The 72,089-nt window shown below is 34.5% G+C and overlaps 2 protein-coding genes and 1 long non-coding RNA gene across 8 annotated transcripts; 1 reads left to right on the top strand and 2 right to left on the bottom strand.

Annotated features, from left to right (window-relative positions):
- Positions 1–6,858: 6,858 nt before the first annotated feature.
- LOC149176926 (secreted RxLR effector protein 161-like) lies at positions 6,859–8,301 on the bottom strand. The gene is made up of 2 exons (XM_089421611.1): positions 8,186–8,301; positions 6,859–7,264 (listed from the first exon to the last, which is right to left on the bottom strand). Exons 1-2 carry the CDS (start codon positions 8,299–8,301, stop codon positions 6,859–6,861), a joined length of 522 nt encoding a protein of 173 aa, XP_089277737.1.
- Positions 8,302–30,401: 22,100 nt separating this feature from the next.
- Positions 30,402–69,336, top strand: LOC149176924 (uncharacterized). Of its 5 annotated transcripts, none has more exons than XR_016258687.1 (3): positions 30,402–30,877; positions 31,021–31,082; positions 54,272–54,396. It is a non-coding gene; the product is annotated as an uncharacterized LOC149176924 (long non-coding RNA). The 5 variants fall into 5 exon arrangements; XR_016258686.1 differs by lacking the exon at positions 54,272–54,396 and adding an exon at positions 53,581–53,841; XR_016258688.1 differs by lacking the exon at positions 54,272–54,396 and adding an exon at positions 46,482–46,579.
- LOC149176925 (uncharacterized) lies at positions 53,043–54,702 on the bottom strand. 2 transcript variants are annotated; one of them, XM_089423239.1, is made up of 3 exons: positions 54,305–54,702; positions 54,065–54,162; positions 53,043–53,659 (listed from the first exon to the last, which is right to left on the bottom strand). In XM_089423239.1, the coding sequence occupies exons 1-3, from the start codon at positions 54,442–54,444 to the stop codon at positions 53,520–53,522; spliced, it is 378 nt and encodes a 125-aa protein (XP_089279365.1). In that variant the 5' UTR covers positions 54,445–54,702; the 3' UTR covers positions 53,043–53,519. The 2 variants fall into 2 exon arrangements, with proteins under 2 accessions (XP_089279365.1, XP_089279366.1); XM_089423240.1 differs by having other exon boundaries at positions 53,043–53,653; positions 54,305–54,682.
- Positions 69,337–72,089: the final 2,753 nt, after the last annotated feature.

Here is a 72,089-nt window from a genome sequence, read left to right as displayed (position 1 = left end):
TCTTGGGGGTTTCGATTCATTTTAGACAGAGTGGCTTCCATAGCTGACTGTATTTGGGTTTTATTGGAGGTGTTGATAGGTCTGGGCACTGACTTCTTGGTTTGGCTACTTGGGATGGTGGGGGTTTGGAATTTCTCTCATTCATAGCTTTCAGGAGCAGATCTCTTTGCTGCGTTAATTTTAGTAAGTAAAAGTATGTGATATTGGCCCTAGATTTCTTAAGATCATCCACAATATTGTAATCAATGTTATAAATAGGATAGGGTAGAGTAAACATACCAGTTTTTTTGTTCTTAGGTGGAAGTTTACCATTTGGATTCACCTTCGTTGCAGTGGAAGCTGTGTTCTTTTTCTCTGGACGGTTTGCCACTGGGGTATTCTTCAACTAACCGCTTGGTCTACCCTTCTCAACAGGAACTTTGGGAGCGGGTGCCTTCATAGGGGGAACATATTTCTTTGTTTGGTCTACAGGCTTCATCACACTTGCAAGTGGCCTCTTACTTCGTGTGTGGATTTCATTACTGTGAATTTCTGCCATATTATCTCCTTCGTTGCCATCATTCTCATTTGTGTAGAAATCCCACAGTACATTGATATGAGATTCTTCGTCCACGGGTTCTTCCACTTGGTATTCCTCCTCATTTTCTTGTTCTGGCTCTAGCTCCACTATAGGTTCTTCTTTGTTAAGGAGCGATCCAATAAGAGCCAGCTCCTCCATATTTAGATTCCCTTCATTGGGTGGAGCAGGCAATGCAAGTTGTCCATGACCACCTTCTGTCCTCTTGCGAAAGAAAGGTTTGAAGGGTTTTCTGTTGTTATACTCTCCTCCACTCTCTCCAGAACTCCTTTTCATATCTATGACTGTGTTTTTCAATTTCTTAATGATCCGATGCAAACCTTCCACATCCGTGGTGTCCCTTTCTTTGCCCTCAGCCACTTTGTTATCATTCCCACTACTTTTCTTGGATGACTGAGAGGCTTTATTTCCTTTAGTCGTATGATGACATGTTGTGAGACTGATCATTTCATTCCCAACTTTTATTGCTTCATCGATAGCACCTTGTAAGATTTGTGTGTTACTTCTCTTAACCCACATCGCAGTAGGGATAGGGAGAGGAGAGATGTAGAATCCATGAGCACCTCATCAGTAGGTCTAGCGATAGCCAGGATTCTATTGAACAAAGTATTGAACTGGAAGTTAAAATCCTTGACCTTTCTTTGGTGTCCATTTTCAAATGGGATAGCTCTAAAACTAAGGCCGCGGGTGTTTTTTCATCGCCGAACTTGTCTAAGAAAGCCTGCTGAAAGGCAGCCCATGAGGTGGTCGATCCTATTCTCAAGCTAAAGTACCATGTGGAAGCTGAACCAACCAGAGTAAAAGGAAACAAGCAACATACCACATCCTCATCGGCTACCCCCAACATGCGCATGACTAGGAAGAAGGAATTAATGTGGTTATCAGCCGCATCTCCCAGCTCAGGGTTGAATTTAGGCAATACTCTTTCTGCATTCTTGGGTAAGGGATGCTACTACCCCGGTACCGCTACAACATCCTGTGCAAGCCAGGGAGGGAGTGCTCCTAGGGGAGGTGGAGGTTGATTCCCACCCGGAAGGGGAAGTAGAGGTAGATCCCCTAGTAGGGGAGGAACGTTAGCCATGTTATGGATATGGAGGTTCTGGTTGATGGTTTCTTCCTTAGGATTTTCCAAATCAGGCCAGGGGTTGCCTTCAGAAGGGGAATCTTCAGGAATTTCTTCCCAAGGAGAGTCGATACTCTGCAAAGAATCAAGCACAATATCTTCAAGAGAAGGGGTTGTAGATGTCTCTTTGTTTATGTGATAGACCCTTGGCTTTCTTTTTGCTGTCGGAGGTAAAGACTGAAAGATAGGGAGCTGGGATAGGGAACGAGCATAAGCCCGAGTAAGTCTTCTGACTGGTTGTTCCTGAGTGATAGGGTACTCCCACAGTCTCTCTTCCTTGGGTGACCCAGAAACAGGACTTAGAGGGGTCTCTATTTCCTCGAAATGAGGCTCTTTCAAATGGGTGGAGTGGTCTTTTTGGCCTCTACAATCCATACATTATTCCTTTTGAATCCATGCGTGGCACTTATAGATGAAATCTTGAAAAGCTGTGAACAGCGGTGCAGGCCCTCCTTCTAGCGCCAATTTGTTGACATGGCGAATTTTCGCTATACCAACAAGGGGAACTAACCTGATCATAGACCCCAATTAGGCTTGCTTTCATTTGGAATGGCTAGTTCCAATGGGTTTTAACAGACCCTGTGAACTGTAATAGGTGTTGAAAGATTGCTTCTGGGAAGAAGACTTCAATTAAATCAACAAAATAAGATAGCTAACCACTATGTATTAAATCCTATCTACACTACTTCTAACTATTCTAATCTAGTCCTAATTATCCTAATCTATCCTACAGGAGCAAAAAATAAGGAGGTTTAACATCATATATAAATCCAAAGTCCAAATGAATCAATTACTGGTCCACATAAGAACAAGGTTGTATTAAATCCTAATCACAATGCAATTACTTATACAGGAATATACATTCCTTTACATACAAATAACACTTGCAACTGATGTTTAACAAAGTCTGGACTCAACAACGTTTCATGAATTATCAACGCTATTGAATTACATTCAAATAACTAAGAACAACCATGAACTGGTGGTTAACAATATGCATAAATCAAATCAAATTTGTCTTTATACCAGCAACAACACACTGATTCTAAACATATCAGAGAAAAGGGAAACAAATTTGAAACAACAAGCTCCTTCTTGAACCAAACAGTCCTCTTTATTCACAATAAATCAAAGTTGTTGTTCTCCAAACAAGAAGCCCCTGTCTCCTATCCGGAGGGAATATTTATGCAACTGGAAATGACTCTCGGTCTTCCTTTTTGCCTTTTCGCCTTCCCTCTATCCTCTTTCATTATACAGATCAGAATATACAGATGAAGACAATCAGTGTCACTGCTGACACGTAGAGGGCGTTTCCTGTCACTGGAGTGCTTCATTTCCTAGGGAAATGAATGGTTGTTGATTAGAGGGGATGACTGTGTGTCATCTCTTCATGATGAAATTTGGGGCAATTTCGCTTTCAGAATACATACGCAACACCTGGAAATCTGACTGCCAACGCCTAAAGCCCAATCTTCAAATAAACATATTCGCATGGATAAACTCTTCGGATCTGCTCCTGCATCTTTTATTTGGAGTCATACTTGAAGCTTACGCATCCATTCTTCGGCCTTGCTTGCCTTCTCTCGATCCTCACCTGCAAAGATAGCCAACGTCAGTCACACTTATACAAATATGATAAAAATGCTTAAAAAACACAAATCTTGCCTTCATAAAGCATTTATAACATCAAGAGAAACAATCATGAAAGGATCAGCCCCTGGTCTTTAATCTAAGCATTGATTCGGTCTCGTAGGCGAAAATCCGATTTACATGAAAATCCTCGCAAAACATAGAGCTGAATTGAAAACCCAAACTTGGAAAACTATAGGCGGGAACCTATGCTTTATCGAGTCCGCCATATCGCATCACATCGTGCCATGTGCTTGGACTTAAAGCTATGCCAATTGTGCCTTTCGGTTGACCGGACCCGACATGCATATATGTCGTGGTTCATAATTCCTTTAGGTTCCCCGCATAAGGCTTCCCTTTGTAAAGCCTGGACTCTAGCGTATTATCGCAAATACAAGGGAAAACACAGAAAAACCTGTGGCCGACCGTAAGGCCGGACTTCAAATGTTATATAATCGGGCATATAATCATCGCCAAGTCCGGATATCACCCCTCCGCTAACTGCATAACCCCCAAGCTCTGCCGATTTCGATAAGCGATCGGGGTAGGCGGACCGAAATATATATAAATATAAATATAAATAGATATATATATATATATATATATATATATATATATATATATATATATATATATATATATATATATATATATATATATATATATATATATATATATATATATATATATATATATATATATCACACTTAATAGTCCTAGCGGGTCCGCAATGTATGATTTCCCTTTGAAAAGTCCCGACCTCAATGTTTTTCAAAAACACAAGAATATATGGGAAAACCTCGTGTCCGGCCATAAGGTCGGACTTGAAATTTTATGTGCTCTAGTCTATAATTATCGTCGAGCCCAGGTGGTAGCGGTATGTATTATATAAAAACCCCGGACCCCACTGATTGCGATATGTGATGGGGAAGCAGACTCGAAACCCACATATGTATTATGCTTGATAAAGTCGTCGCGTCTGATTATCGCATTCGGCTTATGTATGGGTTCCAGACCAAAAAGGTATATGAAACATGGTTAATAACGCCATCGAGTCCGGATTATAGTGGTGCGCCCTATATATAAAAGCTCGGGACCCTGCCGATAGCGATATGCGATGGGGCTCCGGACCCGAAATATATGCATTTGGGTTAATAAAACCGTCGGGTCTAGAAGCCATGTATGCATTGTGTTTTAGTGTTGATTGCGGTTAAGCGGAAAAAGGGTAAGTTGGGCATTTTTTGAGTATTTCTTTTATAAAGAGTTACAATGGAGATGAGGTGCGATAGAGGGTTTTGGAGGGTTAGGAAGGGTTACGATGGAGGAAATGAATGGAGGGTTGGGAAGGGCTAGAAATGAATCATATGGAAGATTTTTAAAGAGGGGGGCTCAACCATTAGGAATTGAAGGTTTGACTCAGCAACGAGTTAAAGTCTTTAGGCTAAAACAGATCATTCGGAGAGGTGAAAATCAACTTTTAGGGGACCCATTCAAAATTGCTGCCAAGGCAAGTTTTGATAGGGTGGTGGTTGTGGCCACAACAGACCCATACACCTTTAATTCTTTGTACTATGTTATCAGAGACACTTCATATTGCAATTTCACAGTGGTGCAGTGTTCTGATACTCCTCTGTAGTTGAGCTCCTTGAGAATTTTTGCTCCATGGGACCAAGGGATATCACTTGCAGCTCAACATTAAGGTGCTAAGGCGCTTTGCGCCTCCCAGGAGCCATTATACCTTTGTTAACTGCTATGCTCCCTTGGTTTTATGAACTCTCACGACCATGTGCCAACCCAATATCAAAATCCCCCTTTATCGAAACATTTCCAAACTTCAACTATTCTAGAGTTTTAACATCTTCAACCTCTGATATGCCAACCTCCAATATGACGTTAGCACTCCACGTGGTGACTCCTTAGAGGTGACAACTTGCCAACTGGTTCTGGCCCATTAGACTACCCAATAAGGTTAAATATGCCTACAACGTGTCCTGCCATACTACCATGTCATGCCGACGTCATACACCATTGTAGCTTATTTGAGCCAATCATATGCTGCCATGTGGCTTGCTAGAGGAGAGAAAAGAGGGCCCGTCAGCCTTTGGTTTTGCACTAAAATCCTTTGTTAATATACTTTTGGCATTCCTTAGCACTTATAAAGCCTTATCAACACTTATTGGATATCACAACTTTTAAAGGCACCTCATTTTAAGAAGTTATGATATTTCGATCCTCAATATGCCGATGTTCCAGTGTGTTAAGGCTCCAACCTCTGATGTGCCACTTGTGGAAATCCTTCGATGTTCCAATATCCAGATCTTTGATATGTCGATACTTCGATGTCCTAGACTTGCGATATGCCCAAGCATTGATATGTTGACCTCTACAATCTTGATCACCGATATGCCGATATATCGAACTCTAATATTCCGATGTGCCGATATGCTGACCTCCGATATCTATGATCCTTGAAATGTCGATGCACCGACACTATGAGCTCCAATATTCCGATTGCGTCGATATGCTAGACCTCTGACATTACGATCTACGATATTCCGATGCAATGATTATGTTGAACTCCGATATTCTGATGCGCCGATATCTTGAAATTTTAATATGCCAATATTTCTTCCTTCCTAAGGCTTCACAACCCTGAACATTAACACACCATATCTTTTGATCCAGGAGTCCAATTTTGGACTTCCACATACTGTTGGGAATCTTGTTCAGAGAACTTTCCAATGGAGAGGGTCTAATGTAGGCTTTGAGTCCTTCTACTACTTGGAAGATGATTGGAAACTTCTCTGCTCATTGACTCTTTAGAGAGTTGAAATCACACCCACCATGTGATCCTCTACATGAAGCCTGCAACTACCATAATAATCCTTCTAAGCCATGCATTTGTTGTAGCACACATTCTTTCTATTCTAGTTGACATCAGTGCCAACATTCATTCACAATACTATCACAACCACCATCAATTGTAGAACAATCTCCCTCTTTGGCATTGATGGAAACACCATAAGCTCTCCCTTAGGCTAGGCATGATCTACTTCAATGCCCTACTCCGATGCAAATCTTCTTCCCCTTTGACATTAGTGGCAAAGAACACTTCACGAGCACTCCCCCTAAACAATTGCAGCCTAAACTCCCATGAGTTCCACATGCTGAGTAGCTTCCACCACCTAACAAAATGAAGTCATTTGGAGGGAGGAGTCATAAATCCTATCTGCTGTCTGAGATACTCAAATGTTTCTCTTGCCAGTGGCTTGGTAAATATATTTGTCAGTTACTCTTTAGTGGGTACATATTCAAGTCTGGCAGTGTTGGCTATAACCTCTTCCCTCAAGAAATGGAACTTGATAGGAATATGCTTAGTTTTTTAATGCATGATAGGGTTTTTGGAGATACTAATGGAACTTGTGTTGCCATGCATTATTGGAATGGGATCAGACAACTCTACTTGTATATCTTTCAAGGTTTGCTTCATCCATATAATCTGCATACAACAGGTAGCAGCAACAATATACTATTCTTCAGTAGTCAAAATAGAAATGGAAACATGTTTCTTGTTGACCCACAACACCAAGAATTTGCCCAAGAAGAAAGTTGCACCAGAAGTACTCTTCTTGTCATCAAGACATCCAGCCCAATCTGCATCCGTGGAGACTTTCAACTTGAAATCTTCACTTTTAGCATACCATAGTCCATACTCTGTTTCACCTTGAAGATATTTGAAGATCCTCTTGACAGCAACAACATGACTTTCGCATGGAAAAGCCTGAAATTTGGCCACAATCCCCATTACTTGCATGATGTTTGGCCTTGATGTTTTAAGATACAGTAAGCTTCTTATCATTGACTTGTATTCAATTTGATTTACTGGCAGCGTTCCATCTTTTTTTCCCGATTTGCATCCTATAGTCATGGGCATGCTGAAAAGTTTTCAATATTCCATTCCAAATTTATGCAAAGTTTCCTTGAGATATTTGGATTGGGATATAAACACTCCTTGTGGAGACTGAGTAAATTGCAGACCTAGAAATAAGGAAAGTTATCCAATAATGGACATTTCAAACATTTTGTGCATACATTTTGCAAATTGATGCCCCAACTGTTTCATATCGCTGCGAAATATTATATCATCCACATACACAACTACTATTAGTAGATGGTTGCCTTTATATTTTACATAAAGGTTATTGTCAACTGTGCCTTTCTTAAACCCTTGTTGTTGAAGATACCTATCCAACCTTTCATACCAAGCTTTGGGGTTATGTTTTAACCCATACAGGGCCTTCTTCGATTTGCATGCGAGCCCTTCATCGAAGGAGAGTAGAAATATTTTTGGCTACTCAATGTAAACTTCTTCATCTAAACCTCCGTTGAGAAAGGAAGACTTCACATCCATATGATATACCTTGATATTTGTATGGATGGAAAGAGCAAGAAAGAATCTTGTAGCTTCTAGTTAAGCTACTTGTGCAAAGGTTTCTTCGAAATCTACCCCTTCTATTTGGGCATACCCTTTGTAGACCAATTGAGCTTTGTTCCCGATTACTTGACCCCACTCATTTATTTTGATCTTCAAAACCCATTTGGTTCCAATAAATTTTTTCTCTCTCGACCTTGGAGCAAGCTCCCATGTATCATTCTTTTCAATCTGGTCAAGTTCTCCATTCATAGCTTTCACCCAAAACTTATCTTCACTTTCTTGACAGAGGTTCTTGGGTTCTATATGTGATAATAGAGCCAGATTCACTTAACTTGTATTGCCAACAAGTTTTCTTCTGGTTTGGACACCACGTCTTTGATCTCCAAGAGTCTAACTCTCAGGATGTTCCTTCTGTACATACCTGGAGGGTGTCTTTGGCCTTGAAGTCGTGCCTGCTTCATCATCTTCACTATCTGAATCCGTTTCTTCTAGATCCATGGACCTCAAATACGAACTTTCTTCATCATGTGAGTTCATATTTCTTTTACACGATTCAGGTTGTGAACCTACCTCATCTATTATTAACTCGATGCAATCCTCAATCTTCCTTGTTTGCTTGTTGTAACACTTATATCATTTTCTTCGAATAGAGTACTCGAGCAATATCCCTTCATCAACACATGAATCAAACTTCCCAGGGTTCTTTTCATTCCTTTTAATGAAGCACTTGCTTCCAAACACCTTGAGGTGTTTAACTGATGTAGGTCTTCCCTTCCATAACTCATAGGGAGTTTTATCACTATTAGGCCTGAGTTGAGTTATGTTTGACAAATATACTGTTGCCTAGGCTGCTTCTCCCCAGAATTTGTGAGACACTCCTACTTCATCCAACATTGCTCTTACCGTTTCCTGGATTGATTTGGTCTTTCCCTCTACTACCCCATTTTGCTGAGGAGATCTAGCCACTGTGTACTACCTCCTGATACTGTGCTCTTGACATAATTCCTCAAGTTCACTTGAGGTGTACTCTCCCCCTCTGTTTTATCTAAAGCATTTTATATTTAAGTCTTTCTCCTTTTCTACTTGAGCTTTAAACTTCTTGAAATGCTTGAACACTTCTAATTTTTCTTTTAAGAAGACAATCCAAGTGGCCCTGGTGAAATCATCAATGTGAAACATGAAATACCTCTCTCCTTTTGAGGTTCTTGATTTGGTTGGGCCATAAATGTCTGTGTGGAGCTACAGAGGTCTGGATGAGGAGAACTCTTTCGATTTAAAATCATTCCTAGTCTGCTTTCCAAACTAACGTGACTTGTAGATTGTGTTATCAGGCTTTGACAGTCTTGGTAATCATCTCATTGCTCCCATCTTGCTTACTTTTATCAAACTATCAAAATTCGTATGCCCAAGCCTCTTGTGCCACAACTGTGCTTCACTTTTTTTGCTTAAATTGTGGTTAACCTTGGAATCGTCAAACACATATGCATTATTGTGGGTTCTGATTTCCTTTCCCACCAGTTTTCCATTCTTTATGTTGCGGATCTCATAGTATTTAGATTGAAAGGTCACATCATAGCCATTATCACACATTTGGTTAAAACTGAGCATATTGTGCTTGAGACCTTCTACATATAACACATTTTGTGCTTAATTTTTTTATAAGGACTAACTACACCTTTACCCTTGATTCTTGTTGGAGCAATGTTTCCAAAGGTGACATTTCTACTCTATCCTTTTCTTTAAGTAACAAAAAAATTTCTTTTGTCCCCATTCATATGTTTGGAGAAACCACTATTCACATACCATTTCTTTTCTTGATTATGAGCTGATAAGGCAAGTCCACACCACATGCCTCTTTTAGTCTTTCATTTATAGCTCTCATTATCCTTCTGTATATCTGATTGTCTAACATATTGGGACTTAGATAGGTGTTCAAACCTGCATTTTCACTCACTAGATTTGTGTCCAAAATTATTACATTTGAAGCATTCTACTTCACTTAGTAAGGGCGAGAAGACATTCTGATTTCTGAGAGAGGAATTTTGAGACTTAGAAATTCGATGTGTATTATATCTATGATTTTTATCTTTTTCAACTTTGATCCTTATACAATCAATGGCTTTATGTCCAAAGATATGACACCTATAGTAGTGACCATAAAACAAATAAGCATGCCTATTGTTAGAAGCATTATGAGATTGTGCAGGAAAGTACCATGGTCATCTGACTGATTGGTTCATTCTCCATTGATGATCTCCTCTTTGTCCAACTGCTCTTTTGTCTCATTAATCATTTCATGATGATTCTTCCAATGGATCTGTGGTTCTTCAAATCCTGCAGACTTGAACTTTATCTTCCCAATACAATATTCTTATGTCTTAGAGTATCCCAGACCGGTTTTGATTCTTGAAGGCCTTATACTATTCAGGATCTGATCTAGTCTCCTTGTCCCTTCAGTAAATTTTTCATTTATACCCTTCTTGGTATTTGTTTTCTCAAGATCATTTATCAGAGAGAAAACCTCTACTTCAAGACTTGCACAATTTTCTTCCCATTCTTGAATCATGTCTTCAAGAACCTCCTTTTTCATTTTTCCTCCTCCAACTCAACTTTCAAAGATAGAATATCATCTTTGCATATCTGTGAGATCATTTCCTTTTTCAACTTGAGCAGGTCCTATTTCAACTACTTGTTCTCCTCTTCCAATCTCTCACAGTTTCCTTGGTTTTCATTTAGTAGAAGGACTAGATTTTCCTTGCTCTTGATAGCTTCTTCAATCTTTTATTTTTGATAGGAAAAATCCTCGTGATCAGAGTTATACATACATTCCTCTACACGTTGTAACTATTCCTTCAGTTGCTTATTCTTCTTCCTTGTTTTCTTTAATTCGTCGAGGGCACTGATGATTTCCCCTTCAAGGTATCCTAGTCCTTCTCATTTTTCCTCTTGAGAGTCCATAATACCTTGCTTCTTGGATTTTGTTTCAAAGGCCATAAGAAGATACTTATCTGACTCATTCTTTGATGAGTATTCATAGTCTCACTCTCGTGCTGATCTATCCTCTTTGGAGTAGAACCCCTTCTTCTTATAGGGATTTTTCTTCTGATGTATCTGAGACTTGTTTCAAAATTTCAAATCCTCTTCCCTTTTAGCATTTTCTTTATAAGGGAAATTGGAAGAGAAATTTCCAACTCTTCCACAGTCAAAACACTTAAAGGACAATTTCTCTTTGTATTTTCCTAATCCATGCTTCAGTTTTCTAACTCCTGATCAAATTCACAGCTGGAGCAATCTTGATGATCTTTGTTCTCCTTTCCCTTTTTGGATACTTTGAATGTCACTTCCTTCAGTTCAAAATTTTCTATTACTACTCTCATCTCATATGTTGTGAGAGTACCATGCAACTGATCCATCTTAAGATCCTTTAAATTATCCATTTCCTCAATAGTTGAGATTTTGGCATTAAATCTCATGGGTAAAGATCTTAATACTTTCTGAATGATCATCTCTTCCTTGAATTCTTCACCGAGTCCTCTAATAATATTAGTGACTTCATCAACTCTGAGGAAGTATTCTGCCATGCTTTCATTCTCATCCATTCTCAAGCTTTCAAACCTCATTTTGAAAGTTTGAAGTTTCACTTGCTTGACTTTGTCATCTCCTTCATGACTCTAGTTAAGTTTTACCCACACTTCCTTAGCAGACATACAATGCATAACTTTTACAAGTACTAATTGACTAAGACCAACGATAATATCATTCTTTTCTTTACCATTGCTCACATATAATTTTTTTCCATCTACATCAGTGGGGGGAATATCAGGGACATTGTAGTCTACTAGTACTGAAGTCCAAACATCTACTCCTAGGGACATAAGATACACTTCCATTCTCACTTTCAAAAAAACATAGTTGGTCCCATCAAAGGCTGTTATTCTACTTGAGTAAGCTTCTTGAATCTCTTGCCTAGGCATAATTCCTTATAGATCTACCTTCCAATGCCTAAATTGTTTGTTGAAGGAACTTGGATTTGATACCAATTACTAATAAGGAATTTCTCAGAGGGGAAGGGGGGGATGGGCGTGAATCAGTAAATAAGAAATTGTTTTTCTTTTTATTATTATGCTTACAGTCCCTTCTTATATTATTTAACTTGTGAGAGAATTCATTCAAAAAACATTGAACCAACAATATTTCAGACACACATATTCAAACAACAATCACATGAGAAGCACACATCTGACACGGTGTTTTTCACATGAAAACCTAGAGGGAAAAAACACCAATTTGTTGTTTGTTTATGATGTAAATTATGCACCCACTTAATTACATCTGTTTTTTTGTGAGCACACACTCACAGGAGGCACCGACCCTTTTTGGTTAGCAAGCACCAACTTGCCAAGATGCACCAACCTAGCCTTTGGTTAGTAGGCACCAACTTTCCAAGAGGCACAAACCTCTTCAATATTAAGGCACCAACCTGCCCTTGCCATTGCTCTACTATTTCATACAATTGTCAAACCAATCATACAAGTGAAATACTATTGCATACAATCATACAAGTAAAATACCAATAAATGGTTGTTTGCAGATTCAAATTCCGCACTTTTCCTTATGTGCTCACTTGCAGCAGATCTCCTCTTGCTGCTCATAACAACACTTCCTCTGCACTCTACCTTCACTGTCAAGGGCTCTTCACTGAATTCTCTTCAGTACTACCCTTGCAATTCTTCTCACTACTCTTGCTAATATATTAGACAGAGTCCTCTCAGGCGCTTCAACCTCTCTATCATGATGCGCTTCACTCACAACACAACACTCACACACATTTTCTCAACCCCCCCATCTTCTCTGTTGTCGATGATGTTTTTTGTTCCAATGAAGCACTCTGCACAAGGCAGTATTTCCTATCTGTCCTTTAGCTGCCCAACGGTTCTTAGGCATGGCTCCCCTTGCCTCTCCTACATCTTCTGGTGGTTTCTTGTCACAGTACTCAAAATAGAGATGGACCTTGCATTTCTCCATAGTCTGACTATGTAGGGCTCCCATGCTGAGAAATTAATTATCATATGACCTACAAACTTCTTTGAGAGTCCCAATCTCATTTATCACTCCACAGATCTTTGACAAATCACAGAGGTGACCACTCTATTCTCGTTTGATATAGCCATTCATGCACATGAAGCAGTCTGCAGGTTTATTCCCTTTCAATCTACCAACTCCTATGTTCATGCATTCAGTTTCGAAGCTGCCGACCCATATGCCTTTAATTATATGTATTATATTTTCAGAGACACTTCATATCGCAACTTCACAATGGTGCATTGTTTCGATACTCCTCTACCACTGAGCTCCTTGAGAATTTCTACTCCATGGGACTAAGGGCTTTGACTTGCAGCTCATCATTAAGGTGTTAAGGTTCTTTGCTCCTATCGAGGGCCATTCTTCCTTTGTTAATTGCTTTGCATCCTTGGTTTTCTGAACTCTCATGACCAAGTGTCAGCCCAATATCAGAAGCCCCCTTTATCAAAAATTTTCCAAACTCCAATTGTTCTAGAGTTCTGACATTTTCAACCTTTGATATTTCGACCTCTGATATGACATCATCACTCTATGTGGTGATTCCTTAGAGGTGACATGTGTCACCCGGTTCTAGCCCATTAGACTACCTAATAAGGTTAAATATGACTACCATGTGTCTTTCCATACTACCACGTCATGTTGATGTCAGATGTCTCTATGACTTATCAAAGCCAATCATATGATGTCATGTGTCCTGCTAGAGGAGAGAGAAGAGGGCCCATCAACCTTTGGTTTTGCATCAAAATCCTTTGTTAGTCTTATTTTGGCATTCCTTAGCACTTATAAAGGCTTATTTTCACTTATCGGATATCGCAACTTTTAAAGGCTCCTCACTTTAAGAAGTTTAGATATTTTGATCCCCGATATGACGTTGTTCCGATGTGTTAAGGCTCCAACCTACGATGTACCACTTGCGCCAATATTCCAATGTTTTGGTATCCATATCTCCGATATGCCAATACTCTGATGTGCTAGACTTTTGATATGACTAAGCACCGATATGTTGACCTCTGACATGTTGTTCTTTGATTATGATGATGCGCCAATATGCCGACCTCCAATATTCCAATGCGTTGATAAGCTAACCTCCAACATCTGCAATCCTCGATATGTCGATGTGTCGATACGCTGACCTCCGATATACTCATTATGTCGATATGCTAGACCTTCGACATTCTGATCTATGATATGTCAATATGCTGATTATGCTGACCTCCGATATTCAGATGCATCGATATCCTAGACTTCTGATATGCTGATATTTCTTCCTTCCTAAGGCTTCACAATCTTGAACTTCAACATACCATATCTTTTGATCCAGGAGTCAATTTGTGGACTTTTTCATATCATTGGAAATCTTGTTTAGAGAAATTTCCAATGGAGCGGGTATGATGTAGGCTTTGATTCCTTCTGCTTCTTAGAAGATGACTACAAACTTCTCTGCTCGTTGACTCTTTGGACAACTCAGATCACACCCACCATGATGATCCTCTACATCAAGCCTGTAGCTACCATAGGAACCCTTCTGAGCCATGCATTTTTTGTAGCACGCATTCTTGTGAGTCTGGTTGACAGCAATGCCAACATTCATGCACAATACTAGCACAGCCATCATCAATTGTCCAAAAAAAAAATTTTTACAAGAAAACTTGTAGAAAGTAACAGTTGGATTCGCAAGGAGTATCCAACACAAAACTTATAAGTTTTAGAGGGAGTCCTTCAATAAATAATCATGCAAGGTTTTTAATAGAAACTCTAGGTATGTATAAATTTTTGCATCAAAAGGATATGATCATTCTTCATTTAAAACTTGCTTTACATTACTAACATCTTTATGTCTAGGATTTTGAATCATAAAGATTCCTTTTGGGGTGATTATTCATTAGATTGAATCTACCCTTACTATATTATATCTTGTCATTTGATCATCCTTGTGAAACCCTAACCTCTAGGGTTCACAATAAAACCCTAGCCTCTTGATGCTAAGGGTATGTCAATGTTAATAATGAAACCCTAGTTTACTTATGGATTGTTGATAAATTCTAGAACATATTATGAAATCCTATTCTTTTGAAGTATAGGGTTTTGATGATGTAGTGGTAAAAAATTCCTAGTCCTTTAGGGTTTTTTGTTCATGTCTAAGTTGTATAATGAAACCCTGGATTTTTAGGGTTTGGTGAATTAGGGTTTATGAACAACACCCTTGTAATAGTTATAGTAAGATCCTAGGAATGAAAACCTAGGTGTATATTCCTCTGTATGATCGAAACCCTATCCCAGTCAAAATTTATATCTAATTTTGGAATTTGATGTTTGCATCTAGGGTTTACATCATAAAAAGTAATTTGATACAAGGAAATAACAATGAAACCCTAGAAATGAAATGTTGGTATGCTAACTTAATTATTTTGGTTTTGAAGTCTAGGGTTTGTAACAAAACCCTCGTAGAGATTGATATTCTAGGGCATGATAATGACACCCTAGAAGTATATTGTTTTTTTATCATTAATATGATTTGGTTTTGATGACAAATTCTAGGATTTGCAACAAACCCTAGTATAAATTGACGTGTCTAAGAGCATATTGTTGAAACATTAGATGTATAGTACTATGATTGGATTGATATCTTGATTGAATTGTTGATATCTAAAGCTTTATGTCTTGGAAACAGAGTCTAGGGTTTGTGAAAAAACCCTATCAAGTTGTTGACGTCTATAATATAAAAAGAAGTAACCCTTGTTGACTATGAACTTAACTCAGTTTAGGTATTTGATGTCTAAAGCTTGAATATTTTGATGCTTCCATTGTAATGACATTATTTTGATATAGTTAAATTCATGCTTCTATATATTTGTATTTGGTTGTACTTATTATTAAAGTTTTGTAGGTACGTAATCTTCAAGATGTTGAAGATGTTGAGCATGATAAAGGAAGCTACAAGGATGATGATGATCAATATAACCTTGATGCCATGAGAAAGTATGAATTCGTGAAAGGTTGAAGCTTCTCTTATGTTATAAAATAAGGAAGTTGTTTATCTCCCTGAGTCAAGAGGGAGCTTGGATAGAAGAAAAGATACATGTCCCTAGTTGAGACGGAGGACATATTATGATAGTCATAATGAATACCTTGAAAAAAGAATGAAACTGAACAATGAATGAAAGAACTACAAATGGATTTTCAAACAAAATATTTGAGAAGTAATGAGGTTGTATTTGGTGCTATTGAAGAAGTGAAAGAATAAATATTTCGACCAGTTTTACTTGGATAAATTGATGATGATATAAGTAACATCAGAATGATTGAGGACCCTAAAGGTTTGTGATTACTTGAAGGCTTATTACTAATTGGGGTTTTTATTATGTAGGATCTCTCAGTAAAAAGGTTAAAAGTTTGAAGAATGCTTGGATTGGTATAGATATATATATATATATATATATATATATATATATATATATATATATATATATATAGATATATATATGATTAGGAGAAATAAATCATCTTATGGCAATAAGATGCTTGGGAGGACATCTAGCCGTCTTATGTGTTGATATCTAGATCCCGAAGTAGGGAGGGTGGCATTGGTCATGGAGCTCCAACCTTAGATATGCACCCACATCCCAGGGTTGGTGTTATATATTAAAAGCCTGATAATACCTAGAGTGGATAAAGCTCGAGTACACCTTAGTCATGGCACCTAATTAGAGTACCCTGGACAGGTATCTATTCTGTAGCACTGTGTGTGCTAGAACTCTTCATAGTTCATATCATTTTGAGATCTTCCATATACCTTTATGTAATTATGAATACCTCACTAGTTAAGTGGGAGTGTTGAAGAATGGAATTGGTGTCAGTCTTCATAATTTTATTTTACGAAAAGAAAGAAAAATAAATTTTGTTGTAAAATAAATTGACTTATTAAAGAGTGGGTTTCATTCTTGGGTAAATGATTTTTAGGTCAAAACCTCCATTAAAGGATTCTAGGTTTTATCATGAGTCAATAGAGTCATTGTCATTTTTAGTAGACCCTTCTTGGTCTTTTATATCATGTCAAAATAATGATTTTTGAGTCAAAAGAGTTATTCATTTCCACACCAATTCGGCCCTGACCTCATGAAGTTAACTTGAAGTAGGGCTATTCAACCCAAGTAGAAAGGATATATATCAAGGCAACTCGGCTGAGTTGAAACACACACTTAGCAAGTTTGATGTACAAGAAAAATAGGTAGAAAAGAAGATAAAAGTTGTTGGATAAGGAAGAAAGAAGTTGGGAATACAAAGATCGAGTTTTTGGGCATCTCTATCTCACACGTGTGAAGCTGTTGGACTATGAAATTTCTGAATCTACTGCAGGTCCAAAATTTTGAAGTTGGGGGCCAAAAATTCGTAGTTAGGGGGTCAAAGTTTTGGATTAAAACTACAATTGAGAAGCTGACACTTGGAGACTTTGGCAGGGATCATCTATTGGAAGGAAGGGTTGACTTGGTGATTGGAGGAGGTCTTTTTCTAAGTCAAAAAGGGCCTTCGATTGTGTCATCTTGATTTAAATTTAGTAGTGGAAGAGTTGGACTAGGTTTTCCCCTTGGAGGGATTTGTCCTTGGCTAAGTGCCTACATCTTGTGTCCCTTGTTGTGATCTTCATTGTTTGGAATTTTTCTTGATGAATGGAACATAATAAATTGAAAGAAGAATTAACAAAAAGAAAAAGGTAATGACAAGAAAATGTCAAAGTCTAAGAGAAATCTACCAAAATATTCTAATCCATATGATGCCCTAGATTTCTCAACACTTGGGGTATTCAAATACCACCAAAGCATATCTTCTTTATGATGAGGTAAATAAGATGTTTATATTTTCTAAGGATGGTTTTTTCTTGAATCTTTGAAGGCTGACAATTTTGTTGAGTGATTTCTTGATTTTTTTGATAGGTTCAGTCATGCAAAAACTTATCATGAATTTGGTAATGTGATTCTACATCTTGAACAGGGGATCCCTATCTTGGATCAATATATGGAATCTCCTTCTGAAGCATTATCTTCCCATCATGAATTTACGACCACTCCTTCAAATTAGGAAGACCCTTTAAGTGATGTGATTGAGAGGATTTGAAGGATAAATATTTAGCTCCCCCATCTCAATCAACATAGCAACTTGGACCATCTCAAAAATTTCCCCTAAAATGGCTCACTAAAACACTTGAAAGTGTTTACCCTGATGAGGTCGGAAAGATAAGAACTAGAAGTTCCACTATACAAAATGGAGATGATGTAGATGATTTTTATTATGTTGATAATATGGATGTTTCATATGATTGTGAATTGAATTTATCTACTAATTCTAACCAACTTCCCTTAAATAATTTTCTTCTCATGATGAGTGGAAAGAAACAATGAAGAATGAGTATGATGCTCCCATAAAGAATGGAATTTTGTAGCTGGTGGACCCTCCATTTGGATCCAAACCAATTGGTTGCATGTGGGTTTATAAGAACAAATATAAATTAGATGACTCACATGAAGAGCACAAAGAAAGGCTCATGGAAAAAGGATTTTCATATAAATAAGGTGGAAATTATGAAGATACCTTTCCCGCGTAGAAAAATTGGCCACCATTCGGACTCTATTTTCCTTGGAAACTCAGAATGGATGGAAATTCCATTAGATGGATGTGAATATTGTTTCTTGAATGGAGACTTGAAATAAAATGTCTTGATATCTCAACCAGAAGGATTTGTTGTGAAGGGACAAAAACATAAAGTATGTAAACTTATCAATTCCTTATATCGACTAAAATAAGCACAACAATCCTAGTATGGAAAATTAAATGAGCATCCTTTGAAATTAAATTTCAAACACTTTAATCTTGATGATGAAAATTTATTTGTCAATAAAGTTTGAAAAATTGTTGTCTATCTTGTAGTATATGTAGATGATTTGTTCATGATAGGGAACAATGAAAAACTACATTGCATCCATAAAGAAAGAGTTAAAGAAATGATTTGAGATGACATATTAGGGACACCTTCACTACTACTTAGGCATTGAAGTGACCCAACATCCAAGATATATATTCCTATCTCAAAAGAAGTACATGGAGAATTTTTGAACAAGTTTGGCATGTTTGAATGTAATCCTTTGTCCACTCCAATGGAACAAAATATAAAGCTCACATCTAAATAAGGAAATGAATTCAAGGATGCAACTAAGTATAGATAGCTTGTGGGAAGTATTATCTACCTAACAACTACAAGACTGAACATTTCATTTTCTATTGGAATTCTTTCCAGGTTTATGCAAAACTCTTGTGAAGGATATTGGTTTGTTGCAAAAAGAGTTCTAAAGTACTTGGAAGGAGCTCAAGGCTTTGGACTCAAATATTCACAAGTGGATAACTTCAGCTTGATTGGATATTTTAATTCATAATTTCATGGAGATCAGGATAATGGAGTGTCTACTTTAGGCTATGTTATGAATCTTGGATCAATATTTGTCTTTTGGATGTCAAGAAAACAATATCGTTCCAACAGATTCCACAACATAAACATAATATGTGGTAGTTGGAAAAGAAACCAAGGAGATTGTGCGGCTCAAGAAAATTCCTAAAAACTTGTAGGAGAAACAAGTGAACTCTACTCCCCTTCTCATTAACAACATTTCTGCAATTATGTCTCCCAATAATCCCAAAATCCATGATCGAATTAAACATATCAACCCAAAGTATCATTTGATTATAAATCATGTAGAGGCTAAGACTATAATCATGTTTACAATAATGGAAATGCATGATTTGGGATTCATCCCTTGGCCTGACATACACTAAGCAGACATAGTATTAGAATCATCAAATATTGTCTTGTACATTGTATATGTTCTAAAAGGAGGTTTCCCCTTTGAAGAGGATTGAAATTACTGGTTTCTTATCATTTTTAAGGCATAGGGTTCATAACAGTGGCCAACTTTTGCAACCCATTCCACTACCTTCGCCAAGAGCTCTAAATGTGTAATTATATGCCTCTGATCAAGCAACTATTGTTCTGCCTAGGATATTTCTTCTTGGAATGGTTGGGGCATGAGCTCTCGACACCCATAGTATGAGCTCTCAACATGCATCTAAGCCCATGAAATGCCTCACTCTTACTAATAGGTTGCACCATGTCTAGCCATGGCCCTTTCATGAGGCATAATGACTTGTGGATCAAGAGACTAGATGAAGATGTCATCCAAAGACCACCTTGAGTTTTTGACACTCGGTGGAGTCGTCCAAGGGGGTGAAATAATTGTGAGGATCCTAACATCGATAAGATGTGAAGCCACCGAAGAAATGGAATGGAGGGGAATTTTTTAGCAACAAAGAAGGGTTAGAAGGAACTGTAATAGTGAATCTTGCGAGGGGAGCGAAGGAAACAACTTGGCTAAGGTAGCCTAGACTATGTGAGCCCCACAAGGAAACCATAATATTTTTAGATGAGCCCAAGGAGAAGCAGGTGGAGAGAAAATACTTTGAATCATTCACCATCTAGGGAGTAATTACAAGGTAGTGCAGTTCTTAAGGATAACAAATTTCTCCTAGTCCCAAATTAATAAGATGGAATTGCACCACTTATAGAGTTGCATAATAATTCATCATTTGTAGGATGGTAACTTTGAATGGAGTGCCAACGACCCACTTCCAATTAAGCCTTAAACTAGTGAGAAATTATAGATTGACTTGCTCATTCCATAACCTAGTACAATTCATCATAATTCCCAAATATTTGCTTATACTTCCTACAAGGCTCAATATTAACTGAACCTTGTAGAAATTAACTATCACCATCACAGAGTAATAAATTCTCATGCTAGAACGTGCCATAGACATGAAAAGGGTGTTAATGACACAAGGAGGGTATGATGATTTGCTGCAATCACTGGTGGGATGGTGACAACGTGCCTCTCCACTTGAACCTTCATAGACACCCGATCTGGGAAACCCTAAATTATATGTTTAGACCCTTAATGTCCAATCAAAATACATACAAAATTCTTTGTTTGTCTCATACTGTATCATAAAAATACACAATGAAAATCCATGGGCAATGTTTTTTTCATCTTAAACCATGTCATGTTAATGTATAATCAAAATCACTGCACAATTTTCTATGTTTCTTATAGTATTCCATGTAAAAGGAAAGGTTAATTAATTAGCTTCATTTAAATTTATTTTCTAATTCCCCTACAAAGCCTTTTCTTATCCTTAGGATTCTACAAGGTCATGGGTTCAGATCCGTTGACCTGTTCCATTGTTAGCACTAAACTTTTTTGGGTCAGCAATGGCTTGCCATCCTATTGGATCTCTCAGCCCCAATTAAGTTTTGATGTTAAAAATAATTCCATTTTATTCATTATGCCTAGAGAAGCAAGGTACTCTAGCTAGTGGAAAGATCTCTAAAGTTTTGTTAGTCACAAAATATTGATTACTATATTTTTTTATATTGCTCTGAGCCCACATCAAAGTTTCAAAGGATGGGTATTTCTACACCGTCAAAATTACTTAGAGATTTCTCTTATCTCCTCCTCATTCTTTAAATGCAGATTTTAATGCTAGCACAAGTTCCATCACTTTACAACCTACAAGTACACTACACAATTTTAAATTTTTCATTACAAAAAATTTACATTTTTTAAAATTTAAAATTACCCAAGATTAACATGGTTTTGTTCCTCCTAAATTAACACATATAAATGGTCTCAAATTTCATTTTGTATGTTATTGTGCACAAAGAAATGGGCTAGATTTAGAGTCACTTACTTCTTAACCGTTTTGAAATTATAGTTCACGGCTCGAAGGATTCTTCTTATATTTTTATGTTTCTTCTAGTATGTTTGATTTCATAAAATTAAATCTTTCAAAGGAATTTGACTACTAATATAGCACACAAAAAATCCTTCTCCTATATATATTATTTAAAGTAGATAAACCATCTTAGTTACACAATATCTCAACCATACACTAATATGGGAGCTAAATTCAATTAACTAACTGTCTTGTTTTATGGTGATGAATATCACATAATAAGCACAATACAAGTAGGAGTTAATATTTCCAACATCCTCCCTTAATGAGTACTTGACTTTGATCTATGATCTCTTTCTAGATGAATCTTCATAAACATCTTTAACCATTTTGAAATCTCATAACTTGAGCTCTCCATCACAACTATCCATTCTGAGTTATATGTATACTTGATCCCTTGAAGATACACTATAAATTCACTTTTTGAAATGATTTAACTTATAATCATTTTATTAATGTACTTCCATTGGCCGAAATAGATGGCCTACCATTGCATTTGCTATTTATCTTTAGGACAATAGTCTAGATAATGAATGTACTAAGAGTCAATGTTACAACATGACCTCTTTATCTATATTCATCATCATTTATTTAATACATGTCACAAGAACATAAAGATCATAAATTTGAACCCATTGTAGACACAACTAGTGGCAATGTTCTTGCGACACCATGTTCACCAAAACACACAAGCTCTAAGGCCAAGCACCCTATACGGCTCAAATAATACACAATTCGTTGAAATATTATAACTGCATAATATAAATACACATGATTTTAATATTTATGGAATGAGGTAACTTTGAATGTTGCATTTCAAATAACATGAAATTGCAACTAACGTTTTGCAAAATAAATGAACACCCGCAAATCACCAAGTTATAAATACTCACTTGAATATTCTTCCCTTTAGTTGCTTCTATAATTTCTTTCCTATTATGCCTTCCAAAAATGGTGTAGAAGATGCAAATTATGTTTCAAGACGCATATTTTCACATTGAGATACCAAGAGTTACATTCATTCTAGAGAGTGGAAACTCACAACATATGATCTTTGATAACTTAAAAGGAGTAGATGTTGTATTTCACATTGCAAATTTTTGGTGTGCAATGGAGATTAACACTCTTCTTATGGTTGACACAATCATTCTAGCCATCCAAACAACATGTAGTTCTCATTATATTGAGGTGCTAGAATTTTAGGTTTCCTTTTCCGATCTTCCTTCCAATGATTTTAAATATCTCCTTTGCTTATTGCCTCCACATGAACAATTAGTATACCCCACCCATTAGAAGGATGAAGGAGAACGCGGCTTCATTGAGCCGTTGTGAACAAGATCCTACCCGACATGAGATAGGTTCTAAGCTCTTATTAGAGTACAATTATGGCAGTAAATCAGTGATATCCATGGGCTCAGGTTCTCGTGTGGGGATTTCATTACAGTAGAACAAGAAATTATGGTTTAAATCTTCAGCTAAGTGGTGCAATTCACTATTAATTTGTTATTTCCATTTAGAGTCAAGCTCCCCTCTGGCTTTATGGTCTGTCTTTCAACCTTTTCACTTAGAGTTGAGCGTCTATTGGCTCTTTATTTGCTTTCTTTTGTTGTTGAAATCCCGCTAGCTTCTTCTTGTTCCTCACTTCCTCCTAGACTTAACATATATTGGGCAATTAAGGTGAGGTCTGGGTCTCCTTCGATTGATTTTCTCTTGGATTGGCTCATCTAACCTCCTATGCCTCTGTAGCCTAGCCCCGCATTTACTCCCTGTCTCCTTGGTCACATTTTGAACCTTCCGCTCCCCCTACTTCCCTCTTAGCTTTACCCTTCCCCATCTGAGTTTCGACCCTAGTATTTGCTTACTATAAATCATACCAAGATAGTGAGTGAGGTCTAGAAGGGGAGCGGTTTACTATCATGAGATGGGCTCTTGAGCTGAGTTGCATGCAGAGGCATCGACAAGGCATTATAAAAATCATACCCCGTCTCAAATTAAAGAGAAAATAACCAAGGTGGAAAGGGGAATAAAAATGGAATGTCAATGTTTATTGGATGTGGAAATGGAAAGTGATTTCACTTACTAGATTCTAAATGTTGTTCACACAAGGACAAGAGTCAATTAATGTATGTACACGAAAGATATGTACTCACACAAGAAAGTCCTTCTACATAGAAATGAAGCTTAAGAAGAAATCTTACTTATGTTAGACAAGCTACAACTCACAGCTAAAGGACTAGATCAAAGTATTCAAAGGATTGAAGGCCACCTAGGCCTCCCTCTAGATCTAGGTTACTCACCAAGGAGTAGCAAAGAGCCCATCACTTTCAAAGGATCAAACTCTCTTATGACAAGTCAATGTATTTTGTTCACTCTTAGTTGTTGCTTACTTTTATCTTTGGTTTTCTAGTATTTTGGATATGTTAGCTCAAGCAGGCTACAAGCCTCATAGTATCTATGTTGTAATTTTGAACTCTTAAAAAAATATGAATTTTTGGATGCTAAAAAAACTCTAGTTTCCCTAGTGGCAAACCAAGGAAACCATCTTGTATATCTCATTTTGTCTCTAATGAAATGAACCACTTTTACTTATTACACAAACTTCTACAACAAATTAATCTCATAGTTTTTCTCACATATTTCTAAGCCTTCATGTGAGAAAAATACACCCAAAAATATCAACTGTAATACCAACTTAAAAATATATATAACACACAAAATTATTGTTCTATATATATTAATAAATCAATAATATTAATACATCCATATTAGCTTAAAATAAATAACCCACCTTAGTTACGCAATCCATTTAATTAAAAATAATATCTCAATCATACACTAACATAAAATCTAAATTTAATTAATTAACTATCATATCCTACTCTTGTGAATATCAAACAATAAACACATAACAAATAAAAGTTAATATTTCCAATATTAACATGGTTTTGTTGCCTCTAAAATAACACTTAGTAATGGTCTCAACTTTGATTTTATATACTATTTTGCACAAAGAAATGGGCCAGATTTAAATTAGCTTACCTCTTAACTCGTTAAAAATTATAGTTCATGGTTTTAAGGATTCTTCTTAAATTTCTCTATTTCTTTTAATATATCTAATTTTATAATATTAAGATTCTTCTTAGATTTCTTTGTTTCTTCTGGTATGCCTAATTTCATAACATTTAATGTTTCAAAAGAAATTGACCACAAAGCCATCTCGTCGTCAAGTCCTATTCACCCATGAAAAACAAAGGACTTACAAACTTATTCTCTGATTGATCTTTTTAAAGAAATCCACTTGAAATATATGGAGCCTAGGCTTTTTAACCGAAAACGATTCTCGCTTTATTAAACGTCGCCCTAAACTATTTTGAAATATATGGAGCTTTGGATTCTTTATTTTGTAACGGAAAACGATGCTCACTTTATTAATGGACTACCTGAATTTACTAATCTCTTGGTCAAAAACAATTACCTTGCGATCTAAAAGGTAAAAACCAAACTGCACGTAGCTCTCTCGTTTGTGGTTTCATTCACTGCAAGAAGACGGCCAATTCTCACAATTACCGCACTATGTAAGAATTTTCTCAAGACTAAAAGAACCTATAGCCTTCGGAATTAATGCACTCTCTTTTTTCTTTTATAAAATCACGAATTCAAAAAAAAATGTCATATCATTAGTGCTTTTGTCGGTATGTGACATTATTATAAATATATTTGATGTGTATTTTATTAATTATTAATACATTAATTAGGTTTTAAATATATTAAATGTTATATATGTGCCAAGATGTTACAGATGTGCTAATTTGGTCGGAAGGAAAGTTAATATTCACCGTTGTTTCTTTCATCGAATTTTACATTTGAATTTAAATATTGAAGGCTTATTTATATTGAAAAGTGTATATTTTAGTTACTAAGATTCTATAAGAATCTGTGAAATATAAAAATATTTATATATTTTTTTTTATATAATTTTTTTTTTTATATATTTTATTTTAATGATTGAATTGAAATATATATATATTTTATTTATAAATATTTTAATATATATATATATATATATATATATAAATTTAACAAGTTAGGTAGGTTATTTAAATATTTATGTTAGATGTGAGGTTTATATTTTATTTTTTTATACCTAGGATGATTGAATGTGGGTTTTTTTTTATTTTTCTTTATTTCTAGAGTAATTATATATATTATTTTTTTTATATTTATGCATATTTGTTTTTTTCAGTATGTATAGAGATTTATCTTGAAGGTATAGTGATCGTATATAAGTAATTATTGAGTTGATCACTTGTTGATAGAATCTCACTTTCTCACTAGGCTCTTGCCACAACTTCCCTTTTGTCCTTTTTTAGCCTGTTATTAAAAGGTCAATTGGTTTATTAATTTTTTTTTTTCATTTTTTCATTTTCTAACCCATTTCATCCTAGCATCAACCTTATCTTGAAATACAATCTTTATTTGCAAAAGTAATGTGTTTATATTTGTTTTGATAATGTATGTAATAAGTTACATAAAGATAGCATAATTGTTTTTATTGTCACAATGTGGTAAGTGATTTTTGCCTTAACTCCTAGTTCTTTGGCTATAAACATTTTAAAAACTCTTACAAGTTTCTTTCAGGAATTTTTGGGGAGGCTGAGAGCTCAAACATGACAACGACAAAAAATCATTGTTTCTAGTAATGCTTTGAAGAGAAACAATTTCAATTTACAATATAAAATCATTGTTCCTGCTAATGTTTTGAAGAGAAACAATTTCAATTTCCAACTCCACAAGTGAAACTTTCTATATTTATTTTACATAGAATAGAGGACCTTCATTCAACTATTACCGGTTTTCCCATACACCAATTATAATTAGAACTACAATCAAAGTCAACACCAAGATACTTGTAAGAAAGAATTGTCTCCAATTTTTCACCATATGGCTATATCCTTATACCATGTTAGTTATCATCGAAGTATATTTAAAAGCTATTTATTTGCTTTGCTAGTAGCATTTGTATAAATTCTCACTGTAGATCAACTAACTCTGATAATGCAATATACTAAAGCAAAATACTTAATCTACTTCTACGAACAAACTTGGGGAAGCTTAATCGATTTTGAGCAAGATCAAATAGAACACATATAACAGAGAAGAAGAAATCATACACATGAAACACAGAAGAATACTCTGGGGAAAGCCTCAGCTAAAAACCCCACTATCTGTATTATCATACAAGTGGAAATATCTCAGGATTACACAAAGCTTTAGCTCACAAGCTATCCAGCTCTCAGTACAATCCCTCACTGCTGCTCATAGATAGAATAGACAACACATATGTCTTCCTTCAGTCCTCCAAGCCTCCTATTTCCTTGCACAGTTTCTCTTGGGTCCTCAAGCTGCCACCTGTGTGTAATTACCTCACACACTGCTCACTAACCTCTGAAATAACTGCACAATCCTGAAGGAGATAATTCTTTCTGCATGGATGAGTTTCCTTTATAGGAAAATTCCTCCAACTGATAGTACACTGTCCCTTCCTTTAATCTCAACTGGGTCTCTGTCTGAACTGACATGCATGAGTTATTTATGAGAGAATCTTCAGTTATATGGAGAACATTAATTGCATGCATGCATGCATTAACTAACTGAACTCACAATTAGTTCCTCCAACTGTTTGGAACTAATTTAACTGGACTTAATTCAGTTAACTGAGCTAACTCAAATACAACTCATCCTTATCTCCTTAATTAAGGGATAACTTCCTTAATCAAAGGGATAATTGTTGCATGTCTTCACATAGACTTCATGTTTGATTTTCTCCAACTAATTAACTCAGGATGAATTAATTAATTATTTTACAAACAACTGCTGAGCTCAAATTCGAATTTTAATTCAGGGACTAACTAAAATTGGAATCTATCCCGAAATGTTATTTATAGCAATGCTATTTTTAGCATTTCTATTTTTGGATATTTCCAACAGAGTTGGAGTATATCCTGAAATTCTATTTATAGCAATGTTATTTTTATCATTTCTATTTGTAGCATTTCTTGTTGCCATTTTCAACACTCCCTCTCAACAAGAAAGGCGTTCAACTCGAACCCGATCCTGAACCTTTGGAATGTTCTGCATGCAACACTTCTCTCAAGTGTTGTTGCTACAACAACTCCAGAAACAAAAAATATCAAACCTGAATCAGAATGATGCATCTGTCATTAAATTCTCTGACTATTATTGCCTCTGTCGATTGAAAACTCTGCACCTCTGTGCTCTTCAGTATCTGACTGCTCTAGCCTTTGTCACTTTGATCTCTGACTGCATCAATCACACTGATTCCTCCTGCTACATCTGTGCTACTGCTAGTCCTGTCTCTCAGCACTACATCTACACTACACCTCCTCTTATCATGTTGCATCGTGCTACCCACTGCTGCACTGCAACTCAATTATTGAGAAGTAAGTAACTGATCTCCCAACTGACCTCCCTGTTGGGCTAGAAACATCCTCTGATGCTGAAGCTTCCTCTACCGCTCCATCCGCATCTATCTCTATCCACTTAGCCAGTCTTGCTACTCCTCGTCGGGGCTCCCGTAGCAAGGTCTAATCAAAGAGGCCAGGTACCTCAAGGATCCTACCCATATTTCATCCTTCTAGGACTATCACTTCACATCGCCTCACCTCACACTTAGAGGTATGGCTGCATATGATCCCTCTACTGACTTGGCCTGAAATTCCCCGCTACTGGAGGTCTCTGCATGAGTGGATGCCTCCACTCGGTCTCCTCGTTGTTTCTCCAGTTATGGCTGCTCCACAACCTCCTAAAGTTGCTTCACCAATTGTGACTCCTCCACAATTGTCTGAGACTTCTTCTGGCGCTGCATGTTGAGAGGTAATGTACTCTCCCTCTCAACCACCAAGTCTCCAACAGTTGCCTTGCTCCTCAAGGCTTTGCATTCATCTTGAACCTCAAGAGCATATAGGTTCTTGACTCGTGAATCGATCTGCTTCACCTGCCTCGTGGTGATGTGTCTAAGGAAAACCTTTCCCTTACTGAAGACTACATCATAGCCTTTATCCTCCAGCATCGCGATCTATATCAAGTTCTTCTTCAGTCCTGCCACATACTTCACATCTGTCAAGGTAATGCGAGCTCCATGCTCCCTCTGAAAAGAAACCATGCCCACTCCTGAAACACTATACTTTTCATCATTACCCATCTCTATGCACATTTGGAGGTCTTTCTCCTCCAAGGTACTGAATAAACTCTTATTGCCGGTCATGTGGAATGAGGATCCACTGTCAAGAAAACAACCACAACCCATCATCGATGAAACCATGCATGCGATGAGCATAAAATCCAATTCAAATTAAAATGCCAATGCCTCAAATTAAAACACACTAAAAGCATGTCCTTTTTTTTACATTGAAGTTTTTGGCACATCAGTTGCTATTGTTATCTCTATGACAAATAATAGCTACACCACCTTAACTTCATATAACTTTAAATGTTTAAGCTTGTTTGATTTCTAATAATTAGACTTTATCATAAGTAGGCTATGAAGATCAGGAAGAATGTGCTCTTACAAAGAGTACAACTTTGGTTTCTCCACAACTCTCTATTTAGAAACTTAATTTTCCATAAAATATTGAGTTAATTGTATTTCCAACCTAACCTCTAATAAATGGTTTTAAATAGCCTCCTCCCATTAAAATCCAAGGTAATGAGTTTGAACATTAATGAATTAATGGTTTTAAATAACCTCTTTCCATTGAAATCCCTCATCATCCCAAAAAAAAATACTTAACTCCTATGATTTTTTGTTTAAGAATATGTGTGATAAACTTTTGATTTGAACATTAATCATCGATGAAAAAATAATCAACTCCTATTGAATTTTTGTTTAGGAATATGTGTAATAAACTTTTGACTTGAACTTTAGAAGCTATTGTTCTTGGTTTGATGTTCCATAGCACCCAAATGTTAATATCCACCCACCACACTATTCTCACATGATTAATAATTCCACTCCAAAGTTTTACACATTTGTAGCTCTCCCACTTTTGAAGGAAGGAGCTCAAATTTAACAGCAGCACAAAAAGAAGGCCAGGCCAGCACGCTTGGAGGTGAGCATCCAAACGTCATTGCAAGAAAGGCACAAGCATATTATTAAACATGCCGTATCCACTCCCTTTTTTGCCAATAAAACTTAGACATTTGGGTTGTGTGTTCCCGTTCACACTAATAAACGAAGAAAAGTATAACTCCGAAATATTCCCAGCCATCCTCACGCAAAGAATCCAATGTTACTTTTTCTTTCTTGGAATATATTGCATAAAAAAGTTGTACCCACCAATGGTAACCGACCAGTGTAAATTTAACAGCAGCACAAAAAGAAGGCCAAGCCAGCATACTTGGAGGTGAGCATCCAAACGTCATTGCAAGAAAGGCACAAGCATATTATTAAACATGCCGTATCCACTCCCTTTTTTGCCAATAAAACTTAGACATTTGGGTTGTGTGTTCCCGCTCAGACTAATAAACGAAGAAAAGTATAACTCCGAAATATTCCCAGCCATCCTCATGCAAAGAATCCAATGTTACTTTTTCTTTCTTGGAATATATTGCATAAAAAGTTGTACCCACCAATGGTAACCGACCAGTGTCCAATCCATACAATGAGAATTGAATTCTGTCCATATTTTTTCTGTATGGTCTGTTCGCCCATAAAGCTCTACACTTTTCCTATGCCGTCGGAAAAAGAAAGGAAAGGAATGAAACATTAATTTTGATATCACCCACCAATACACACAATCAAAGTATTCATTTTCCTATGCCGTTGGAAAAAGAAAGGAAAAGAATGAAACATTAATTTTGATATCACCCACCAATACACACAATCAAAGTATTCATTTTCCTATGCCGTTGGAAAAAGAAAGGAAAAGAATGAAACATTAATTTTGATATCACCCACCAATACACACAATCAAAGTATTCATCTGTGGTTATGTGGAAATATATTTTCAGAGAATTGTGAGTTGATTCCTGATTACACTGCAATGGCAGTCGCAGAGAGCAGCTGTTGCGAGGATTTATACGAACAATCAGATCTGGCAGCGGTTCAAGTTGGGTTCTCCTAACCGATACTATTGCAAAAATTGCTCTTAATCAACGAACGTCTCGCCTGGCAATTGTACTCAACCACACTGAAAGTGCCATTTACATATATTTTGTGACAGCTGAGTATCAAATATCACAAGATGAATATGCATATTGACCAATGGCTACTGAAATTCTATCAGAGTAATTTGTATTTCTTTCTTTCGTTTGTTGCAGGAAGACCAGGCAAATTCTCACATTTAACTCTCTCTGGAAAATGTTCAGCGGTTTGTGTTTCGGTAATAACCACGAACTTAATCCTCTTCTTATTGTGTCCTCTTGGAGCTCGTTGATTTTGTGGTTAATGCACCGAATTTTATATGCTTAAAAATTCAATGTATTATTTCTTAAAAAACATTAAAATTTTCTGAGGATGTTTATAAGCTTTTTACAGTTGAGTTGAGATTTTAGTAGTTGAGATTTTAGTAGTTGTTGTAAATGAGTCTAAATATAAGATCTAGTGACTATCTATGGCTTTCACTCTTACCAGATGCTTTTGGGTCTTGGGTCGTTAACATGTTTCCTTCGTTCCGGGAAGACGAACTCTTAGCCAAACAAAAGCAGTTTTAGAGCATACTCCACACCCTATACTAGAGATGGTTATTGTCCACGGAATACTAAATAAACTAATTAGTGTAGAGTTATGTTAATTTCAGATTTACTAAGTGTCAAGGGATATCAAATCTCTCAATATGTAAATCTTTTTTTGATCCCTCACGATGTAAATCTCTTTTTGAATGCAAAACTTTATGAGAAGGTTGCATCTCAAAAAAATTGATTTCTCTATACTCTTAGTAAATTTAGAATTATGATGAATCTATACTAGTTTTGAATAACACACTAATAAAATATTTTGACTAAACAATTTTTTAATGTTTTTTGGGTTATAATCATTTTTAAATATTATATATAAATTCCATATTAAAAATGTAAGGCCAAATTATTGTCACTAGTCTGTAGGTGCCCATTCCCTCAATCTATTTTTTTTCCCTCAAAATGTAAATCTCTTTTTGAATGCAAAATTTTATGAAAACATTGTATCTCTGGAAAAATGTATTTCTGCATATTCTTAGTAAATTTAAACTTAAGATAAATCTATCCTAATTTTGAACAATACACTAATCAAATATTTTGACTCAACAAATTTTTAATTTTAATTTTTTTATATTATTAATAATTTTTAAATATTATATATAAATTCCATCTCAAAAATTAAGAAATTACGCATCTCCAGACCAAATTGGGGCCACTACGTCCGTCGGTGCCCATTCCCTCGAGCTATTTGTGCGAACTATGTTTGACGTGATTTTTATTAATTATTAGTACCTTCACTTTGGTTTCACGAGACAATAATCCCATGTTTCTCTATGTTATTTAGTGTTAACTAAATTAATTTTCAGGGTGGCCTTTTAAATGCGATTTTAGAGTTTATTATGTCGAGAAAAAAATGTTGTATAGAATCATGTAAAATTTATACGATGACAATATAGGAAAATCTGTATTTATAGTTTTGATATTTTAAAAATAGTTTACTTTAAATATATTTATTTGTTTAAAAATATTTTTAATATAATTGTATTATTGTATTTATATTTTTATATAAAAAGAGAAAAAGGGGAATTGGTATTTTAGGTGATATATATAAAACTAATTTGAATTTGTACTTGTTAATGAATTCATACTGAAAATAATAGACATAATTTTTTTTACTCAATTTGTAGAAGGGAAAACATACAATAAAAATATATGCAATCATTCAATCACAATGAACACGATAATTTTACTAGGGAACCTAAGTGGGAAAACCCCCTCTTTTGTTTGTATTATATCAGATGATACAATGATCAATTACAATGATAGCTTCAATCCTTGAAACTCAACCTGCACTGCAATAATGATCTCTTGTTATGCCCGCTCTGACCAACACTTAGCCAAAATAGGCCGAGCTAATTTCCTCCTATTTCCTTGCGCAATGCCTAATCCTAAACAATAGGAAGCTCCTCTTTCCTTGTGCAATTCTTGAGGAAATTAGGTCACTTGCTACATGCAAACTCTATACACTCACTAGTATACAATTAGGATTACATTGATGCCTTTTTCCTCCACTCAACTAGTCAATTCGAATTGTATGCATGACTAGGGCTATTTTTAGTAAATTGACTAGTTAACTGAGAGATCTGTGAGTTAACAACAATTAAAACTACTCAATTAAACTCATACTGACTCTATTCATGACTAGAGCTCAAATAATTGAGTTCACTAACTATAACTCCACTAGATTGCTAGATCTTAGCAATCAACTCATTCACAACTCTACTTCTTGCCCACAAACTCAAATTGACTGACTTAGCTAAGTGACTTGGTCATGTCACTCCTACTGACTGCAACTCAAGTCATTTTGTTGATGCGGAAATTCAAATTTCTCCATTTGAATAAGGCACAAGTCAAATGAAGTATTTCCTTGCTACAATTTAACACTCCCTCTTAGCAAGAAAAGGGTTATGAACAACCTCAATCTTGCTCCTGTGGAACTCGAACTTGCCTCTTGACAAAGCATTTATTAAGATGTTTGCATCCTGCTCATATGTAGGAATGTATTATAACACAATTAACACTCCCTCTTACTATTGTTGTTGCGACTGCAACAACTACAACTGAGAAACATCTAAATATTGAATCAATTGTGTCTTTCTGCTACAACAGTCTCCCAAGATCTGACTGCATCAATTGACGCCGATCCTTTTGTTACTGAATATTGTGGGCCCCTGTAGCAAGGGTAATGATCCATGAGAAGAGTATACAACATTTTTTGTTACTCTCTTATGGACCCTACCCAAATCTTTGCAACTATGGAACTAAGGCTCTACATCGCCCCACCTCACTCCTGGAGGTATAATTGCATACATGGTGGAATATTCCTCTAGCTTGTAGAGATTTTTAACTCGAACACCAATTTGTTTTACTTGTCTAATAGAAACATGCTTCAAATATGTCTTCCCTCTACGGAACACCACATCATATCCTCTTTCCTCAAGTACAATTACAAAAACTAATTTTTTCTTCAAACCAGGCACACACATTACATTCTGTAGGTGAAGATGGGATCCTGACTCCCTGTTAAAGTTGTCAGTGTCAATCCCTTTGGTACTATACCTTCCATCATCTCCAAGATCTATGTGTAATTATAGGTCCTTCTCCTCTAAGATACTGAAGACCTCCTTATTTCTTGTCATATGAAATGAAGCACCAGAGTCAAAGTACCATACACTACATCGTACAGTACTTGCAATGCAAGCAATGAGGGTGAAATCTAACTCGAATTATGATGCGAGAGCATCTCCTCCTACTACTCCTGCAAGATTCTTACTGGATTTCTTGTGTGAACACTTAGTTGCATAGTGTCCATACTCCTGGAAGTGAAAGAATTTAATTTTACTTAGGTCTTCCTTCCTTCCATGGTTCAGGCTAGATTCTATCTTGCCTTGGGCCTTCTTACCTTTGAATTTCTTTCCTTTTCTTGTTAAGGCAAAGTTTCCTTCCTCATTAGTTATGGGTGTGACAACATCTCTAGTGTTTCATTTGATCTCCTCCTATACAAAGTCAGACCAAAGTCTCTCCCAATCTGGGAGCTTGTCTCTTCCATTAACTAAATCCTAATAGTTATTCCATGATTTTAAAATACGAAGGAGTGCTAAGCTCATAAGTTCAGATGACGGCACATTCTCTCCAACTCCTCCAAATTCATCTTCGACCTGAGTAAATATGGATAGGTATTGAACAACAGTTTCATTTTTTCACATTCGAATGTTCCCGATCTTATCTCTCAATGCCAACTTCCCAGCATCACTAATTCTTTGGAATAGATCTGTGAAGGTTTTCCACATTGCAAATGGAGTCTCCTTTCCATGCAAATTCAAAATCACATGATCTCTGACTCCATCCAGGATAATCCTCCTGGCTTTTGTTGTGTATTTCTTCCACTGTGTCGATTGTTGTGCATCTGATGTTGTTGGTTTTGGAATATCAATTTGTGTGTAATCCAATACTCCATTGTCATCTAGTGCAACTTCCATTCTATCTTTCCACACTATAAAGTTCAAAGTGCCCTCCAATGCATACTCAAACCTCAATCCATAGAACTGCATTGTTCCTTGCTATGCAACCAACTCATAAAAAGATATATCAACGACTTAAAAATTATCCTCTTTGAGGGGGAAACCTCCTTTACATTACATAAATGAAAAATTCTTGGATGATACAAATGACAATACCTCCTTTGTATATATAGGAGTCTAAGGGGTCACAATATAATCAGAGCTTACATAACAATAATAATGTAAGGGCACAACAATAACAATAGTGGGCTTCTATGGGGCACAACAATAACAATATGGGGGCTACATGGGCATAACAATAAAAATAAGGGGGATACAATAGTATTATAGGGACCTAACATGCCCCTCTCCTTCAAAAAAGTGTTGTCCTCAATGCTTGAGTAGTTATGGATGCTTTTGTATAAAATTATCATCCTCCCATGTGGAATCTTCAGCAGGTAAGTTCTTCCACTTAATGAGATACTCTGAAATTGATCAATTTCGTAGCTGTCGGGATCTTGTTTACGTGACAGCTTCAGGCTCAAATATATTTTTTCCTTCTTCGTCAAGTTCTGGCAACACTTTTTGAATTGGAAGCTTGTCACCGATAACCTTATTTAATCATGAAACATGGAAAACTGAGTGTACTTGAGAAGATGCAAGAAGATCCGATTTGTATGCCATAGTACCAATATTTTGCAATACCTTATAAGGATTGTAGTACTTGGGTGATAATTTATTATCCTTCTTAGCTTACTTGAGAGACATTTGTTTTTATGGTTGTAGCCATAAAAATACACAGTCACCTACGTCAAAACTTATTTCGCTACGATGTTGATCTGCCTGTTGTTTCATTTGATTTTGCGCCAGAGTGAGGTTATCCTTTAAGAGTTGGAGAAATTGTTGTTAATGCTTGATGTGATCTTCCACTGCTTGAACCTTAGAATTTTCTCTTAAAGATGATGTGATGGATGGTGGATGATATCCATAAAGTGCCATAAATGAGGTCATTTTTTCTACAGTATGGAAGGAAGTGTTATACCACCATTTAGCTAGAGGTAACCACTTGACCCATTATGTTTGTTTATCAGATACAAAGAAACAAAGATATCCTTCCAAAAATTTGTCCACTATCTTAGTTTCCCCATAAAATTGAAGATGATAAGATGAAATATGAGCTAATTGAGTACTAAGATAAGAAAATAATTTCGTCCAAAAAATCCCAATGAAAATGGGATCTCTGTCACTTACTATAATCTTTGGATTTCCATGAAGCTTTTGAATTGTTTCCATAAATGCAGTAACAACTGTATTGGCTTTAAAACGATGAGATAACGCACAAAAGTGTGCATACTTAGTAAATATATCAACTACCACCATGATGACACTCTTTCCTTCAGACTTCGGTAAACCTGTGATAAAATCCATTGTGACCTCCTTCCAACGCTGACTTGGAATGGATAAAGGTTATAACAGACCCGGGGTCATAATTTTCTCAACTTTATTTTGTTGGCAAACCAAAAATTCTACCACAAACTTCTAAATATCATTTTTAAGGCCATCCCAAAAAAAATCCTTCTTGGCCCTATGGTAAGTTTTTAAAAATCTCGAGTGCCCTCCTAAGGGAAAGGTGTGCAATTCCAAAATAATCTTTTGTTTGAGTTGGGAATTATTACAAAGATATAAGCGATCTTTGTACCATAATGAATCATTTTTCCAGCTAAATGTATCAGATGTATTAGGATCTTGCTGCAACTTTTGAATGAGTGACCACACCTCTTCATCATTCTTCCATTCATCCCTTGCTTCACTTATCCACTTAGGTTGGATAATAGAAATTCCACAAAGCAATGCTTCCACATCCTCATCCTTTCTTGGGAGTGCATCTACAACAACATTTTGCTTCCCTTTTTTGTAGATTATTTAACAATCATAACCCAACATCTTTGTCACCCATTTTTATTGTTCTTCTGAAGATAATATTTGTTTCTAAAAGTATTTAAGACTATCATAATTTGTTGTTACAACATTTCCTTCTCATAAATAGGTTTGTGTAAATATTTCTCTTTGATTAGACGACTTTCAAAAGAAATGGGTCTTATTTATTGCATTAAAAGAACACCAATTCCATTTACTGAAGCGTCACATTCCACAATAAAAAAAAATTGTGAAGTTTGTCGTAGCTAAGACCGGTACTTGGCAAATTGCCTCTTTAAGATGTTCAAAGGCCTTTGTTGCTTCTAGAGTCTAATAAAATGCATCTTTCTTCAATAATGATGTTATAGGTGCTTCTATTCTCCCATAATTCTTAACAAACTTATGATAATACCTTATCAACCCAAGAAATCCTTGAAGATGCTTTATGGTTGCAGAGATTTTCCATTCCTTAATGGCTTTAATTTTGTTAGGGTCTACCTTAACACCCTCATGAGCTACAATATGACCCAAATATTCTACCTCCTGTACTCCAAAGAAATTTGGAGGTTTTTTCATATAATTGTTTCTCCTCCAATAGTTTGAGCACCATGTCAACATGATGAACATGATCCTTCCAAGACTTGCTATAGATTAGTATATCATAAAAAAATACTAACAATTTTTTTCTAATAAAGGGTTTGAAAATGGAATTCATCAAACCTTGAAATGTGGAAGGTGCATTAGTAAGGCTAAAAGGAATGACCAAAAATTCATAATGACCCTCATGAGTTATTAATGTTTTTTTTTTTTTTTTTTTCAGAATGTCTTTAGCCTTCATTCTAATTTGATGATATCCTGAACAAAGATCCAACTTGGTGAGATAAATTGCTCCATGTAATTCATCCAATAATTCATCAATGATAGGAATGATAAATTTATTTTTAATAGTGAGCTTGTTGAGCTCCCTATAATTTGGACACATACACCATGATCCATCCTTCTTGTGCACCAATACTACTGGAGCAGAGAACGAACATTGACTAGGTTGAATTATACCAGCCTCTAGCATTTATGCAACCATATATTTAATTTCACTCTTTTGGGCATAAGGATATATATAAGGCCTGATGTTTGGAGGAACACTTCCTGGAATCGAGTGAATCGCATGATCCTGATAATGAATAGGTGGGAGGCCTTTAGGAGTCTCAAATACCTTGGAATGATTGTCCAAGACATTTTGGAGATCTGGAGAAATATATGATTTCGATGTTTGAACCCCTAGTGAGCATAATTGTGCAATTCGCCTTGTTGTTCTTTCTTCAGAAGATTTTTCATGCCATTAAAGTTGATTATATTTCCTGTCTTCCCTACGATACCCCTTAATTCAACTTGTTTTCCTTCCCAAAAAAATTTCAAGAAAAGTTCTTGAAAATTGAAAGTTATTGTCCCCAAAAATTGTAACCATTGGACTCCTAGTACAACATCAGCACCACCCATTGGAATGGAAAGCATTGGACTATTCAATACATATTCTCCCATGGTTAGCTTGATATTATGGCACTTTCTAGAGAAATTATAGTTCCTCCATTTGCAACCATCACTTGACACTTTGGTGTAAGATATAGGAAGCAATTCAATTCCTTGGCTATCTTACAATGAATAAAATTATGGATACTACCTGAATCAATCAGAACTATTACCTTTTTCTTCTTTATATATCCTTTTATATTGAGAGTTTGAGGAGTGGTAATTCCTGCCAATGCATTGCAAGATATGGTCGGATTCATTTCTTCTTTCGCTAGGGTTGGTTCCTAGTGTATATCCTCCTTTTTTGATGTTTCTTGTTCCTTTTCTTCCTCCTCTTCACAATCTACGTAGAATAATTTCTTCTTGTCACACTTGTGACATTTAGTGTATTTTCTATCACAAATTTAACAAAGCTATTTTTCTCTTTTTTCCTCCAATTGTTGTGGTGTCAACCTTGTAGGTTGTGGAAGACTAACACTTCCATTTTTATAGTTATGAATGGTAGACTTATTTGTTTCCATAATTTTGCTTTCATTTTTTCTCGCCTCCCTGAATTCCTTCTCCAATGAATCAAGTTCTCAAAGGTGAAACTTGTGTTGGATGTTATATTTTAAAGTCCCTATGAAGACATCAATCCTATGCTCCTCTGGAATATCGGTTACCCTCATATTCAATTTTTGGAAGTCTTCAATGTTCTCCATCACTGAACCCTTTTGTTTGAGATTTATCAATTAGCTAAAGAAGGTGTTTCTCTTTGTATATTCATAATGCGCTATCATTTCCTTCGTAAAAATTGACCAGGTGACAAGTGTTTTATGATAATAAAGTCATTTATACCATACAAAATGATTTGGTTCTAAATATAAAGATTCAATACGTACCTTTTATGAGGGTTGCATATCCTGTAGATCAAAATATTGCTCCATTTGTAGTATCTATGTTACCAAATCCTTTCCATCAAACTTCCTCATATTTGTATTTGGGATGTGGTGGTTCTTAAACCCTACATTGGATTCTCTAAAATCATAATTCATATTCCTTTGTCCTCATCATGATTTTCATGGATTACCTTGTCACCACTGGGAAGCCTTTCTTGTAAAATCTTTGTCAAACCTTCCATGTCTGATTTTAAAGCATTCATGTATCATTTTAAACTATCCATGTCTCCTTTTAGTTCATCTTTGGTTTCTCTTTGCACTTGGTCCCGTAATTTTGATATATCATGCTGCAATTCTTCCTCTTCATGCATCATAGTAGAGCTTTTTGAGGGCTTAATGGGTGTAGAATTGTTTTTCTTAGGAGGAATTTTAGAACCCAGTACTGATATCTATGCTTCAATATGCCCTTGGAATCACTTCAAAGTGGTTTTTCATAAAAAAGTTATGCAATTTGTTTAAAAAAATACTCACATTTTTCTTTCTTTTAGGAGCTCTATATTGAAATGGTTGTGACTTTTTAATTTCAAATATCCAAGTTATGAAATTACTTTTTGTGGTAGCTCTCCGAGTCTTCTTTCCAACTCCATAAGTCTAAGCGCGATTGGATTCTTCAAGAAAGAGTTATGTCAAATCTCCCACGATAACCTGATTATGGATTGGTTCAGTAGGGCAAAGTTGTACGAGATGCAACGTGTTACTGTTTCACCCTTCGGCCCTGAAATTTCTACACAAAAATCTACAGTTCGTTTATTTTCATCCACCTTTTACAAAATTCAAATACGATGCCTAAAACGAAAGTTTTGACGATTTTCCCTAGGTCACTTGTTTGAGATAGAATTCTCGAGCCTGCAAAAACCCTAACTTCCTCATATCATATCTCCACAAATATAGTGAACCAAGCTCTGAAATTTTTACACAAAGTTCATCAATATTTCAGTTCCACATGATATAAATGTTACGTTTTGAATCCTTGTAGAAAAAAAATTATAGCGAAAATACCAAGTTGACATGTTTGAAGAAGTGAAACCCTAGAATCCAAAGCTCTGATACCAAATGTTATGCAACCAACTCACAAAAAGATAGATCAATGACGTAAAAATTATCCTATTCAAGGGGGAAACCTTCTTTACATTAGATAAATGAACAATTCTTGGATAATACAAATGACAAGACCTCCTTTGTATATATATGAGTCTAAGGGGTCACAATATAATCAGAACCTACATAACAATAATAATGTAAGCACACAACAATAACAATAGTGGGATTCTATGGGGCACAACAATAACAATATGGGGGCTACATGGGCACACAAATAACAATAAGGTGGGATACACTAGTATTATAGGGAACTAATATTCCTGCACTGAAGAAAAATTCTTGCACCACAAAAACTATTATTCGAAATTTCACTTAGAGAAGATCAGGAACTTGGTTTCTGTGTAGTTTTCAATAGATCTGATACCATGTACAAATAACTTAAAATTTGTAGTGGCTAATGAATTTATACTGAAAATAATAGACACACATTTCTTCTACTCAATCTGTGGAAGGGAAGTCATACACTAAAAGCACATGTAATCATTCAATCACAATGAACATAGTATTTTACTAGGGAACCCAACTAGGAAGAACCCCTCCTCTGTTTGTATTATATCAGATGAGACAATGATAAATTACAATTACAACTTCAATCCTTGAATCTCAACCTGCACTGCAATAATGATTTCTTGCTATGCATGCTATTACCAACACTTAGCCAAAATATGCCTCCAACTTCCTCCTATTTCCTTGCACAATTCCTGCTCATAAAGAATAGGAAGCTCCTATTTCCTTCCGCAATTCCTGAGGAAATTAGCTCACCTGCTACATGCAAACTCTATACACTCACTAGCATACAATAATGATTACATTGATGTTTTTTTTCTCCACTCAACTAGGAAATTTGAATTGATTGCATGACTAGAGCTATTTTTAGTAAATTAACTAGTTAATTGAGAGATCAGTGAGTTAAGAATAGTTACAACCACTCAACTGAACTCATATTGACTCTATTCATGACTAGAGCTTAGATAACTGATTTTCGCTAACTATAACAACACTAGATCACTAGATCTTAGCAATCAACTCATGCACAACTCTACTTCTTGCCCACAAACTTGAATTAACTGACTTAGCTAAGTGAATTGACCATGTCACTCTTGTTGACAGTAGCTAAAGCCATCTTGCTGATGTGGAAATTTGAATTTCTCCATTTAACTAAGGCACAAGTCAAATGAAGCCTTTCCTTGCTACAATTTAACAACATAAGGCTATGAATAAATCTATGAGAAACTCAGATGACACAGGGCTACCAATAAATCCCTGCGTCTATGGTCTCTCCTCCTCTCTGTAAATCGGGTCACAACCTAGGGGATTTGCACCTTGGATCTCTTAGCTACAACAAACTCACATTACTTTGATAACCAATTGAGTTACCCTAAAACATATTTATATTTTAATAAATTTTTTATGAGCAAGAGATAAAAATTTAATCTAATATGATAAAGTAAATATTTTTTATTTATATATATATATATATATATATATATATATATATATATATATATATATATATATAATCAAAATCAAATCAAATTAAAATAATTTCTTTTTCTTCTTAATTATCACAATTATTTTTTGGTTCTATTTTACAAAATGTTGAATTACCAATTGATTTATTTAGCAAATCTTATTCTTAAATCAATTTTCCATTTTTTAATTTAATACCAAACCTTATTTTCAAATAAAAAAATTAGGCGTAAAATTAATGTACTCCTATCCATGTTCTTCATTTTCATTATATATCTAATAAATAGAAATAAAGATAATTGCACGCTCTCCAATCCAATATATTAAATATGTTGTAATTTCATGTCATGTCTTGTCTTGTCTTTAACATTTTAACTTAGTCCAAATTACATTAAAAAAAAAAAAAAAAAAAAATAAAAAAATAAATTAAAATTATAAATTAAAATAAGATTCAAGTAAAATAGTCAATTTGATAGTTTTTGGACTCTAGATTTTAAATATAATTATTTAAAATGTAAAATTTTTATTTTAAAAATAATATAATATTTTAATTTTAAAAAATATTATAATATTTTTATTTTAAAAAATATTATAATATTTTAATTTTAAAAATATTATAATTTTTAATTTTTTTTTTATAAAATTTTTTCTACTTGGTGAGAGTAAAATAAAAATAAAAATAACCCTCCATGAAAACAATTTTATTTGGTGAATATAAAATAAAAATAATAAAAATAACAATGTTAAAATAAAAATAACTTCATGGTATTGACCCACCCATGGTATTTATGTGGAATATAGCCTATTTAAAGGGGGGAATTAAACCAACTTAGATATCAAATCTCCTTTCATTCTAAAAGAGGCTTGCATCTCAAGAGATTTTATCCTTGGTAGATCCAAAGTTAAAATGAATCTAGACTTGTATATTTAATTCTATCAATATAAAAAAGTAAGGAGATAGTATCTTAACTCCCACTGATTTTACTAAAACCTTTTTATAATTCTTTCCTAAAATTCTTATTAGAAATATAAACATAGTTACTTTATAAAAACTTTGATTTCAAAATGGCAATTTTATTTCTTAAAATTCAAATTTTAAATTAAAACCATTAAAAAACTCAGTGGTCAAATAAAAAATAAAAAATATCACAATATCTTTTTTAAAAGTTAAATTGCAATTTTTTTTGTGCTCATGACCTTAAAAACTCATATTAGTGCTAGTAACCACATTAAAATTAATGTCAAAATAAAAAAAGTAGTGTTATCAAAATCACTAATAACAATTTTTTTTGTTTTTCATTAAGTTTTTTCTAACTTTTATCTTTTTGTTATTATTATTATTATTTTCATTCTTAAAAAAAAGCATTTTTTTTAATCGTTTATAAAATTTCCAATTGTAATTTAAAAAAAAAAATCAACAATTACAAGAAACAAGTGAATCAAAAGAATTTGAATCTCACACTTCTTTCCACTTAACACTTCATTTTCATATCCATTACTAATCATGCTACCCCAAACTTCATTTTCATATCCATTACTAATCATGCTACCCCAAAGGCTAACTATTTTGGTAGTGTTAAAACTTAACTTTCATTGTAATTTACTTTTAACTATTTAATTTTAACATTAACAGAAATTGTCCTCGTGAGGTGTCATATAGTCATGTCATAGATTAATAATAGATAAGGTAGCGGAGGTCAAGGACTTTAACGCCCTACACTTGGTGGATAGACGAGTAGATGGTTTATGTGGCTACATTTATGATCACTTTCATGGTGGCTGGTGTGAAGATCGATTATGGGTAGTTGCCTCAATAGGTGAATTTTTTTTTGAGAGGTGTTTAAAATTAGGTTGAAATTTTTTAGAGGTGTTTAAAATTAGGTTGAAAAAAGAGTTGTGGGAGAAAGTATTGGGTTATTGTAAGTTATTTAGGTTTTTTTGGAAAAAATAATTTGGTTCAATGCCTTGGCAAACTCTCTTTCTTCAACATGTATCTTTGGGTTTGGTGCATGTAGAGTCTTATGTAAGAGGTTGGTTATGTTGTTTCTCCCCTACCTTATTTGTGAAGGTTTTATTGACTATGGGTCTCATAGGCTCCTCTTTTTAATTAAATTTACTCTTTATTCCAAATTTTTGGTCACTTTTGTGTGTGGGTATTCTTTGAGTTAGGGTACTTAGCCTCTTTGTTTGGGGAAAGTTGGCCAGTGTTTCTTCTTTTCAATTGGCTCTTGGTTGGTTGGTGGAATCTATTTATGTCATTGATAATTGGGTAGTTTGGTTGAGGACCTTGTTGGTCCCTCTTTTATGCCCCTCTTTTTCTTGGTCATCTTTATTCCCTTTGTTCTTATAGATAAATGTTGTAGCAATTGGTGGATTTATCCCTTATTTATCAATTTTACATCTTTTACTTTGTTTCACTATGCCTTTGGTTCATCATCCCTCTACTCATAGTGGTCACTGACAACCTTATCCTTCTACTTCTTTAAGAGCTCAATTAATTGTGAAACACTCTATTAACATTTTTAATATAAATAATAGTAATTTTAATAAGTAATATTAAATTATGTTGTTTACTTTTATTTATAAAAGTTAATTAACATATAAATGATGGAAAATAATGTCTTTAACATGTAACTGTATATATTAAAATTTAATTTTTTTATAATTTTAAAATTTTTTAATGTGAGTGCATATATTAAAATTTAATTATTTTATAATTTTAAAATTTTTATTGATATATTTTCTAATAAAATTTATTTGAAATGTGATAAAATATAAAATTTCTACATAATTCTAAAAAAATCATAATACTAAATACATTTTTACCTTAAAAAAAAATCCTAAATAAATAAATAAAATCTTAATTTAATACCAAAACAAATCACAAAATTCCTATCAAAATTTCCATCCCATAAAATAACTTGCTATGTACTTCAAAAAGCAAAATCTGAAGAAACGGATCCGTCACGCTACTTAACCACGGTTGCCTTACTTGTTAGATATAGCCTATTATCCTCCAAGTCTTATCAAGAATCGGCGGTGCAGTGGTCTCATGCACTTTTCTCTTTATTCAACCGACACCTTAGCAGTGGTAATGTTCACATGTATCTTTTTTTTAATTCAAGTAACTTTTTTTATTTGATTTGATTGATGGAATTTGAACTTTAAATTTAATAATTTATATAATATTGTTTAACTCAATAAACAATTAATTAAATTGTTTTTATAAAAAATTTAATATTTTTATTTTCACACTCTTACTTATAATATTATTATTTTTTATAATTTTAATAAATAATTTATTTTATAATTACTAAATCATATGCAAATCAAAATTAATTTACCTATTGAAAAAGAAATCTAGTTAATAAAAAAATATATAAATATGCATGCACATAAAACTTTCATATCTTGATTTGGAACTCAAATTTAAGATAAATATAATAATGGATAAGCTTATTTTTTAGGCCGATAAGCCTTCCTTTGAAAGAAATTTTCATCGTCTTTTTCATTCTAAGGTTGACACCTGGCATTTTTTTCAACAACAGCCAAATTGACATCTTGGTATTTTGCATCTTGCAGTTTCGCATTTGTTAATGCCACTGTGTGCGTTGTTAATACGTGTGTGCCCAACCTGCGTGTGGTGCGGTGAACGTGTGCCCAGGCTGCGTGCATGCTCCTCTCTGGACGATCTCCAGGATTAGTACCTAAGGAATCGAACCCCACTCCAGCGTGATTGAGACCGAAAATTTGTGGAAGGTGAGGGAGTTGTGGCGCGCCTGGCGCGATGAGACAAATCGACGACGAGCAGAACTATTCCACCTCATTGACATGTGTTTAACTGTATTCGTCATGGTCTTCAGTTACGGGCGGACGGAATGGTGGGCATTTTAGTTATGGGCGGAGAGTTTGAAAACAAAATCTACTAGGCTTTTCTTTGCGATTCTTCTTCTTCTGCTCGGGGTCTCTTTGGTGAAATTGTCCGTGCAGGAGGAGGGCTGAGGGCAGGGCTCGACTCGGTTTGGCAAGAGTTATCTCAGGGTTTTTCTTTTTCTTTTCTGCGTCTTCAGACTCGGGCTTGGAAAATGGCGTCACAGGACAGCTCAAAAATGCAAGAGGAAGGGAGTGGGAGACAAGTGTTGGAAGGGCCCATTCACTACTAGAACAACTGCCTTTGTTCTCGCAACCACCTGGTTTAGAAGAAGTTCAGTGAAACTTTCTCGACAATTTGATAAACTGACTGGATTCAACGCTTCCTGGTATTCACATCATGCATTTGTCGTGATTTACCTGCTTCTCATTGTCATTCCATTCACCTTTTCTTCATGCGAGATTGGAGGGAGAAAACCATAAGGACATTTCAACTTGTTTTCTGTTAATTCTAAACTACATGTCTAACTTCGAAGTAAAACGCCTCGAAATTTATTCCCTAAAAGATTGAAAGTAAGAAATGAATATCTAATTTCGTTCTAAAATGCTTGAGAATTTAGCTTAAATGAAAAGAAACATAGACAATTTGCTTTAGAATTTGATGATGTTTATCCTCTCAGAAAATTCAGGGCTTAATTTTTGACGTGATTTGAACGTGCAGATTTGGATGTATATTGCTGTTCAGGTGCTTTTATATTGCGGCGAGCGCACACTGAGAGCATTCAGAGCAGGGAATTATACTGTCAATATTGTCAAGGTCATGCAATTTCTACTTCAGATATGCAATTTTCTTGTATTATCTGTATCTTGAAATCCTTTGCAAGCGCAATCAACATATCTGCTTTATTTATTTTGCAGGTGGTAGTTTATCGCAGAAACGTCCTGGCTTTGCATATGTCAAAACCTACAGGCTTCGAGTACAAGAGTGGAATGTATTTATTTCTCCAGTGCCCCAAGATCTCGCCTTTCGAATGGTAATTTTAGAACATACATTAGAATTTATCAATTGATAAGATCTTTTAGTGTTTCTTCCACGATTCTTACATTTTTTTTTCTGAACTTTCTACATGCAAGAATCCATTCTCGATCACCTCTGCTCCTGATGATGAACACATTAGCGTGCATATCAGAACAGTTGGAGACTGGACACAGGAGATGAAAAGAGTTTTCTCGCAGGTGATTACTAATTTATTTCCTTTAGCTTTAAGATGAAGTTTCTTTGTCGGCCGTAAGTTCTAATCACAGATCTTTGCAGACAATGGAGGCCCCTACAGCTGGAAAAAGTGGACTTCTAAGAGCGGAGCGTGAAGTTTCTTTGTCGGCTGTAAGTTCTAATCACAGATCTTTGAAAGACAATGGAGGGAAAAAGCGGACTTCTGAGAGCGGAGCGTGAAGTTTCTTTGTCGGCTGTAAGTTCTAATCACATATCTTTGAAAGACAATGGAGGTTACGACACAAAATTACAAGAAATATGATGTGCTGTTGTTGATAGAGCTCGAAATTGGCGCTACTCCCTTCATAAGCATTCTCAAAGACATGTTAAATCACATGAAAATCGCAGATTTTGCTTCCAAAAGGAAAAGGAAGGACCGGGGTCTGACAAACACTTATTTCTACTGGGTCACAAGGGAGCAAGGCTCCTTCGACTGGTTCAAGGGGGTCATGAACGAAATAGCAGAGATGGACGACAGGGTTATATAAACGAATACCAAATTTTGCCGAATTGAAAAATATAAACAAATGTTGGATGTTTGTGAATCCAGGTTGCTATTGAAATGCACAACTATCTGACGAGCGTTTATGAATAAGGCGATGTCAGGTTGGCTTTAATTACAATGGTGCAAGCTCTGAATCATGCCAAGGCTGGAGTCGATATTCTCTCAGGAACCAGGGTACATATATATATACACACACACACACACACACACACACACATATATATATATATATATATATATATATATATTTTTTTTTTTTTCCATTATCGCTGTAGTATTACATTACCTGGGGGTTGTAGGAAGCCATTGTTTGAAACACCCGCTGGTCTGCAGGTCAAGACTCACTTTGCCAGTCCAAATTGGAAATAGGTTTTCTCAAAAGTTGCTTCTGCTAATAAAGACAAAGACGCCAGAATTGGTATGTCAGGCTTTCAAAATTTCTGACAAATGTAGGGAATTATGGCTCCTTTGAGAATCACCTACTTATATTAACGGTTGTTGAAGGCAAGGGTTTTCTGTTGCGGGCCTCTAATTTTGGCCAAGGAGCTGAGAGCCATCGCCAAAGATTACAACCACAAAATGAACACTAAATTCGAGTTCCATAAAGAAAATTTCTAACACATGCAAGCTGTTTACATTATTTCAACTTACAGGGATATTATATTCTAATTTTTAGTAAAAGAAAGGTAAGATTTGATTTCATAGGCAACCATTTGATAGCTGGACGTGAAAGAAAGCACACAGCACACGCCTTCCTGTCTTTTTCATCAAGATAGCAAGACAAACTGTGATATAAGTTTGACTGAGTAGACTCCAGAATTAGAGACATGTCCTTATTTCCACCGTTAGCCATTGTCTGCAACAAGAAATAATAGATATGCATTGTAGATAGATGGAAATGGTATTGCAAAATATATTGCTCATACAATTTGCACTGTATAAGCAGGGGAAGATTCCATCTAATTTGAAATGTTTCCGGGTCCTCATATTCGCAGTCAAAAGGTCTTGAAAATTATATAAAACTATAATTTAAATTATATTTTATTTTTATTATTATTATCAGAGATAATTTAAATAGGAAATAATAAATATTAAAATTGATAATCATTTTAATATTTTATTATTATTATTACTTTATTTGTATTAATATGTTTTTAAATGTAAGTTTCTGTCATTTATGATTTATAAAAAGTTTTTTTTTGAGAAATTATATAGACATTTTTTAGGTTAACTGGTTTCGAACCACTAATTGTGGTTCATAATCATTTATGTGATTTATTTAAAAACTTTTTTATGATATTTTTTTAATTAAATATTATTTCAATTTTTAATTTTTAAATTTGATTGATTTTAGCTTATAATTTACTTTATCTCTATTAATATTTATATTTAACTTTTAATCTTTCAAGTCCATGCACATCTCAAGTAGTCTTTAAGTTTTAGTTTTTCAATCTTTTCATCACCTCATCAATCTTCAACTTAATTTTGATTCTTCATTTTTATGTACTTGTTTGTTTGGCTTCCTCCTATGTTATATTTTTCATGTCAATTTGTGTATACAATATTTTTTTAGCATTAATCTACACACTTTCATTTTCTCATTATCTTTTTATGCACTCGATCTATAAATCACCTAATTTTTATACACATAATTTATTGACCTTGTCCAAATATTTGTTGCATTTTTTCCTCTAAGCAAAATTGCATGCTATAACTATTTGCTTCTATGCATATAAATGTTATGGCACCCACACTATTCCTTCCTATCTTATCTTTGCACTTTGGTTCTCACCTTGTATAATCTCCTTATATAACATGATTTCTATGCTTATAACGAAACTTGTCATGGATTCTCCTATGCCAACTTAGTCTTATATGGAAAGCTTGGTTTGTCCTTACACTAATTCTACATCCTCATTCCTACTCTTTCCTCTTCATTATTTCTACATCATCATTCCTACTCTTTCCTCTTCATTATTTCTTATACAACATCTCAAAACCTTTGTGTTGATGTCAATGGCTTTAGCCTTCCTTTTTATCAAACATTACTTACAATGAACAATCCATCTTTGAAATTTCCTTTCTTCACAATATTTTCTATATCTTCTAGCTTCTTTCTTGGCATTCACTTCATTCAATCGATCTAAACACTCTCTTATATTTCATTTGTGTTATTTTCACTTCCTTCTATAAATGCAAGTTCACATCATAAAAAATAAGTGAAATATCAAACTCTTGGTTACTCCACCTCATGTGCATTTTCACCAAACTTCCTTCAGATCCTACATGATCTTATCTTCTCCAGGTTGAACTTAATGCATGTACCTTATATGGGATAATGCTCTTTCCTCAATTGTAGAATCACTTGATTGACAACGCCAAAGGACTTAATTTGGTGCACATGTGTTTTGTCCTTGTACCTCATGCTATTTCCCTGTTTGTAACTCTTCTTGAACCTGTACAAATATCTACCATACCAATTCTATACAAGATCTATCATCATTTCTCCTCTTCAAATCTATAATAAAATCTACTAAGTTTGCTACTCCGGGGTTTGGCTTCATTTCACACCTATCTAATTGAATGGAGTAGATAATGTCAATTTTTTCATTGACCTATTATTTAACCAATTTCCTTATGCTCGTATTGACAACTCTAATTCAAGTTATCTTTAACTAAACATATTATCATATTTCCCAAACTTTTTGTAGCAAGAAAATGATGCCTATTCGTATCTAAGGCCTCTTAGTGTTCTATTTCCCTGAGCTTTGGTTAATGCCTGTGAATCTTAAAAACAATCAAAATTTGAAAAGCTACACATATTTCTTTCGAATACTCTGTACACTGTAAAATAAAAATAAAAATGAAAGATCAATTCAGGCTTGTAAATCTCAAAAAACAACCAAAATTTGAAAATTTATACACACATTTATTTTGAATAATATGTACATTGTAAAAAATTGAAAGATCAATTAAGGCCCGTAAATCTCAAAAAACAATCAAAATTTGAAAAGCTATACACATATTTTTTTTTGAATAATATGTACACTGTAAAAAAATAAAATAATTAAAGATCAATTACATACACATGATATGATAGTTATAACAAATTGAAAGATCAATTACATACATATGATCACTGCAACAAATTATCAATGCACTCTCTCTTGGACCAAAAATGACGTGGAAATCTAAAATTATCTGTAACAATTCTTCAACTGTGTTAATATTCAATTTCCCATGGTAAGGCGGAAAATTAAACCAACAACTTAACACTTAGGAGTGCCTTAACAATACAAATCATGTCTACAAATTCATTCCACTTAAACAAATGAGTATTTATATTTTTATTAATTTTTCATCAAGATTTTTTAATTTTTAATGTTTATTTCTTTACATAAAGCCATTTTTCATTACATGAGACAAGAAACGTGAGATTTATTTCTTCATTATTGAAATACATTTCAGTTTCTTTGCCTTTACATATAAACCACTCTTCATTATTTTCACTTTGCACGAGCATATAAAGTGGATCCATTTAACAAATTTGTGTGGACAACTTTCTTTCTTCTTGGTAGAGTATTTGGATTTTGCTCTATGTATGTGCTTAATTCTTTCCAAAGGAAATTTATTTGTGTAATTGGCTTGCTTCTCCCTCCCTAAGCATTCAATCTAGTTGGGTAGAGAAACATTGTCAAATGGTAGGGGATAGTCATGGTGGTTATTGCCTTGGTCACTAGAAAGTTTTGTAGATGCTTGGCCATCTATAGAGGTTTCTTAATTTTGGGTAATTAACTTACTCTAAAATGAAATAAGACATTCAATGTGTTCAGTGTAATATAGATATAAACAAAACATCTAAAGAAAAGTAATTGCACAATACTCAAGTCCAAGAAAACGAGGTTTTCCACAAACCAATTAAGCCTTTCAACCTTTTTGGCTTATTTGCTTATATCAAACATTTGTGCAGGGTTTCAACCAATTAACATTTCATTGAGTATATATCTACAAATTAGTGATTTTAAGATCAAATCCCACAAAGCAATTCTATACCTGCTCTTCAAATTCCTGTGAAGCTATTGAAAGCAAAACCAATGAATTATCAATATAATTTTACCATAATAAAAAAACAATTAGAAGGCGTTTAGCGAGCTCAAATTGCTCATTCGTTAGACTTGAACCAACATCTCTTTTAGAGAAATTCAACAATTCTAATTTAATAATCCTATCGGCCTCTCTTTGTACCTTTTGGGACAGTTGCTAGTTTATGAGAATATAATATTTAAAAAAAATATTGCATTTATTTAGAAAAAATATATGATAAATGTGGAAATGAGATTTAAAAGATAAATAATTAAACTAAAATTTAAAAATTTCTTTAACAAATTAAAATTTTTAAAAATTGTTATATTATTTTTTTAATATAATAATTAAATTTAATACATTTTTAATTGTTGAAAGTTTTTGATTTCAATTTAAGGTGGATGAGGATATGTTGATTCTTTTTTATTTTTTTAATTTACGGTCTAAGATTGATTCTCAAGGGAGTATGCTCAAGATATGCTTAGTCTTAATGTTTATCAAAGGTTGTAGTGTGTTACAGAATTTGTTAGGTTGAATTGAATTTTAATAAATTAAAAAAATTATATTTGTGCCACCAATTTACAAGGGATTTAAGATTATTCCAATTCTAATTAGATGGGGAAATTAATATATAAGCAAATTTTATTTAGCAAAATGGTCAATTTTACAATAAGATGTGTAATTCCTTTTTTTTGTTCTCAAGTTCAAGTTCAATTAGATTCTGCCAAGTGGTTCCCGCCTACCAATTTCCTAGGGATGTGAGATTATTCCAATCCTAATAAGTTCATATTCTAATTAGATGAGGAAATTAATATATAAGCAAATTTTATTTAGCAAAATGGTCCATTTTACAATAAGATATGCAATTCCTTTTTGTTTCTCAAGTTAAAGTTAACCCATACTCTTTTTATACATGGTTAATCGAATAAATGTGTGCATTGGTAAAACATTCTTCATGTTGTAATATTTTTTTTGTTATATTTATGAAACATTTGGCTATATCAACTACATTAATAATTTTAATGTGACTATATTAATATATAAACATATTCTCAATCAATAATAAAAAACTATATATGAGAAATGCACAAAAATGAGATTTAATAAATACACAAAAATAAGAAAAGCAATCTTAATCAATATGTTATTTTCTCAAAAGTTCTTCCACTTATGTAACCATAAATTTAGATTTTTTCAACTTTTTACCCTCAAATAACTTTGGATATTATCTTTAACCATTATTTTAATAATAAATTTAATTTACCATTATGTCAAATTAATTTGACATCATCCTAATAAAATATCAAAAAAGGGTATATCATAAATCATGAAATATCACATCAACAAAACTTATTAAATGCTTACATATAAATTAGGGTATCATCATTTTGACAAGATATCCAAAATATTCCCTGAAAATATCAACACTTTATTTTTTGCCGGGTCAAATCTGACCGTGGATATATAAGAAGTTTGATAACAACATCCTTTTGTCTATGGATAATAGACCTAACTTATATCCATAGAGTAACATTAGGGTATCATCATTTTGACGAGATATCCAAAATATTCCCTGAAAATATCGACACTTTATTTTTTCCCGGGTCAAATCTGACTCTGGATATATAAGAAGTTTGATAACAACATCCTTTTGTCTATGGATAATAGACCTAACTTATATCCATGTAATAATGTATTAAAATTTAAAAAGTATTCCTACTCTATTTTTTATTTTATTTTTTAAATCTAAAATTATCACACCCACTCCCTCCATCCCTTCATTATTAAACGCACTCCCTCCATTCCTTCTGAATTTAAACTTATGACTCAGAAAACATATATATACTCTAAAACGTCTGAACTCCCCCAAGCTGTACAAACGTCCAAATTCTCTGTAATTATCCATTGCAACAGTAAGGCTGTCCTCCGATTAGCTGACATGGAAAGCATTGTTGACAGTTATTAACGGGAAAGCAATTTGCTGGCAGCTTATCGCCAACGGGGACGTCTTCACCAGCTGTAACCGCCGTTCCTGTCACTGAAACGAAATAAGCATAACAGATAGCATGATTTATAGCTATTTAAAACTGAGGAGGTTTTAGTGTAATTTTTTAGATTTTTAGTGTAAGATGGAAAAATTTGTGATGAAATTTTGATTTGTGTTATTTAAACTGGTTTTACTGTATATATATAGATTCAGCATCTTAAGGTGTTTTGGTTTTTACTGTATATATAGATTTAGCACCTTGAAAAACTTTTAAGGTGCTTTGGTTATGTAAGGATTACCTATCTATCTAACTTGTGATTTCAATAGATTCCTACTAAATTTTAAAGAAATTAGATTGAAAAAACCACCAAAAAAAATCCAAAAACAACTCAATTTAAAACCATAAAAAATAATATCGATTGAAAACATACCTAAATTACCCATCATCATACTTACCAGTATTACCAACCCTAGCAGCAGCTGGAATCATTAACAGGAACACGATGGCGGCAATTACTACCCAAGAATTCCGCAATGCCAGGTGTTGTGGTGGCCTGCCATGGGAACTCAATGGAATGTAAACCCCTTTGGAAAATGTGACTGGAATTTTTTTTTGCACAAGAATAGACTAAACTAATTACAAAAGCAATGGCCTTTTTGCAGAATAAAAGGAGGATTAAGTGCATGAATTATTACCTGAACAAAGCGCTGAGAAAATTCTTGCAGAAAGCCGTAAATGTGATAATTGGCCTGTTCTTCCTGCGGCAAATCCATTCATCAAAAGGAATTTTGGAAATCATATTTCTCCCCGCAAGCCCAAATTGAACAGACTCCATCGCAAAAGCTGGTTTTGATATCTTCTAGTGGAATTGTAGCTGCTGCTGCTCTCCAAATAATCAGAGTAAAGCACGGTATTATAGGTCAGAAAATCATAATCGTTGGTTGCAGTTTCATCATCTATTTATCGGAGAAATAGAATCAAACTTTAATAAATCGTATGACACACAACCGCTGACGTAATGTGTATGACCTCAGCGTCCCATGAGCCAGCCATATATGGCCAAATACGCATGTTGTCCGTGTAGGCCGCTCCCTCATTTTTTCGAGGCGTACTTGGATTTTGTCAATTAAACACCCTTTTTTAATAAAATTTTCTAATAAATTAAGTCTATCTCCGCCGCCATGACTTTACTTCCAAAGAATTAAACACCCGCTACGGATGGAATTTAATGACAAATTACTAAACGTTATAATATAATAAACATGTATGATTAGTGAATATTAATAAATATCAAAATATTTATGTTATAATATATTTTATATTAGAAGTCTTAAGGGTTAATTTAGTTGATCAAGTTTTCATTGTTAAGTATCTCGCCAGTTGGGAGGTTATGGGGTCAAATCTCCTCGACACTCTTAGGGTTAGGCCTGGCTTGTTTGGCTAGTAGGTAGATCTCTTTGGGTTGATTTGGCATGGATTTTTCCCATGGATGTAACAGCCACCCAGTATCGCGAACCACCCTTTAAAAAAAAAGAGATTTCATATTATTCATATTTACAAAAATCAATACAATTATATATATATATAAACAAGATTCCTAATTATTGGGATTTATCTTTTTATATTTTTTCAAGTCTTGAAGATGAACCTGGCTAGTGGTTCTAAAATATTGACTTAAACTCTTAAATATGTGGATCTTCCTCCATTGATTAGGAAATAAATTGCTAAAAGGAAAATGACATGCAAACCTTGATTATTTGCAATAAAGGAAGACACATGTCTAAATTATCTGCAATGGAATGAAAACACACTAATAAAGGAAGACACATGTCTAAATTATCTGCAATGGAATGAAAACACACTTACACTCCTCTGTGTTATCCTGCAAGGAAAGGAAAACACAATGTTAAAGTAAATTGTAAACCCTAGTTTGTAGAAAAAGCAGATTTCTAAAGAAAAGAAATCAAAGAATCTATAAGGTCTTTCGACCTTGAAGTCCCATTATCATAGTTTTAGGAGTGTTGTAATATATCAAAGAAGACAAATCATAAGTTTATTGCAAATTTGAGTGAGTTTGAGAGGTCGGTTACAAACTTCTACATGAATCCATGTTTTGCTACAGGAGGCAGTCCAACGACTAGGTAACTAAAAAAATGTGAGTTGAAGGAGAAAAGAAGGTACAAAGGAGTTGGAAAGTGATAAAATAAACATGCTCAAAGCATCAAGGCATATTGTTGCAAGTTTGACCTAGCAAAGCTCAAATATGTAGGTTTCCTATAACTGCAAAACAAGTTACAATGTAGGAAACCATAACATTGAACAATGGAGAACAATTAAACATCAACAAAGGGGATTGAAATAAGTGCAAAGTGAAAATTCCATCTAACTAATGTAACTACTGCAACTATCATAACCAAATGCTCAAAAAACCTACAAGAAAAGACTATTCATGAAAAATTTCTAGTTAACCATGCAAGAATGATGTAAACATAAATAACTTTTAGAATACTTTGTGAAAGTAAACATATGCATAACAAAATTAATACAGGAGGGATTCAGAGCCCTTGGGGTGGGTCTTAACCGAAGGAAGTTAAGAACCCTTAGAAGAAATCCAAACTAGGAGTTGAAATGAGATATCACTTCCATTGACTAAAAAGTTGCTCGTACAAGCTAGGATTACAAAAATTTCTTGAAAACCCTAATCTAGACTTTTCTTCAATGCTCATGTACTTATTTACGTTACTCCACTAGGTTAATCAAGCTTTTTATTTACACAAATGAGTAGGGGACAACCTCCTCAAGGGTAGGAATGCATTTCCTTCCAAAAATCCATAAAAAAAGGAATCTTTCTTCCTGGGTGACATCGCAATTGTAGGAAGGGGAAATAAAGTTTCTTCCTGGGTCACATTGTAATTATAGGAAGGGGAAATAAAATCCCTCATCCAATTGAGTTGAGACTCTCCTATACCAGGGAATAAGTACCACAAATATCTCTAGTTGTATCTCCTTGAAATTTGTGCAAAATATCTTCAAAATCCTACACAATAATCATTTTAGGCACATAAAGTATGAAAAACCTTATTCATTATCTTAAGAACTCATTAAACTAGGAAAGTGTGTCATTAAGTGTAAAAATCTAAGTGTGCCTAGGAGTGGTTAGATAAGCCTTATGTTTTTCCTATTTTGGAGGCCCATCATACCCCCCTACTGGAATGGTTGCTCACCCTTTGAGAAACTTACTCTTGTTCTCTTCTATGCTCTTTCTCATTCATCTCTCTGAAAAGTTGCTTGACATCCCAAGCTGAGTTGGAAGTGGTTGTTTGTGCTGGGGGAAAACATGATTTATCTTTTATGAGTTGCCATTCCTTGAATTTATCACTTTTATTGTGATCACAAAGCATGATGGATATTATTTAAATTTAATTATTATAAATTTCAAATATATAACTAAAAGTTGGGTGTTGAATTTATATACACTGTAACATCCCCAATTTCTTGCACCCATGTATGCAATGTAAATATTTTTATAAATATTGGCTGAGTTATGGGACACGAATTCCAAAGGAGGGTAATTGTTTGAGATTTTAATTGCTATGAAAACTAAGGAGGTTGGTAGCTATGCATTCTAAATCAGTTGGAGCATGTCATTATTATGAAGTTGGACAAGAGGACAAGGGCCATGTTTCCTTGGAGAAAAATAAAAGCAAGAGAGGGCAGAAAAATAAAATGAGGATGGCATTGTTATTGTGGAGCTATGAACAGAACATGCAAGCAAAGAGTGGTTCGTTGGACTGCATTTAACAAGATGGGAAACGATAGGGAGACATGGAACAATTGTCATCAGTTGACAAGATTGTGTTGGCAGGGTCACTATCTAAAGGCTGTCAAGGAAAAGAAAATTCAAATCTTTGGGGAAACAACAGAGAAGGAGAAAGAACAGAGTCAAACAATGGGGATTAAACTCCTACGTTGAGAGGAAAAAATGCAGGCTCGAGCAACTTGGAAAGGAAAAAAAAATCATGCAGAGCAAAGACATAGGGGTAAAGAGATAACTTTTGGTTGGAAAGAAGTTAGAGAGGAAATCCCTTCCAGGTGGGGAAAAAAATTTCATTTCGAGTCCCCAATGGCCACAGGGTGGATATGGTGATTCTGGAAAAATCTCAAAGGGTTGGGGTAGAGGAATTATTCCTGGGAAAATTCTTGGATGATTTTTGGATGGATTCCTTGTTGTATGTTTGATTATGCTATTGTTTTGGAGTCCCCATGTTGGGTGGAACCATGGTGTTGAGTTTTGAAGGCTGGAGACAATGAGTCTCTAGATTCCATGTGTATTTTGTCGCTTGCAACTTAGTTGTAGGGTAGAGGTGGAAGATCTCCAAAGCCCCTGGATCAACTGAAGGATGTGTTTCAACCCTTGAGAAAAATACCCATCAATATTTGTAATCTAACTCATAGGTGATAGATGCAAGAGAGAACTAGCTGCAAATATCTATATTTGGCTGGAGATTCATTGTCCTAGATTTAGTTTCCCAAAATTTACAAGATAAGTGTTCCGCATGTATTTTCTATGCTAATGAATGTGTGTTACATTCTGGTTTGAAATGGTGCAAATAAATACATGAGACATGATTGCATTAGTGTTGTTTACAAGATTTATTATTATGTTGTGTTAAGGTTAAAGACATTGGGATTGTATGTAAGAATAGTGGTTAAGTCATAGTAATATTTAGAATGGGAAATATTTTGATTGAAATGTGGTGATTACGTGGATTACAAGCTTGAACTAGCATTGTTGCGCTGCAATATAGTAGTAGTCAGGATTATCTCCTCTTTATCCTTGTTGACCTATTATTTTACATGAGGGTCTTCTTCAAGTTCTCAGTGATGCTTACCCTAGTGTTGGGTCTACGCATCCACTTTATCAAGGGCTCGGTCCAAGAGATCTACATTTTGTGTTGTGTAAAACGAGACGCATGAGCATGAATGACTTAATTTTATGCCCCTACACTTCTTGCACAATTGCATCTCTGCTATGCATGCATTAATGTTGAAACTCTCAAGGCTAGGAAACACATCCTGTGTGTTGTCTCGGTGTTGATATAGTGTGGTAAATCTTTGCTTGAATGGTTGGTTATAAATAGGGAAACACTTATATGTGTTTGTGTGTGTGAAATTGCTTTCAAAATAAATTTTAAAAAATTCATTTAATTCTCAATATTAAAAATTATTCATAATAAGTATTCATTTGATATGTTCAAACTACAAAAACTCCATATAATATTCTACACGGAAAAATATCCAATTGATATGTTAAAGATGTATATGTGTATTTACATTGGTTATTTTGGAATATAATATCATGCTCATCACCCTTAATACTTTGAAGGAGTTTTGCATAAATATAAAGTAGCGAGGAAAGGTGATTGTGGTTGCATCGTCAAATTGTTCAGGAAAACTCAAATGAGTTGTTCAGAAAGTGTATGGAACAGATCATTAAAATTGAGCTTGAAGAGAGGAATATCTTTGAAACTAATTGGAGATAAAAGTTTCAGTGATCGAAACAACAAATTCGGGAAGAAATGAGATGATCTCCATTGAAGAAGAAGAAGTAACTATAAAGGCATGCTTTATAATCTTGTGATACTCCATGCATATCTTCAGAGAGCTTACTCATGATGATAATATTCACAACTGGTTAAGCAAGGGCAAATATATCAAACTCTTTCAACCCAATCTGCACAAAAAATTATGAATGCAAGTCCAGTCAACATGAGGTCTTAGCACTACTTTCACCTTCCATGTGAAACCCTAAATTTGTTGTTCTTGTTGAAAGATTTAAGAAAAGGAACTGGTTATTGTTTTGTAGAAATCTATACAAAAAGCCAAACTACTTCACAAAAAGTAGAAAATATTTTTTTTCTTAATAACATACAAATATAACAATCAAATTATGTTTTATTCATACCTTACTTTGGAAGATAAAACTATTGAAAAAAGTCTAAAGCAGAAGACAACACTAACATAATATGAAAGGTTCATATTTTTTACCAAATGCATGATAGCCAACAACTACCAGAATTATATATATATATATATATATATATATATATATATATATGTTGGGATATGAAGGACACATTTACTTAGACTCTCTCCCCCCTTAAACAAGTTATATTCCACATGGATACCATGGGTTGTTGTAAACTTGGAGCTCAATACCATGGGTTCTCATAAACCTAGAACTCAAATGCCATGGGTTCTCATAAACCTGAAGCTCTTAAAAGTTCATATAAATTCAAAAGAAAATTAATAAAAAATTATATAAATTTAGGAGTTAAATAACATTCAAAATAAGAAAATGGAGCTACTATAGATTTCACAAAAATAGAGCTAATTATTATTTTTTAATTTTAATTTTATTTTAAATCATTTGACTGAGTCAACATAACACAACACATTACATTACATAATTGTTTTACAAAAATGTTGGTAAGCTTACATTACACATGTTGGCTTGATGGGCTCTGACCCAGGTTCAACGTTAGTCAACCAAGCAAATCCCTACACTACTGGCATCAATCCGCAGAGCGCAGACTGAAGTCTCACCCGAAGCAGTATGGGGGGATGCAAGAACCAAGTTTCTGCACCCTGAGATGGTTGTGATGTCAGTTTTATACCTTAACCCTGCCTTCACGCAGATCGATAAGCCTTTAGGGCTTATCGATGTACTTCTCTATTAGTCTTTTAGAACCTCCGCGAAGGTATGCAATCGTCCTTCATGTAACCCTAACAAGTGATCTCGACACTTATGTGCCTCTGTAACTACTTTGTTGTATAGTTCTCCGAATTATCTTAAGTGTTCGCCAATTCTATCATGCAATTTAGATTATCTTTGCGTAAACATATATCTCTACTTGCATTCATATAACAGAGGAAAACATATAAATTCGTGCATCAATTTAGAAATAAAACATAAACCCGGTGTTTAACATAACATAATCGCATGCAATTAACAAAAGTAAATACACAATAATTTCAAAATACTCTTCTTTATTGATGATCCAGGTGTTTAGTACAGACTTTGACCACCCTGCTCACACAGCTGCAGTGGTTTGCGCACTCATCTTCGGACTTCTACCCTAGGCCTCTGCACACATCGCTGCAAAGCCTTCTTCCTATACTAAGATTCTCCCTCTTAGCTCCTTTACAGACTCATCAATGAATCCACTTAGCTGAAATGACTCCAAACTGACTTAGACTCTTCTTAAGACCTCCTTCTTATACAATCCCATGGTCTGCAGACCAAGGGAAGATCTCATCAAGCTGACACAACCTATCTACACTAAGGGCGGAAACCCTTTTTGACTCTTGATATCTTCGTGCTCTACGACCACAAAATCCGAAGACTTTACATTTCTTTATACAAAATTCAGGCCTTCTACCCCAAAACTTGGGTTTTTAACCCCTAAATGGACCCCAGGGGACCCATTCCCAACAACACCTACACATATCCCCTATAATGGGATGTAGAGCGATGATATTATTTTCCATCCATCTTGATTATTATAGAGTGGAAAATTTGGAGGAATTAACTCATATGGCCATTTTTACTGACAGGTCCCACTTTGGTGAATTGGGGTATGAAACATTCGATAAGTAGTTAGAGGCATCAAATAATTTTTTTGGGGGATTTTTCTGCTTAATCATACACCACCTATTTCTAGTGTATACTCAGATACCTTTCTAATGGTGTAAGAAAGACCTCAAATGGCGTCTGCATGCAAAAGTTATGTCGCCTCAAATTTGACCTTCTTGTTTTGACCACCATGATTTGAGAAGATGCCATGTTATTCCCCAATATTCATGGAAAAGGGCCTAGCCACATGATCATGATGAAGAGGACACTAGAAGAGTCAATATTTTAACTCTATTTAAGTCTTTAAGGAGTTAAATTTAACCAATATTAGGTTATCGAGTTGTGTTATACCAAGCATGTAAGGGGAAAATGGGTTCCATTCTATTCGAGTGCATTTTGTTCACAAATGAGTATAGTTGAGAGGGGCTAGATAGAGAGGAAAAATAGAGGGTTTGTGCATTGTAGTAGCTCAATAGCCACATGTTTCACTTCTTTATACTTGCATCCACTTCCATTCAAAGAAATGGAGAGAAAAGTAACCTCATCTTCTAGTTGGGTTTTCTGCTATAAGGGTTTCCCAGATCATATCTTGTGTTCATTGTGGTTTGTGAGTTTTATTCTATTGTTCTTTAGTTTCCATATCTTATCTATTTCATGTATAAGCATAAGGAAATAATTAATGAACTCGAAAATATAAGGAGAAATTAACCCTCAAAGTGTAGGTTTTTTAGTTTAATAAATCCATTGTGACAAATTTTCCAATGGAATATCCATGATAGATTATAGATAAATGATGATTGTGGGTTTCCCGTATAAATGTGTGGCCAAGAAAAACTAAACCATCAGGGGAAATCAACAATGGAATTTGGGTATCGACTATGCTGCCTGGGCTGCTAAAAAAACATTCTATGTGGGAAACAATCTCAGTAATCAATACAATTCTTGTCCCCTTGGTTTATTAGTTATAGAAGCAAAAATGCTTATTACTTAAGTAACTAGTTGACATTTTTTGGTGAAATATGAACTGAAATTTTCTCATCGATGGGTTTTTTTAATTTATTATTCAGTGTAATATTCAAATACACAACATACCACAATTTTCTTAAGATGAGTATGCTTCATGTTTGATGACTAATCTGATAATAACAAACCAAACTAGGAAGCAATCATAATTGTAAGAGATGGGCCCCAAGGTGTGAATGAACTTGTGAGACCAATACTATTCGATATATCCTTCTCTAATCCACTTCTTTACACAACTATTTTCATGCATCACTCGATCTGTCTTACCCTGGTATACTTTAGTTAAGACAATAGGTCCTTTACTACTCTTGCAATATAAATAACCTGGTACTTGAGAGGTTGGTTCAAATAACGCCAAAATGCATGTTGAACCACCAGCTTTGAGAATGTAAGGATGCACTTGTTGGAAACCTCAAGAAAACCTTCAAGATCAACACTTAGTAAGTTGGTCCTCGAGTTCAGTGAGGGTCGCCTTACTCCTTACTTAAATCAAGTTTTAAGGGGTGGGAAAATGATCTCAATATGGTCTTGATTGAGGTCCTCGCCAGCACAAGAAAGTGGTATTTCATTTCTAGAAAAGTTGGCCACTGTGCAAGTGGTGTGAATTTTGCAATTGTTGTTGTCTTCCTTGCCTTGACAATGTCATGGACTACTTCTACTACTCCTCCATCCATAAGCACTACGAAAGCCCCAACAGTATCATTGCCACCATCACTATCAAGTGCAACCATGGCAACTTTAGGCATGCAGATAAAGAAGGAGTTTGTTTTTGTGGGGCCTCTTCTTCTTGGAGCTCTTGTAGTGCACATGCTCAGATGATGTGTTTAAATTATCATATTGATGAGTACCAAAGAAGATACAATGTCTAGTAAATATTTATTGTTCTTATTTCTTTCTACGACATTGTTGCCACTAATAAAAAAAATATATATTTCAAGTTGTGCATTTTTTCCTTAATTGTTATAAATGCATAAATCCATGCATTTTCCATAAAATTTAGACGAATTCAGTGCGAATAGAGAAATGCATTATGTTTATATATAATAAATTTATATTCAAACATAATTGGCAAGGAACACACTGCCTGTAGTACTTGTTTAGATAAACATTTTGAAAGCTAATTCCTAATTTGAGAGGAGATTTCCACAATTGTTCATATTGTCAAAATATTTTGGAAATAAACTGTGTAAAGTTTTACCCTGTTTGACGTTTCAGATAAACACTCCATCCATCATCAGGGACCAAAAATAAAATATATGATAAAACTGGTTGTTGATTAAACCTTAAATAGAGAGATTAGCCAAGCTATTAGAGTAACATTCAAAAAATAGTTAAAATGAACAGTGAAAAATCAAAATATTATTAAGAATTAAATGAATTAATAAGTAGTAAAAAAGATTATTAAATTATTACTTGAATTAAATCCGTTAAAAAATAATAAGTAATCCTTCAAAAAAGTAGGGAAGAAAAATAATAATGAAGAGGGGGGTTATTATATAAATAGAGAAACATGATTAATTATAATATGCATACATATGGTATATTATATTATTAATTGATACATGTATATATATATATATGTGTGTGTGTGTGTGTGTGGGGTATATTATATTATATATCACATTATATATGATTTATAAATTATAAGATTGTAATATTATGTTATATATTAGATGAAATAATATATGAAAATATTATTATAAAGCACATTCAAAGGAGGGGATCATGAAGGTGAGAGGACTAAAAAAAGAAAAAACAAAAAAAATTATAAGAGAAGAATGATGATTGAAATGAAGAAAAATGAAACCAAGAGGGATGAAGGATACATAACGTTAAGAGAGGATAAAAGGTAAATAAAATTAATAAAAGGAGAGGGGGAAGGGTTAGTAGAAGAAGAATATTATAGAGCATAATGAGGGATTATTGGTTTCCATGAGTGACTAAGTTTAAAGCCATCTTCCCTGTTACAATCATTAGGGTTTTTTTCGATCTCTAAAGCTTCCCTGATGATTCAAGTATTATGAGAAGGCATGCAAGCAAGGATTCGAGCCGTGGTCAAAACAAATAAGGTGCTTGGTGTTGAAGGAGTGCTAGTCACTTGATGATGGTTTTTATCTGCAATGTGCTCCTTAAGGTGGGTTGTCACTGGTTAACCTATTTGGCCAATGTAAGCCTTTCTGCATGAACAATGAATTTAGTAGACATTTGATCCTTGCATGGAATTAGGGTTACATTTGGTTGACTGGAATAACTGTTTAAGGTTTTATGGGGTTTAAATATGTTCTTGATGTTATTTTTGGCCAAAATCTCGGCAATGATATTAGTGTTTCCTTTTATGTAAGGAAGAGAGATTTGGCTAGTTGGAAGGGAGGGATTAGAGAGGTTTTGTTTGGGGTGAGAGGCTACCTAGAACGCTTTACGAATTTGGGAGGTAGAGTAGCTATTAGCTTTGAAATCTTGGACTAGGTGAGTATTTTTCTGAGGAGAGGAATTTATGAGTAGAGATTTTAAGGGCTTGGAAGATAAGATTTTCTAGGACACTAGATTTTTGTGAAGGGTTGTGGCGTGAAGTTTATTATTACTTAAAATCATCTTAAACCCAAATTTATCAAGTATAGAGAGAGATCAAATTTCTTTCATTGTCACTAATAATAGGTAACTTATGAACATAAATAAGTGTCCATTACTCGAACCAACCCATAATCAAAAGTAAATCTTTGTTACTATTACTAGCCTAGATCTATCTTAAATCCAAATCACCCAAGTGATGAGAGACCAAGTCTAGAGTTAAGATGGATCTAAGATGGTACTTGCATTGCATAATTGATTTCCTCAAGCCTTTAAATAGGCTTTGTTATAATAAATATCATGGACAAATACTATGGGATATGTAATACCACGAGCCTCTAAACCATGGTAATTTTATAGTTTAATTTAACATTATAATTTTACAGTTAAACTTATAATTTATAATTTTTTTTTTTTTATAATTTCAATTATTGAGAGATTTGTACATCTTATTATTATTATTATTTATTTTTTGACCAATTCAAAATGTTCATGTTGACATTACAACACCATTTCCATATTGGGCTAGAGAGCACCTCTCCATGCAATTATTGGAATACGGTGAAATTAACAATCTTTTTTTTACCTATAATTCTAATTAAAAAATATAAATATATATTTACTTTAAAAAAGATTTGTATTTTTTAACCCTAAGCTTGAATTTCCTTTGTTTAACTTTAAAATGAAGACTTGCTTTTAAAAAAACCTTAAAACCAACTTTTATCTTCTTTTCTTTTAATTATTTTGTAATATAAACATTTATTATTATTTTTAATGTGAAGTTATCTAGCGGTAACCTAACACTAAGTAACATCATCTTCTCCATACGAAACTACAAAGTACCTCTAGGCACATTCATGAATTTTGGCTTTTTTATAACTAGAAATTGCACCGAGAGGTGCAAAGGAACGCCGATAGGAGGAGTGGGGGAATGTGGAAGGAAATAATCAAGCGAAATATATTTGGACAATGAAATAAAATCAAAATTTGAATTTCTATATATCTTCTAAACAATATAGTAGGATGTTAAATTTAAGAAGAAGGTTACAGTAACATAAATGTCCCATAACATTGTCAATCCTTGTAGGCACAAGGTACATAGTAGAGGAGTTCAATTTCTTTGGGGTTCTTTAAAATGGCATGAAATAAATTATGAACATGAAAAATATGAGGTATCTATAAGTTAATGATACCATTGATAGTTGGTAGAAATGGTTTATAACAGTAAGTTATATTGAAGATGAGAAAAAAATCAGATTATAGATGGAATCAATGTATCAATGCATGTTGTGAAAGTACTCATGAAAAACACTATGATCAGGACAATTGAGTCAGGTGTGCCATTTAAGAAGGCTTACATTATCGTCTCTATGAAAATGTTATTGGTTGAATAAGCTATTTATATACAATAGTAATTTACAAAAGGATTGAAATAATGGTTGATATGGCTCTCATGAAATCCACAAATGGATCATCATATTTAACAAGTAAGAAATGGGGTACTTACTCAATTAAATTTATATCCAAGCATCATGGTACCCACTATTATTTTAGAAAAGAAACCTAACAACCTACCACATAAAATTACCTGCCTAAATACACTTAGACCAACCATAGAAAACTATTAGGTCTTGTGATATGGAACTTTTTATAAATTTTATATAGAGTCTTTGTTTTTTCGAAGTCAATTCAACCATTCATACCAGTAAACTTTGAGAGATCATATTTCGCCACCACGAAGAAGGAACCTTCCAATTTCAAGAATATAATAGCCATGAAAACCATTTTTCTCTGAACGCCCATTTGCGCTTATGGATAGGAACATTTTTGGTCTCAACGACGTAATGATCTGCTCATCATTGAATATACATTTACTTTAATATAACTCATTTTCTTCCATCTCAATGACTCAGTAATCTTACCAATTGTTTTTTGTTGACAAAGTCCTTTACCAAACTCCAAACGCATGCATAACAACTAGAAGAGAGCGTTTGAGGGTTTTGAAGAAGATCTGGAAAATTTGACCTCGGACGCATGCACATAATGGTTTGGGAGAATTTGGGTTGCCATAGGTGTTGACATTTAGTTCACAGAGAGCATCCATATCTACTATAGATGCTTGCACAACTCCTTGTGCCTACGTCCATGACTCAAAGATGAGATTTCAGTATCATGAAGATTTTGCACAGTGTTCAGCAGTATTCGGCATAGTGACAGTAGTATCCAACAATTGTCTACAGTCAGTGTCAACACACTTCAGTCCTCAGAATCAGGGTTTTATTTTCAAGCATGATTAGATCTATTTCATGGATATCATAGTTGTTTTTTTGCATAAATAAAGTTATGGATCATTGTACTCCCTTTTGCTGAACCATTTAATTGCAATCTAAGAAGAAGAAGATTTGTAAGGGTTTTCCCCATAGTGGGTTTTTCCTTGGTCTCAAACCAATCCTGGTGTCTCTATGTGTGTGCATGTTTTTCTTCTATTTTTCCTTTATGTTTCGCTACATTGATGATGATGATGTTGTTCTTTCTATATAATTTCATATGCCAATGGATAATGGTGTAGCTATGAATAATGTAATGATGATATGGGGCAAACTTAATGTATTAATGATGAAATGAAATTATACAAGCAAATAACAATGTAGCCCTATGAAAAATTAACATGGTATCAGAGCTGAGTTGAAGAAAATCCATGGAGATCACCTTGATGATGAAACCTTTGATGGAAAGCAAGAAGAGGATGGTGGAGACCTAAAATAATTCTAGGGCTTGAAGAAAACCCTAGGAAACTTGATTATTAGGTTTTGATGAATTATATGAGGTTAGGGCTGGAGACAAACCCTTGTTTAAGGAAACGATATGAGATATGAAACTTAGTATGGTCAATATGAAGATACTCAAGCAATTGTGGGAGATTTGATGAAGCCCTAGATGGGATAATCCCTAGGAGACATGGTTGGACAATTGAAGGCAACATTGGTATATGGACCATGGACAATGATGGTTCTTGAAGATTGTTTCAAGAGGGAGAGGATCACCTCTCATTAAAGATAATTATTTCTTTACTTTTGATGCCTCTTACTTATGTCTAGATTTATAGATCTGATGATTATGTTTATTGATTATACTTATTGCATATGTATTTGAGTATATGGATGTTTCTCACCTCCTTCATGAGATGTGATAAGTGTATCCCTCTTGAGTATCATTTGAGATGCAAGAAGGATGGCTAGATTTGGAAATAGGTAAAGAGGTACTTCATGAAAAGGTGACAAGCACTACAAGCTACCTATAAAAAGGTGCACAGGTATTTGAATACCACAAGGTATGCATGGTATGTTGTATTTAAGCTATAAGATTGGTTGGCTCAGTAAGCCCTAAGGTATGATGAGAATGTCTCTTTATTTGATAGCTCATACATGTGTATGAATGTGACATGGATCTATGTTTCCTATGACGAAATGATTCACCTTGTGTTGAACATTTTGATCTTCTTAAATTCTATGAGGCTATCTAATGTTGATACATTGATACACTTGATGATTAGCAAACATCCATTTGTTAGACATCTTGATCCTATAAAGAAGGCTAGCACCTTGGCTCTAGTAGATTATACTCTTGATACTTGTCATGCATGGGTCACGTTTGATTTCACATAGAAGGATAACTCATTGAACCCTATACATGGGTTTGCTGATAATGCTTGTGATAAGCATGATGAAAGCATATGGAAACAGAGATTGACACTCTTGTTGTTTTGATGAAGTTTTATTGAATGACCTTACTTGATTTTATTGATATTGAAGAGAATGGTAACCTTGATGTTATATGTATAAGTGTAAGATTAATATCTAGATATCTTACTAACTACGGTCATGTCTTGATGTGATGAGTAACTATGGCATATCTGATTTCCCTAACTTGATGGAGTGACTTGATAGAAAGTTTTATTGTGTTCATAATCTCTGAGATATGATGTTGCATATATATTCTGCTTTGAGTCTAACTTTTAATGAAATATTGATGTCATGATGTTGATTGCCATGATAAATATATGTTTATTATCTAACAGATCTGTTGTTGCTTGACTCTAGCAAAGACAGGCTCATGACATGAACAAAGATGAATGAAGTAGGTTCCCAGTCAAAGGGAGAATCTCTTCTCAAACTACTATTTTCATTATGTACTGTTGAAATGTGATTTATGTGCATCTGACATTATTGATATGCAACAAAATCTCATATCTGAAGCTTGTACATAAATTAGGGTTTTTGCTTTAGACGTAGTCACAGAACTTGGAAATCTCATCCCTAGACACATTCATGCTAAGGCTTAGAGAGCATCCATGTAGTTAAAGCCACTCCCATGCTAACCCGAAGGGAGCATCCAAGGGTTTGACTACAATTGACCATCATCTGAAGCTTTCTGAAGTTGTCTGAACTCTGAATCAAGATGTTTCTGACATATTCTGCCATTGTAATTTGATTTTCTAAGTTGGGTTAAATCACTAATGTGAAGTATCTTGCATGAAATCAGTTGTTCACCTGGAAGATGTTAGTTCCACTGATGTGTTTCATATAATAGTAAGATATACAAGTAGGAAATTCTTGTATGTTTGCCATAACATGAACATACAAACTAAACTTGTGTTTGCAGGTGATCGAGATATACATATAGATATGTCACTATGATTGTGCTACAAGAGTTTGGCATGCTTTGGCTGATTGATATATATGAAAAATGTTTCATCATGATGGTTAACAATAACTTTGAATTGATGATGGAGAGATGCTTTGACTATAGATCTATCTACGAAAGTGAATTTTGACTTGACCTCATGACTAATGATCTGATTTGATGATTGTTGATTTTCCCAAATGTCTATGCTATGTGGGTATTTGAAAAAAAATGATTTTGTATTGGCCTCCTTGTTCCTAGCACAATGGTTGAAGTATTGATAGTTGTGATTCAGCATGAGCGTGGAACCTGCATAACTCATCCTTGGTGTATGAATTTGCATCTAGTGACAATAAGGACTTATGTTATGATTATGACCTGATAAAATTTGGATTGATATTTCATAATTGATTACAAATTGTTGACATGATGAAGTCATGATTTGTTATGTGCTCCACCTGTCTCTTGGTTGAAAGAATTGATACGTGATATTGATGACTTTGATAATAGTTTTAATATGACTTCTGAGCTTTAATAAGATGACTATGTGGATGTGATGGTTTTAGTGTTAGTATCTACATACTTCCATTAGGGACAAAATTTTCTCTTTCCATTTTCATTTTATCTGTCCCATACTGAAATTTTTGCATCATTCCATTAGGTCATGACATACTGATCCACTGCTGGTTGTTCTCTCTTTAGAAAATCTAAATTTTTCCCTCATAGAGTATACTTGCTGATCCTTCTTCATATTGTCTTCAGTTGTGGTTTCATAATCAATCTGTAGTCATCTTTTAATTAGGTCATAGTGCATGATTTCATTAGGTCTTAGGGTTTCACCACCAAGGTCAAAAGGTTGATTTTAAAAGGTAAATAAAGGTTAGCAAGGGTATGAGGATGACTGATAAAACAAGCATGATGATTTGTAAGTCATAGCTACTGAGTTATTATCTTTTAACCTAATGTAATTTTCACCTCAAAAACATGTTTTTGAGGTGAAAACAAAGTATTTTAAGTTTATCTGTATTTCATATGTAATTTTAAGTTCCTATATGTAATAATTGATCTCAGCTGCACCAGAGCATTTCTCCTTACTGCAAGACAAAGAAACACTACAAAATTCAAGTCAAATTGAGCATTTATCCACCTGCAAAGACACAAGAAAGAAAAGGCATTAAAACAAAGTTTAGAGAAGAACAAGAAACATTAGAAAAGTGGGTTTTTTCAAGTGAAAAATAAAAAATCCACTCCTATTTAAATCCTCACATTTCATTTTCAAATCCACTAGCTTCATTTTCCAAGCAAGGAGTGAAAAGGTGAGAAAGAACGACAAGCTTGAGTGAGTTAGAGTGAAGAAAGCCCGGCGCTGCGCTTTTGGCAGACTGGCGCTGTGCTTTTGGTTGAAGCATACTAGCACTACGCTTTTGGAGACCGGAGTTGCGCTTTTCACCTGGCGCCGCTCTTTTGCTCAATTTTCTTAGTACAAATTAACACAAGCGCTGCACTTTTGTCTTGGCGCTGCACTTCTGAGCGTTGGTGTTGCGCTTTTAGCAGGAGAGCCCAAAAACCTCCGAACCCTCAAGCAAACTTCAAAATTTCTCTTGCTCTCCATTATCACAAGTAAGTAAATATCCTTCACCTTGGTTTTGATTTGCTAATCTAAGTTACAAGCATCATTTTCCATGTTTAATCTCAAACCCTAAAATCTCCCTAATGATGCTAAAACCTTAACTCCTTCCTATTCATCATAACACCCAGCCCTACAGTCCTAAGATTCCCCTATCCTTATTTCCCTATCACCCTATCCCTTTTTCCTCTTTACCACTATTCCTTCACATTCCCCTTTGTCCCTCTTCCCCAAGAGCAAATCTCAAGACACAAAACCCTTCCTCTCATTTCCTACTCCTCCATTCATTTCCTAGCCACAAGCTCATCTTCCATCTCCTCATTCCTCATTTCCATACACCTCAACCTTGTAAACATGGATCTGGAAGACCAAGACTATGAGGAGGAGAACACAAGCAGTGACACTTCAGCTGATAGAGCCATGCAACCGAGAAAACCACACAAGGGAGGCAGGATTATCAGAGAAGAGCCATCAAACCTTAGGGAATTGCAGGCTTCTGAGTTGGCTGTCACATGCTTCAGATACCTTGGCTGCTATGAGTTCTGTGAATAGGTTGAGAGAGTGCAATATCACCCGGAGCTCACTAGAATTTTTACAGCACATCTCTAGGACAACAGGGTGAATCTAGATGGGGTAAATTTTACCATTTCATCTGCCATTATTTCAGATGCCACCAGGATTCCTAATGTAGGGGAAAAGTGGTTCAAGTGCCAGGATCTATATGAGTAATATTATGAACCTTATATCAAACCCCAGTACAGAAATCAGGTGAAGAGACTATTTCCTTTCAGGTTTCTTGAGAACAAGTATGTCCCCATGATGAAAATCATCATGAAGTATTTCACTTGTGAGGGCAGGTTCTCCAGGCTGTACACTTATCACATCAGGCTCCTCATGCATTTTACCAGGGTGAGGATGTTAAACCTCCCTTACTACTTGTTCA

This window comes from Pinus tabuliformis, chromosome 4_1 (assembly GCF_031772625.1).
Source record: "Pinus tabuliformis cultivar Carrire ecotype Pingquan chromosome 4_1, CPIR1, whole genome shotgun sequence".
Classification (NCBI taxonomy): domain Eukaryota; kingdom Viridiplantae; phylum Streptophyta; class Pinopsida; order Pinales; family Pinaceae; genus Pinus; species Pinus tabuliformis.
The sequence above is the reverse complement of the archived record's forward strand: the minus strand, read 5'-3'. Positions and strand labels throughout refer to the sequence as shown.

Excerpts from the sequence above, each read along its gene's own strand:
- LOC149176925 (XM_089423239.1), bottom strand. The coding sequence starts at position 54,444 with ATGGAGTCTGTTCAATTTGGGCTTGCGGGGAGAAATATGATTTCCAAA. Across the intron at positions 54,163-54,304 it reads TTTCTCAGCGCTTTGTTCAG|GCCACCACAACACCTGGCAT; the intron begins GTAATAATTCAT and ends TTCCCATGGCAG. Across the intron at positions 53,660-54,064 it reads TGCTAGGGTTGGTAATACTG|TGACAGGAACGGCGGTTACA; the intron begins GTAAGTATGATG and ends ATTTCGTTTCAG.
- LOC149176926 (XM_089421611.1), bottom strand. The coding sequence starts at position 8,301 with ATGAACTCACATGATGAAGAAAGTTCGTATTTGAGGTCCATGGATCTA. Across the intron at positions 7,265-8,185 it reads AGGCCAAAGACACCCTCCAG|CATGCCCATGACTATAGGAT; the intron begins GTATGTACAGAA and ends AAAACTTTTCAG.